General features: G+C 48.4%; 2 protein-coding genes and 1 pseudogene across 2 annotated transcripts; 2 read left to right on the top strand and 1 right to left on the bottom strand.

The window, feature by feature from the left end:
* The first annotated feature begins 1,967 nt into the window (after positions 1 to 1,967).
* On the top strand, positions 1,968 to 8,230 carry LOC128836098 (RING finger protein 112-like; annotated as a pseudogene).
* A 31,327-nt stretch (positions 8,231 to 39,557) lies between these two features.
* On the top strand, positions 39,558 to 46,345 carry FTH1 (ferritin heavy chain 1). Its single transcript, XM_054026243.1, has 4 exons — positions 39,558 to 39,830; positions 42,214 to 42,360; positions 44,149 to 44,274; positions 46,020 to 46,345. The coding sequence occupies exons 1-4, from the start codon at positions 39,720 to 39,722 to the stop codon at positions 46,182 to 46,184; spliced, it is 549 nt and encodes a 182-aa protein (XP_053882218.1). The 5' UTR covers positions 39,558 to 39,719; the 3' UTR covers positions 46,185 to 46,345.
* A 3,714-nt stretch (positions 46,346 to 50,059) lies between these two features.
* Positions 50,060 to 68,740, bottom strand: BEST1 (bestrophin 1). Its single transcript, XM_054027157.1, has 11 exons — positions 68,619 to 68,740; positions 62,981 to 63,140; positions 60,984 to 61,078; positions 60,582 to 60,815; positions 57,613 to 57,767; positions 56,841 to 56,918; positions 54,236 to 54,388; positions 53,226 to 53,306; positions 52,072 to 52,223; positions 50,410 to 51,512; positions 50,060 to 50,172 (listed from the first exon to the last, which is right to left on the bottom strand). The coding sequence occupies exons 2-11, from the start codon at positions 63,130 to 63,132 to the stop codon at positions 50,060 to 50,062; spliced, it is 2,316 nt and encodes a 771-aa protein (XP_053883132.1). The 5' UTR covers positions 63,133 to 63,140; positions 68,619 to 68,740.
* Between the last annotated feature and the right edge of the window lie 2,071 nt (positions 68,741 to 70,811).

Raw genomic sequence — 70,811 nt, 5'->3', positions numbered from 1 at the left:
GCTTGCCGGTCTTTGGAGCCGCTTTTCCAGCCCTTGCCACTGGAGGGAGAAGCTGGAAAAGGGGCTCCAAAGACCAGCAAGCAAATATATAGAACCCCTCTTTTTTAGGGGGCTGGCTCTTTCCGTGGGTTATTTTGTGCCTGTGATGCGCACTGCTTTGCCTTATCACAGCACAGCAATCCCATGGCTCCAGCAGCTGGGGATTGCAGGAAAACCCCAACTGCCCTGTGAATCTGGCAACTTTTTGGTGGATGAAATCCTGATAGATTTCGTCCAAAGAGGGAGGGAAACAAAATTCCCATCTTCTATCTTGATGGGGGGGAAGGGAGTGTCCACTTAGGATGAAAAAATGAATTGGGCTGGCCCTGGTGCTTGCTCAGGAGACATCACTGATGGTAGGACAGATAGAGCCGGTCCCCTTTGGGGCCCATCATGGCTGGGAGGGATCCCAGGGTGGGAAACTGGGGAGTCTCCAGCAGAAAAAGAGGAGACTTTGGTGCTCCAGGACCAGAGCCCAGCGTTAGGGGAATGGGGTTGGGCCAGGGCATGTTCTTTCCCTTTTCTGTGCCTCAGTTTACCCCACCCAATGCCCAGGGCTCTGTGGGGATGAGAGGGCGAATTTGCTCTCACGCCAGCTGGAGGAAAGCTCGGCCAGTCAGCACCCAGCTCACTGCATGATGGGAAGGAAGCTATTTCCTTGTTAGGCGCTGAGTGTGGCCTTTCCTAAGGCCGAGCTCGGTGCCTCCCGGACTCGGGCTCCAGGAGCTCCTGTGTCTCCCCAGCTGCCCTCGGCAGCGAGTCTGACTGAGATCAAACTCCTCTCAGAGGCTTGTGCCCCTGCCGGGCGTGGCACTGCCAGTGATTAACCCGTGGCACATGGTGTCTGCCAGGCTGTAGGCAGCAGAGAAAAGTCCAGTGTCACCAACAGCCCCAGCGCTAGGGTAGGCTGGGCACAAGCCAACAACACGCGCTGTGATACAGCCAAAAAGCATCGGCCATGCTCCCAGCCCGGTGGGGGGTGGAGGGTGGGTGTCTCTCCAGGGATGCAGAGACGCTGACAGAGTGTAGGGGGCCATGGGGGATAATCAGCTGGACGTGAGCCCCCGTGCGACAGTGTGGCCAAAGGCGCTAAGGATGCCCAAACAGGGGAATCGCGTGTAGGAGCAGAGAGGTCAGTTTACCTCTGGATTTTGTGCTGGTGCGACCGCTGCTGGGATCCTGTGTCCAGTTCCGGAGCAGTCCAAGAAGGATGTGAATATATTGGAGAGGGGGCAGAGGGGGGCCAAGCGAATGGTTAAAGGATTACAAAACGTGGCCTGGAGTGATAGACCCCAGGAGCTCAAGCTGTTTAGTTTAGCAAAGAGAAGCTCCCACCTCCCGGGGTGACTTGACTCCAGTCTAAAAGCACCTACGCGGGGATCAAATATTTAATAATGGGCTCTTCAGGCTAGCAGAGAAAGCTCTAACGTGACCACATGGCTGGAAGTTGAAGCTGGACACATTCAGCCTGGAAAGAAGATATCCGTGTTTACCAGGGAGGGGAATTAACCATGGGAACAATGTACCAAGGAGTGCGGTGGATTCTCCCTCGAGGTGGGATGTGTTTCTAAGAGATCTGCTCTCGTTCAAACAGGAATTAACTGGGGGCAGTTCTCTGGCCTGTTATCCAGGAGCTCAGCCTTGGTCCCTCCTGGCCTGGGAATCTACCAATCTCCGCCATGACTTCTTGGAATCCGTCTACTCTCTCTGGTGCTGCCCGGTGGACAGGGACACAAAGTGGGCAGGTAAACTGAGTCACACAGCTTGTTCACAGAAATATTCCCATGTTCTCTCACTCCTCCCCAGACTCCTGCTGCCAGGAAGGGGCACACCTGGGCTAGAGATCAGCCGTCCTCCAGCAGAGCCCTACTGCTCCGGGTGCCAGGTCCTGACCCAGTAGGTTCCCCCCACTCAGCGGGTCTAGAGAGATGGATCAACTCAGGGAGGACGTCCCCTGCTCCATCTGCCTGGATGTCTTGGACGACCCCGTCTCCATCGAGTGCAGCCACAACTTCTGCCAGGGCTGCCTCGTGGCTCACTGGCGCGGGGTCTCGGCCCAGGGCTACCAGTGCCCCGAGTGCCGGACTCCCTGCTCCAGGGACAGGATGACCCCAGACACGCGGCTGAGAGCCCTGGTGAAGAAAATCACAGAGCCCCTGCGGGAAGAGATGGAGCTGGTGAGACCAGACAGTCTGAATCAGGGGAAAGGGGCGCATGCTCTCACAGGCCCCAGGGCGGGGACTGGCTGAATCAGGGGGTGGGGAATGGGACACGGGGCCTTTCCTCTCTAGGGGGCGCAACTTCTGATTTGGAGGGCAGGGGACTGGATGGCTCACGGGGGGTGGAAATGGCTCAAGAGGATCTGATCTGAGGGGCAGGGACTAGTTGGTTCAGGGGATGGGAATGGGGCACGGGGCTCTCATCCAGAAGCAGGGACTGGCTGGCTCTGGGATGGGGTCTGAACTCTGACCTTGCTCTGTCCCTGCAGCAGGGGCCGGGGGCTCAGCCAGAGCCAGGGCGCCCGGTGCAGCTGGTTCGTCTGGATGACAAAGGCAGCCTGATCCTGTACGAGGAGGCCCTGAGCCTCTGCCTGGAGCAGGGTGGGGTGAGGGACGCCCCCGTCTGCCTGGTGTCCATCATCGGGGAGCAGCGCCGGGGAAAATCCTTCCTGATGAACTGCCTGCTGCGCCGGCTCCAGAGCCTGGTGAGTGGGGACAGGAGCCCCAGCTATGGCCCCATCGCCTGAACCAGAGATCCCACCCACCCCAGACAGGGCCCTGCCCCTTGCAACACAAACCCCACCCACCTCGGCAAGGGCCCCCTCCCCCTCCACGACTGGCCATGCACCTTACAGCAAAGGTCCCCTCTCCCCAGGCAGGGCCCTCCCGCTGTACCAGGCCCAGGGCAGAGCAACTGAGGCCCCACCCTGCAGCCATGGCCCCTCCCCGTGCACCAGAGGCCCCACCCTCTGGTTGTGGCCCCTCCCCCTGCAGCACAGGCCCCACCCTCCAGCCATGGCCCCTCCCCATGTACCACTGGTCCCATCCTCCAGCTGTAACCCCACCCCCAGACCCTTAGAACTCCACCTCCTCCCCCAGTGTCCCACCATCCTGCCCCCTGAGAATGCCAGACCCAATCCCCGTTCCCTTCTGACCTTGCCCTGGTCACCCCCTACAGGAGGCTGTGGATGCGTCATGGATGGGCCGAGAGGACGAAGCCCTGGGGGGGTTTGAGTGTCGCAATGGGACAGCGACCGTGACGAGGGGCGTGTGGATGTGGGACCAGCCCCTCTGGGTCCAAGCCCAGGGGAGGAGGGTGAGTGGGGCAGGGAAGCAGGCAGGGGAATGGGGGATGGGGCAGTAGGGGAGGGGAAAGAGAGTGGTGTGGGGGGAAGATTCTAAGGGGAGCAGGGGACTGGAGTAGTGGGGGGGAGGGGAATGGGGGAGTCTGGAGGGGGCAAAGTCATGTGCAGGGGCAGGGAGACGGGAGGGGCTGGAGGAGGGGGGAAAGAAATGGGCAGATGGGGATAAGGTCCCAGCCCTGTAGTTCCCTACAGACTCCCTGGACCTGCAGCGCCGTATGGAGACCAGCATCAAGCTCTCCGTGTTGGGCATATTGCTCAGCTCCTACTGGGTGGGGGAGCCGTGCTGCGGGGGACGGGACTGAGGGGGCCAGCAGGGGGGCTGTGCTGCGGTGGGGTGAGGTTTGGGGTTGGCAGGGGGGCTCACCTTTTCTTATTATTATTTTCCAGATCTTTAACATTTCCAGTACGTTTAAGCAGACTGAGGCAGATTATTTGGAAGTGGGTGGGGCAGAGGATACACACAGCTCTACTGACACGGACCTGCCAGCCAGGTCTCTGCTGGGGGGGACCCAAGACCCTGGGTGATGTAGGGATTGGAGGGGGGCAGTCTAGAGGCTGTTATTGATGTTTAGAAAGTCCCAGAGATCTTGCCCCAGGCTGGGATTCGAGCAATGAGTCTGAACAGTAATACGTGAGCAGTAATTAATCAAATATTAGTGACTGTCATATTTCTGGTTCTTTATCATTACCTGGTGGCTATTTGTCATTAACCGTTTAGCTCTGGTTCTCACTGCTGAGTGCTGGACTTGCTGGGGGACTGGTGGAGAAGAGACTTTTGTGTCCCGGTTCACTCCCGTAAGTGATCTGAAATGCGCCTGCAGATTCAGGTTTCCGGGAGGGTCAGGTAGCCTTGTGGTAGCTTTGGTGACCCAGAGCTGAGGTGGGTGGAACCAGGGCTGACGAGGGGGGGGAACCGGTACAAATTACCGGGACCTGATGGTCCGAAAGGGGGCCCGGGGCCCAGCGGTCCAGAAGGGGGTCTGGAGCCCAGCTTCCCCCCCCCCCTCGTCGGCCCTGTTTAGCCGGTCCGCCCTTGCTGGGGGGCCCGAACCCGCTCTCGGTGGCCCTGGCACCGTGCCACCATGGAGCAAGGGGTAGCCCAGATACAGGTGCCCCCAGAAATCAGCATTTCTCACAGAACGTGCCCTTCCAGAATGTCGTGCTCAGCCAAGCCAGGGCCAGCAGAGTTAAGGGAAATGCCCGCCCAACCGTACCTCGGCCTTCTTGGGCTGGTGCTCCAATATACCTGTGGCACCCAGCCCTGCTCTCTGCCTGTGCCCCATATGGGGCAGGAGCCACCTGCACATGCCCTGCACCCAGACACTGAGTCTGGATGGGAAGGAGCCAGCCCTGGGAACCCTGCATCGCTCTGCGTTAGTTAAGGGTTTGTGATGGGAAAAATGTTCCATTGGAATCTTCCCAACCAGCCCTAACCCTAAACCTATGTCCCACCCCCAGCCCCACCTCTGTGTGTGCTTCATTCCCCCTCCCCCCGTGCCAGGGGTCTATGTGCCCCCCATTCTCCCTGCTCAGCACCCAAAAGTCCCTGCTACCTTCCTTGCCCAGAGTGATTGGCTCATTGGCTGCTGATGCTACTCACCAGATCTAAATGGAAATTGGGCTTTCCCGTTTTCCAATTTCCCCCGCCCCCAATCAGTAGCGTTCTTTCAACTGTTGCCCAGCGTGTCCCCTGAAATTTGGGAATTGATCAGATGTGGTCTCAAAAAGTGATCACGATACAGACAGACAAAGAGAAATGCCATCTGGTTGTCTTTTAGGCCTTTTACTTCACTTAGCCAATTAACTAACTTGTATAATTGGTTATTTTATATTCATTAATAGCTGCCAGTTATTGATTATTTGTGAGTCACTACTGGCTATTAGCTGTTTGTTATTTCGTACCCACCATTAGTTGTCAGTTGATTTCATAGTGACCATGTGGGGAGATGGAAAATAAAAGTTTTGTTGAAAAATGGAAAGCTGACAAAATCAGAATGTTTTCATGCCAATTTCCACTTTCAAAGAACAGCCAAATGTTAGCATTTCTTGGGTTTCTCTCTGCATGTTTTTGGGTTCCACTCATTGTTTCTCAGGTTTCGATCTATGATTTTCAGCCTTTGGTTTTCAGTTCTCATTCATTGTGTTTTGGTCCATGCTTGTCAGTTTTGTGGCTTTAGTTATCACCACTCCCATTTCATTTATTGGGTTTCATTCTTTGATTGTCAGATTTTGATCTCACTGGTTTGAGGGGAGCGGTTCATTATTGGTTTTCTGCTTTTTGTTTATTGGTTACAAGATTTCAGTGTTTGTTTACAGAGCTTCATTTATTAGTGTCTCTCTACTGATTACCGGCTTTTAATTTTTCTTTATATATTTGGAGTGTTTAAACTTTTTTTTCATTTCTGCTGTTCACTTATTGCTTCTTTATACTATTGGTTTCTGTCTTTGACTATTCATTTTCTAACTTTGACTTGGTTTTGTGACCTTGATCTGGTTTTCATCCTTCAATTATTGGTTTTCTGTTTTGGCTATTGGTTTTCTGATTTTCATTACTACTTTTCTGGCTTTGATGATTGGACTTCTGCATTCAGTTATTGCTTTTCTGATATTGATTACTGGTTTTCTGTCTTTCACTTTGGGGTACAGTATTTTGACTTTGATATCTCGTTTTCTGACTTGCATTGCTGGTTTTGACTCTTTGACTACTGGTTTTCTTATTTCAAATACTTATATTTTATTGTTGGCTTTCAGACGTTAATTCCCGATAACTTGCTTTGATTACTGTTTTTCTGACTTTGATAAATACTGGTTTTCTATTTTTGACCATTGGTTTTCTGGCATTAATTATTAGTGTGTTGCTTTTGTTAAGTGATTGTGTGATTTATTTCACTGCTTTTCTGGTTTCAGTCATTGGTTTTCTGATTCCAATGACTAGTTTTCTTCTTTTCATTATTTCTTTTTGGTCTCCAATTATTGGCTTGATGAGTTTGATTTTTGGCTTTCTGTGTCTTCTGTGACTGCTTTTCTAGAACCAACTATTGGGTTTTCTGAATTCAGTTATTGCTTTTATATCTTTGATTACTGGTGTTGAGTTATTGTTGTTTGAAATTATGTTTTCTCTCTTCATTTTATCAATTTTTCTCTCTTCAATGATCAGTTTCCACTGAATGTTGTCTGGGATCCCTTTAGTTTCAGTGGCATTTATTTCACTCATTTATTTTGCATTGCCAATCTTGATTGGTCACATGTGCGGGGATGGTTTGTTCAAGATGGAAAAATGTTGCCCTCTCTCTCTCTCTCTTTCTGCATCTCAGATGTTCATTCAGGTTGCAAAGGAAGTTGGAGGGACCTGCAATCTGGCCCCAATCCAGGTGGGTCCTTGTTTCCCATCACCCCCCATATGAGGATATAATGCTTGTTCCACCCCCCACCAGTCCTGTTATCCCACCTGATTCTTACTATTCCTATTTACTGTCTCTATTGCCAGAGCACCTCAGAGCCCCCGTCCTAGACCCAGACCCCATTGTGCCAGATGCTGGACAAACCCCAAAGAAACAGCCAGTCCATTGTTCTCCCTCCACGCCCACGTCATGCCCAGGGTCTCAGTGTCCGTGGCTGGGTTGGACAACAGCCTCCAGCTCTGGTCTCCTCTCTGTGCCCCCAGCCCCAGTGTGACCCTTCCCCTGTGCTCTCTGTTGCAGCGCCTGGACCTGTTGGTGCGAGATTGGCAGCTCTCTGGAGCCTACGGCGCGGACGTGGGGCAGAAGTATCTTGGAGAAATCACACAGGTAATGATCAGATACCACGTGTGTTCATGGAAACAGCAAACTTTGGAGCGGAGCTGACTGTTTCCACAGCGGGTCTGATTCCCTGCTGACGGCCACAAATGTTGCTTTGACTCCCGCAGGACCTGGAGGTCTCTGCTGAGCAGCCCCTGGTGTTGGAAGCCCTGAGGGCAAGCGGCACCCGGTGCTATCTATTGCCCCACCCTGGCACTCAGTTCACCGGGAGCAGGGTAGGGACGCCAGATGGTAAGAGACCCTCATCTTCTCCCCTCTCACCCCCTGCACTGCCCCCACCCTCTTCCCTGCCCCCATCCCCACCCTCTCTCCTCTGCTGCCCCTTTCTTCCCCTCTTGCACTTCCCCCACCCCAAAATCCCAGTGCCCAGCTCACCCCCCTTGACTTAGAATTGATTCTACTGCCCACTGCACAGAGGCACTTGCTGGGTCACAGCATCTGTGTGGGAGGGGAGAGGGACATGGGGGGGTCACTGCTGGGGTCCTGGTCTGCTAGGGGAACGCTGCTGGTGTCCCCCTTTTGGGTCTTCATGGGTCCCCTGGCACCACACAGTGGAGACTGCTGTCTCCCCACTGCAGCCTCTCCTTGCCCCCTCATGCCTCTCCCCCATTTTCCCCCAGGCAGTGGGGTGGGGGGCGTTAAGCAACTGTTGCCCAGAGATGGAATCTCATTTCCTGTGGCACAAACTAGCCCACCCAATTGCATTTAACGTGTGTCCTACCCTGGACACCTGGATCCCTCCTGGATGCCTGGGTCCTTTTCCCCTCTGCAGACATAGACGAGGATTTCCGGCAGTGCCTGTGTGAGTACGTCACCAGTGTGGTGCGCTCAGCAGGGACACACGTCCGGACGGACCGAGCCGGGCAGGTGCTGACGGGGGCTCAGCTGGCTGCCAGGATCAAGGTGGGAGAGTGGGGGCTGTTAAAGGTGGGGGCTGGATTGGAGACAGCAAAATGGGCCGCAAGGCGGGGACAGGGATTCAATACAGGGTGCCATTCTGCAGGGAGCGGGACAGGGTGCTCAGTAGGGGGCGCTGGGCTGCAGGGAGCGGGAAGGGGCTCAGCGGGGGGAAAGGGGCTGAGCTGTCCCTGATCCCAATTCCCCCAGGCGTTATTCCCTGCAGGGCATCTCCCGATATTGGAAGACCCAACGCTACAACTTCTCCTCACCCATGAAGGTACCAGGTCACCCCTTCCTCCGCCTCTCTCTTTCCAGCCTGGATTTGGGGCGGGGGCTGGTTCTATTGACCTCAACCCCAGGTCCTCCTGACATTGGCCAATCACACTAGCCCAGAAGGGGGCACCACAACAGCTCCACCAAATGTCCTGATCGAGGACTCCTAGCACCCAAGAGATAAGGGGACCTGCAGGAAGCCCTGCCAGAGAACCAGCCCCTCCACTGGGGTGGCAGCAACGTGGTCATGGCTGTGGGGTCGAGGTGCTGCCCTCTGGCTCTATTGACATGTGGGGGGTTGGGGACCAGTTCAGAGGTGATAGCGAGGAGCAGGTCCTGTACGAATGTGGGGAAGGTGATGACTGTGGGGGGGCTCCCAGTTCAGAGATGGGCCCATCCCATCCGCACCCCCAACCCCGTTCCCTCTCCCCACACAGATGGCTGAGGCGTTTGCAGTGATGAGACAGGAGTTAAACAGGAGAGCAGTAGAAGCCACCAAGAGGGAATATGACCAATTTGTGCAGGAGCTGGTGAGTGCAGAGGGGCTGCGGATTGGGAGTGAGGGGCACCAGCATCCCTGGGGGGAGGCAAGGCTGAGGTAGCAGGGGGCTGTGGATCGGGAGTGAGGGGGCTGCGGGTGTGTGAGGAGGCGGCACCCCCTGTGGCAAGGTAACGCTAGTGCTCGTCCCTAATGGCCGATCACTCCCCCATCCCAGCAGGACCGTGACCACCAGAGCATGAGCAGCTGCCTGAGGGTGAAGCCCCTGGAGATGCAGCGACGCCTGGAGGGGAAACGCCAGGAGCTGCTGGAGCGCTGCCAATGGGAGCTGCGGGGCGAGGACCCCCAGAAACAGGAGGCCCTGGAGGAGCTGAAGAAGGAGTTGGACAAGCAGATGGCGGAGTTCCTGGCGCGATATGAACAGCGCTTTAAAGTGAAGAAGGCCGAGTGGTTGGGCCTGTACATTGGGCGGGGGGGGGGAGGGGTTCTGGCAGTGGTGGGTGCGGGTATCGGAGTAGGCATCAGGGCGGGTGCAGCTCTAGTGGGGCTGGAGGAAGCAGTGGCCATTAGGATTGGGGCCGGGGTCTTTGGCCTGATTGGGGGGGTTGGGCACTGGCTGCGGGCCTGGTTTGGACAGAAGATGGCCCAGAACAAGACAGGCACCAACACCCCAGGTCAGGGGAATGAGCGGGAGAGGAGGGCAGGATGTTCAGATTAGGAGCCCCTGCTGCGGGGGGCAGATAGCGGGAAGGAACCATCACACCTCACTCTGGGTAAGGGTCTGTCCCAGCCGTCAGCACTGGGAACCTCTGTATGCAGGGGATAGATAGATATGAGGATGTTTGGGGGTAGATAAAAACAAATTTACAACAGGTAATTTTGCGAGATTACAAAAGGACACAGAGGTTGACTGATTTACAGCCGGGTCACCGAGATCAGAATCCAGCCCAGATCCCATCGACCTCAGTAGATAAATAACATGGCCGTGGATCCTGTGCTCCGAGCCACCCCCAGCATCCCTCGGTCACAAGTTTTTTTGGTTTTCATTTTCAACAAGTGGAAGAAAAATTGATTTTCATACTTTATGTTTGTTTTAAATATTTTCTCCTCCCCTGATTCAGTGCGTGTGTAGAGGGGACAATTTGGGGGCATTTCCTCTCATTTCCCCACTGATTTCAAAACAATCCTAAGGGGTTAGGGAGGTTAGAACACCCCCAAATCCCAAACCAACAGTTTTAGTTTATTCTCACCCCAGATCTTCCTGCCATTAGCCAGTTGAAGTACGCCAGGAGGGGGCACCACGACAGCCCCCTGCAAAATGTCCTGATTGGAGCTCCCTGACCCCAGCCCCTGAGAGATAAGGGAACCCCCAGAGACCCAGCCGGAGAACCAGCCCCCTCCACAGGGGTGATGCTAATGTGGCCCTTGCTGTGATGTCATTGGGGGGCTGTCCCTGGCTCTGGGGGAATGTGGGGGGTCAGGGGGCAGTGGGGAGGTGACAGTAGCGAGCAGGGCCCTGGAGGAATGGGGAAAAGGTGAGTTGGGGGAGAGGGGTTCCCAGTTCAGAGATGGTTCCATCCCTATCCCCCACCCTTTTTCCCATCCCACCACAGATGGCAGCGATGATGGAGGAGGAAAACAGAAAAGCAGTAGAAGCCTCCAGGAGGAAATATGAACAATTTGTGCAGCAGCTGGTGAGCACAGAAGGGCTGCGGGTCGGGAGTGAGGGTCACCGGCAGAGCTGGGGGGGGGGGAGGGGCAGGGATGGGATAGCAGTGGGCTGTGGTGGGTCGGAGTTGAAGGGGCTGTGGGTGCATGACATGGTGGTGCCCCCTGTGACTGGGAAACACTAGAACCTGTCCCTAATGGCCAATCTCTCCCGCTCCCCACAGGACCGTGACCACCAGAGCATGCGCCGCTGCCTGAGTGTGAAGCCTGTGGAAATGCAGCGACGCCTGGAGGGGAAACGCCAGGAGCTGCTGGAGCGCTGCCGGGGGGAGCTGCGGGGTGAGGACCCCCAGAAACAGGTGGCCCTGGAGGAGCTGAAGCAGGACCTGGACAAGCAGATGGACGAGTTCCTGACGGCCTACGGGCAGCGCTTTAAAGTGAAGAAGGCCGAGTGGTTGGGCCTGGCCATGGGTCGGGGGGTGGTTCCTGGCAGTGGTGGGTGTGGGTATTGGAGTAGGCATCAGGGCGAGTGTAGTTGTAGTGGGGCTGGAGGAAGCAGTGGCCATTGGGGTTCTGGCTGGGGGCTTTGGCCTGATGGGGGGAGGGTTGGGCAGCTGGGTGGGCCCCAGTTTCGATGGTAGGTGGCCTCGAGCAAGACAGGCACCAACACCCTAGGTCAGGGGGATCAGCGGGAGAGCAGGGCAGGGTGTTCAGATCAGGAGCCCCTTCTGTGGAGGGACACACAGCGGGAAGGAACCATCACACCTCACTCGGGTAAAGGGTCTGTCCCAGCCCTCAGCACTGGGAACCTCTGTATGCAAGGGGATAGATAGGTAGATAGATAGATAGATGGGGTGGATGGGGATAGATAGATAGATAGTGTTGGAGAATAACAGAGTTCTCACTTTTTGTTTGGGTACAGCAAGTCAGATACTTTATTTTCTCTAACAACTGCGTAGAGGGAGAGAGCTAAACAGGTCTCTCTAGTGGTAAACAGTTACAGCAAACCTTTATACCGTTCATTACAGACAATAATAAGAAACAGCTGCATTTTGTTTATACATAGGCCATCTTGATATCTTATTTTTCTCACTTGTTTTGACTCTAGTCTACATACAATATTTTCTACACATTATCTACACAAGGTCGCAACAACTTCTCACACAGTTCTTTCCCACTCGCCTCACACAATCCTCGCGTCTACAAATCTCGCGTTATTAGGGTTACAGTTAGCCTGACTCTTACTAACAAACTGTCATGCATTGCATCCCCTTCCTGTCAGTTCTTTCTCTGCTTCCACAACCCCCCCTTTTGTACTACTAGTACAACAAATATTTTTAAATTTTTATTTGCATTAAGTTTTGGAATTTAGATTTTACATTGGATGCTTTAATCTTAGGGGTTTTGATTGGATGTAATGATAATGCATGATGGACATGAAATGGTATTATTATTATTACGTTTTTTACAGTAATAATAACATACTTTTACACTAGCTAACAACAATACAAGCAATAACATTTTTATAGCGATAATATGATGGGGTTGTTGTGCATTTTTAGTTATAAAACATAATATATTATATTTAATATATAAGGTGGACATTTTATAAGCTGTATGAAAGACATACTTTTTAACTTGATATATATTTTGAAGCATGTGAATTTGCTTTTGTACTTTAGAGATTTTTTGAACCTTTGGTAATAGTGAAAGCAAATTTTGAAATTGATTTGGCATTAAACTAGTTTAATTAAAGGGTATTTGGAACTTAAGGGCTATTTGCAAAACTTTATTTGCAGGCCAGTAGATAATATGATTGCTGCAGTGGTAGTGAGATTAAAATGTATGTCGTGCAATGTGGTGGCATTAATATACACACAGCTATTATTAGCTTGGAAAAGTAAATGTTTTGTTAGGGTAGTTTTTTGTTTTTTATTTTTTTAGCAAACGTAATTATGAACAGTGACAACTTTTTTTGGCTTTAGTTTACGTATACACTGAAGCTGTGGGGGTTTTAACAGCCAAAATGTCCATTGACTTTCTAACTTTATTTAAACGTCAGGTGTAATTTTAGGAGCACTGACTAAAAATTGATTGGGCATACCAGGTAGTTTAATTTTTTAGATGTTTTGGTGAATTACCCAATTCCACATGCATTTTTTTCATGGACCCAGCAGGATTCGGTATGTGGGAGCCCACACCCCCCTAACCGGTTCATATGCTTGGAAGGAGCACTGAGAATGTCCGCACTTTCACCCAGAAAGTCTCCAAGTATGTTTTTATGGCCACAGATTAGATGGTACTTCTGATGTGTCTGTAAGGGCAGTGGGCCAAGCCTGATGCTCAAGATCATTTTGAATGGCCATTAGCAGGTTATTTAGGAAATTCTGAATTTTGAACTTGCTAGATTTTACTGCAATGCCTTTTTAGCCTTAGTGATATTTAATACATCACTTTTAGACTCCACACCCGAGACTCGTGGAGTCTCTTTGTTGCTTTCTTTTACCAATAGACAAATTGCTCCCACTGCGTATTAGAGGCTTTTGGCAAAGCCAGGGTTTTTCTGAGATATGTAAGTTTATTTAAATTGAAGGTACCTTCTAGTGGGCATTGTTTAGATGGATTTGCACGTGTGTAAAGATTTCAATTCTCTAAATACCTGCAGGTTTTCGGACTATAATGTACGTACATGAAATAAGCTGGGGTACCCTTAGGGGGTGAGAGGGAATGTTTAGACTGTTCCCCACCCATTTTTTAATTACACACACAGGGAGGATGCCCTGTCCGCGCTAGCGGCTCAGAAACTAAGGATCTCTCCCTACAGGATACTCACACAGGAGAGGTTAACGAGGATGGCCGCGACCCTCCTACACCTCCCTTCAGCAAAGAGCGTCGGCTAGTCTCTGAGAGATGGCGCCGCTCATTCTCTTTGCATCCAGCGAGATGATCAGACTGTCAGTGGCTCACACAGAGAGGAAAGGGGAGGGAAGATGGGTTCACACACTCCTAGACCCAGGTAGCTTCCTTGCTGGACGATGCCAGGCCGAGTTAGCCCACTGTGAGTCAGATCTCCTAAAAGATCCTCTAGTTACCGGGCTTGCGTTAGAGTAGTTCTGGTCACGAGCCAAAAGACTTCGCAGAGTACTCTGGGCGTCTTCTGGTAACTCTCAATTCGCACTGGTGTGTACACACACACACACACACACACACACACCCCAAGGCCTCTATTTCCAAATACCACGATGCATCTGTACCTTATGTCCAGACTCAATACACTATGAGGCGGTAACAACCCCTCTTGAGGCGGTAAAAACCCCTCAGCACCGGTGCATACCTATGCATTTTTTATATGCATATGGGGGCGGCCAAACTAACAGGTCCCCAGAACCACATACAACTACCTTATTGGGGGCGGCAAAACAATTCCCCAGAACCGCTCTGCATCAGATCTTGCTGCACAGTCAGTACGTTCGGATGGCGTGAGCCCAACAGGGACAGACGGCTCCACGGACAGTCCTTCCTTGACACCCCAATAGAGATTTTAAAAGGTCTCTTACCTCTATTGTGGCGCCATGGGGTTCGAAGGGGAACGATCCGTAGCAGCTGCCGGTACCTCTGCGGGCGTTGCCATCCCGGACGAGCCCCCAAATTGTCGGAGAATAACAGAGTTCTCACTTTTTGTTTGGGTACAGCAAGTCAGATACTTTATTTTCTCTAACAATTGCATAGAGGGAAAGAGCTAAACAGGTCTCTCAACAGGTAAACAATTACAGCAAACCTTTATACCTTTCATTACAAACAATAATAAGCAACAGCTGCATTTTGTTTATACATAGGCCATTTTAATATCTTATTTTTCTCACTTGTTTTAACTCTAGTCTACATACAATATTTTCTATACATTATCTACACAAGGTCGCAACAACTTCTCGCACAGTTCTTTCCCACTCGCCTCACACAATCCTCGCATCTACAAATCTCGTGTTATTAAAGTTACAGTTAGCCTAACTCTTGCTAACAAACTGTCATGCATTGCAATCCCCTGCCTGTCATTTCTTTCTCTGCTTCCACAATAGATAAGAAGGTTGTGTGGGGATAGATAGATAGATAGATATGAGGGGGTGTAGGGGGATAGATGGATGGATAGATAGATAGATAGATGATGAGGTGTGTGGGGATAGATAGATAGAGGGTGTGTGGGGGGATAGATAGATAGATAGATAGATAGATAGATAGATTAGATAGAGGTGGTGTATTGGGAAGAATGGGGAGAAGGTGAGTGTCCAAAAGGACACATAGGTTGATTGATTTACAGCGGGGTCACCGAGATCAGAATCCAGCCCTGACCCCATCGATGTCAGTCAATAAATAACCCGGTCCTGGCTCCTGCGCCCCGAGCTACCCCCTGTATCGCTCAGTGACAAATTTAATTGGTTTTCATTTTCAACAAGTAGGAGAAAAATTGATTTTCATATTTTGTGATTGTTTTAAAGATTTTCTCCTCCCCTGATACAGTCCGTATGTGTAGAGGGGACAATTTTGGGTGATTCCCCTCATTTCCCCACTGATTTGAAAACAATACAAAGGGGTTAGGGAGGTCTGAAAGCCCAAATCCCAGTCCGACAGTTTTCAGTTCATTCTCACCCCAGGTCCACCTGCCATTGGCCAATTGTACTAGGGGGCCAGGAGGGGGCACCACAAAGGGGGCACCAGTGGGGTGGTGACAGAAGCAAGCAGGGTCCTAGAGGAATTAGGAGAAGGTGGTGAGTGGGGGAAGGGGATCTCCCAGTTCAGAGGGGATCCCATCCCCACCCCTACCCTTTTCCCTCTCCCACCACAGATGGCAGAGATGAGAGAGAAGGCAAACAGAGGAGCAGTAGAAGCTGCCAGGAGGGAATATGGACTATTTGTGAAGCAGCTGGTGAGTGCAGAGGGGCTGCGGGTCGGGAGTGAGGGGCACCCACAGGACTGACGGGGGGCAGGGCTGGGCTAGCAGGGGGCTGTAGGTTGGAGTTGAGGGGGCTACAGGTGTGTGAGGCAGAAGTTCCCCCTGTGGCTGGGTAATGCTAGTTCCCGTCCCTCATGGACGATCTCGCCCCGCTCCCGGCAGGACCGTGGCCACCAGAGCGTGAGCATCTGTCTGAGAGTGAAGCCCCTGGAGATGAAGCGACGCCAGGAGGGGAAACACCAGGAGCTGCTGAAACACTGCCGGGGGGAGCTGCAGGGCGAGGACCCCCAGAAACAGGCGGCCCTGGAGGAGCTGGAGCAGGAGCTGGACAAGCAGATGAACCAGTTCCTGTCGGCCTACAGGCAGCGCTTTAAAGTAAAGAAGGCCGAGTGGTTGGGCCTGTACATTGGGCCATCGCCAGCTGCCAGCGCGCGCCGGGCACGGGCTCGCCCCCACTGGCCCGTGCACCTGCCAATCAGCAAACGGCTCTGGCCCATTGGCTGCCCCTTCAGGAGGTGGGACGGGGGAAGCAAGGGATTCTGGGACTTGTAGTTTTATGTACCCAGTGGAGGAGAAGCGGGAGCTATGGCGCTTATGGGGGGGGGTGGGGTCTAGTGGTTGGACCAGAGCCCTGGGGTAGCAGGGGGCTCCGGGGGCTATTTAAAGTGCTGGGGCTCCAGCTACCTCTGCTGCCTCGGTCCTCTAAATAGGCACGAGAGCCCCACAGCTTCCCCAGGGCTCCGGCAGCTATTTAAAGGGCCAAGGTGGTAGAAGCAGGGGGGCCCCTGCCCTACCTGCAGCCAGCCCCTGCTGCACCCCCTGCCCTGCCTCCAGCCCCGCACCCCCTGCCCCCACCAGCCCGTCTCCAGCCAGCCCCTGCCTGCAGCCAGCCCTGCAACCCCTGCCTGCAGCCAGCCCCTGCTGCACCCCCTGCCCGCACCAGCCCCGCACCCCCTGCCCTGCCTGCAGCCAGCCCCTGTCTCCAGCCAGCCCCGCACCCCCTGCCTGCAGCCAACCCCTGCTGCACCCCCTGTCCTGCCTCCAGCCCTACACCCCCTGCCCCCACCAGCCCGTCTCCAGCCAGCCCCTGCCTGCAGCCAGCCCCGCACCCCCTGCCTGCAGCCAGCCCCTGCTGCACCCCCTGTCCACACCAGCCCTGCACCCCCTGTCTGCAGCCAGCCCCTGCTGCACCCCCTGCCCTGCCTCCAGCGCCGCACCCCCTGCCCTGCCCGCAGCCAGCCCCACACCCCTTGCCCTGCCTCCAGGCAGACCCTACCTCCAGTCAGCCCCTGCCCTGCCTCCAGCTAGCAATGTATGTAATATATAATTTTTATTTTATTTATATAGTTATGGAAAGTAAATAATACATGGAAGAAATAAAAGGGTGTTTTTTACGTGTTTTTTTTTTTAGTCATCCCTGTCGGGGCCCCGCCTAAAATGTTCAAATTGGGCCCCACACTTCCTAAAGCCAGCCCTGAGCAGCGCTGTAGCCACGGAGATACAGCGCTGTACGTGTCTTGCCAGTGTGGACGGGGAGTGAGTTACAGCGCTGTGGGTGGCTTTACTGCGGTGTAACTCTCAAGTGTAGCCAAGGCCTTTACCTTTTTAAGGGGCATGTGGTAGGTGTCATACATGAAACACGCAGACACTTTGCACAGAATTCTCACTCCATTGGTCTTTCTTTAATAGCATGAGAAATACACAAATCTATACAAAAATAATAAACCCTCCAGGCATTTCCTTGTCTCAGTTTCCTCACCACTCTGGGGTATTAGAATCATAGAATATCAGAGTTGGAAGGGACCTCAAGAGGTCATCTAGTCCAACCCCCTGCTCAAAGCAGGACCAATTCCCAGCTAAATCATCCCAGCCAGGGCTTTGTCAAGCCGGGCCTTAAAAACCTCCAAGGAAGGAGACTCCACCACCTCCCTAGGTAACGCATTCCAGTGTTTCACCACCCTCCTAGTGAAATAGTTTTTCCTGATATCCAACCTGGACCTCCCCCACTGCAACTTGAGACCATTGCTCCTTGTTCTGTCATCTGCCACCACTGAGAACAGCCGAGCTCCATCCTCTTTGGAACCCCCCTTCAGGTAGTTGAAGGCTGCTATCAAATCCCCCCTCATTCTTCTCTTCTGGAGACTAAACAATCCCAGTTCTCTCAGCCTCTCCTCATAAGTCATGTGCTCCAGACCCCTAATCATTTTTGTTGCCCTCCGCTGGACTCTTTCCAATTTTTCCACATCCTTCTTGTAGTGTGGGGACCAAAACTGGACACAGTATTCCAGATGAGGCCTCACCAATGTCGAATAATATTCTTTGGGCTGGGGGTCCAAGTAACTGTAGGGCCACCCAGGGTATTTCTTCTGCAATGCATGGCTTGTGTTCTGATACATGGAGCCTTCTTGGGCCCAGACTGCTTTCTCTTTGGCTGCTCTGCCCCCTTGTTCTCTCCTGTCCCACACTTCCTGTGTGTGTTTCTGGGTCTTCCTCCTCGTGTGAGTCTTCTTTAAAACTCTACTTTATGACAGAGAGACTCTGTCTCTGTGTCTCGTTTGGGAATTTTCCATTCTCCAAACATCAGCCCCCTGTTGAGGGAAGCTGGAGAGAAGTGATTTCCCTAAGATAACGATGAGTCCTTGTGGCACCTTAGAGACTAACAAATTTATTTGGGCCTAAGCTTTGTGGGCTAAAACCCACTTCATCAGACGCATGGAGTGGAAAATACAGTAGAGAGGTATAAATACACAGCATGTGCAAAGATGGGAGTTGCCTTACCAAGTGGGGGGTCAGTGGTTACTTGATAAGGCAACTCCCATCTTTGCATATGCTGTGTATTTATACCTCTCTACTGTATTTTCCACTCCATGCGTCTGATGAAGTGGGTTTTAGCCCACGCAAGCTCATGCCAAATAAATTCGTTAGTCTCTAAGGTGCCATAAGGACTCCTCATTGTTTTTGCTGATACAGACTAACAGGGCTGCCACTCTGAAACCTGTTCCCTAAGATAGTTACTCTTTTATTTACCCCAGGAGCTCATAAGTCGGCTGTTGTCTCTGATCTGGGAGGCACATGCTTAAATGCTTGTCAGCAATGGTGGGGACACAGAGGCATTCTGATATACATCAGTTTTCATTATATCAATCAGAACCCATACATTGTACAGACACATTCCTCAAATCATCACACATATTCCAAGAGGTGAATAAACAGACAACAGGCTGACCTTCCCTTGGACATTTTCAGATACTTCTCATTGTCATAGCAGGAGCCCATCTGGCCCACAGAGGCTTGGAAACTCCCCCACTCCTCCCCGGAACTTTTCTCCCATGCAGATTAAGGTGAGGAAAATCCCTCCATCTCTCTTATCTTCTACTCCATGAGGATAACCAGCTACTGATTTAATCCCCATAGTTCCTCTAAATTAGACATGAAATGAAATGTGTGCTAAAAGAGAAACTGCACAGGGGCAGTGGTCTGGAAGTTCCCATAAGAAACACTTCTTGCCACAGAGAAATTGAGACATGGGTTGAAGTTCTTTATTCAATGAGCTGACATTTCTAAGGGAAGGACATTCTGTCTTTATGCTGCTCTGTTGCTGTCAGTTCCTTGAATAAACTTGTTTTCTTCAACATGCTTCAAAGAGTAGACCTACATTTAAGAACACCCAGCATCTACCTCCCATAGGTTTAGTGATATATTTATATATAACGTCTGTCCTGCCATGGAGCTACACAGACCATTAAAATACAATCCCAATAATAAACAATAATTACAATAACAAATATATGTGGTATGGGAGATTGGCTAGCTGAGGAGTTTGAGAATCACTAGGTCACAACTCAGATCTACTCCTGGGCAGCAGTGACTGAGTGTTGTGAAATGAATTGGGGGTCTCAGTTCATTTCCTAATGAACAGGACTCCTACATTCACATTCAGCACTGGCGTCTTTGGGCCCAGCCCTGCTTCTTTGTGTTTACAAACTCCAGAGCCTTAAGTCATGTTTGGGGTATGAACTTGTAACGCTTGAGCAAGGCCCATACTCAGTCTCAGCAGAATGACCGAGAAGTGAATGGCCATGGAGGTTTAATTCTCCCCTTCCAGCTAGAAATGGCACCACCAGGTTAGAGGTGAGGCATATTAGGGGAAGTGATGTGAGGAAGCTTGCCCTGCTGCAGCTTATGCTTTTCCTGTTCCGTCAGTAAACCAAGGAATTGAGGCTCTGGGGCTGTCATTCAGACCGTGTCACAAACACTAGGTTTACATAGTTCAAAGATAATCACACACAGGAGAATGATTCTAGGGCCATGTCTACACTACAAAATTAAGTCGACATAACTGATGGCATACAGCCACCACAGTAATAACATTGCTTGTGCGTATCTATACTTTGCTCGTGTCAGCGGTTTGTGTCCTCACCAGGAGCGCTTGAATCAATTGTACTGTCAGTGTGGGGCATTGTGGGATGGCTCCTGAAAGCCAGTGTCTACATTGACACTGCGTCAACCTAACTACATCAACCTTGACTCTACGCCGCAAGCAGACGTGGAGTTATTAAGTTGGCGTAGCGAGGCACTTACATTGACAGGAGCGAAATGTAAATGTAGATCTTTCCATAGTTAGGTCGACATAAGCTGCCTTGCATCGATCTGACGCTAGTGTAGACCAGACCTGGAAGGTAATTTATTACACATCTCTTGGACCTGCTGCCAATTTAAATTCTTAATGAAGTATCTTCATTTAATGTTAGTTAAAGTTGCTATGTTAAACTTTAATAACATTTTACTTCAAATGATGAAAAGTTAATATATAAATATTGAAGGTCATCAACCATGCATATGTTTCTCATCAATAACCCAAAGCTTCATAAACTGCCAGGCAGCTCTGATATACATACAATAAGGATGTGTATGTTTAAAGTTCTCTTTTTCTCAGAAATCCAAAAAGAAAACCATATCTTAAGAGAAGGTATAACATCTGTGTCCCTGTATGTACATTGAAGTTAAGGCTGAACAAGAAGGAGATACATTAATTTATTCTCTCCTTCTTTCAAAGAAATTGCAAATCAAAAGCCTATCTGAAAAGGATCGACTTATGTGTATGTTGCAATTAAGGCTGCACTGTAATTTCTGAAGTCTTGGATGTTAATGTGTAGTAGAAAGAAGATAGTAATGGATATGAGTTGATCAGTTTTATGTAGGTAGAGAAACCAAAGTGTGATTGTAGACAACTCCCACCTGTTTATGCTCTCTGTATGTGTGTATATATATCTCCTCAATATATGTTCCATTCTATATGCATCCAAAGAAGTGGGCTGTAGTCCACGAAAGCTTATGCTCTAATAAATTTGTTAGTCTCTAAGGTGCCACAAGTACTCCTGACCTTAACTGTTTCATTCCTAGCTTTTCAGCATCTGAGGGAAATGATTTTAAAGTAGAACAGAGCAACCTTAACTAACATTAAACAGAGTTTTTCTGTGTGAATTTCCCTTGTTTTTAAAGAAACTGGGTAATATGGAGATGAAAAATAAAAAGCAAATAACAGACTCACAAACAACAACAACAATATAGAAAACGCAGTGGCTGCAATGCATGCTTGACTGTGAAGAAACATCGACATTAGATTAAATGTGGCCATTGCAACCTGGCGAATCTGCTGTTATGTGTAAAACATGTGGGACACTACCTAGCAGAGATTGCTATCATAGTTAAAGTGATGCTTTCAAATCAGTGATGCTAAAGTCAAAGTCAACATTAGATTAAATGGGGCTGTTGAAATTAAATTAATTCACTACCACATAGCCACATAAATCACTGCCTAGCAAACATCATATCACTAATATGGCACTTTAAAATTGGCGTAGCTCTGATCAGTTATGAAATAAAATTATTTTCCCCTCACTAACTCCAAAATGGAAAAATAAAAAAGTGGTATTTGTGTGAACTATACAGATACAATTGCCAACACTGGAAGTTAGTATAAAATCTCCATAGGTTTCTTTGCAGAAGGGTTCAAAAGAAAAGTCAGACTCCAGGGACTCAGTTTCAAAAACTATGTTTTTATTTACAACATATTTTTCCTTATGTTATTCCCCTACAAATTCCAACTGCACAGAAAATGGTAAAGCCCTCCTACACTCTACTTTGCATGTTTGGGATTTTTTTCCTGTAATAAAATATTTAGCAGATATTCTTGTTCTATTCCCTGCTTAAAACACAGTTCCCCAATGTAACTTTAAATACTGCTCCACCATAATAAGTTTTGGTTTTGAGCCTGAGGACTTTTTCCAGACACTATAAATCCTACTTGATCCAGCCTTTCATACTCTGCCTATTTAATACGTATTCAGTGAAATGTATTGCCTAAAACCTGGATTCCCTGATGTGGAAATCTGCCACCTTGGAGAAATGGCTGAAGAATTTACACAATATGGCTCTTCTGTAAAAATCCACATATGCAACCGGTGTGGTGGAAGGAGAGATGTCAGAGTACAGCCGGATTTATGAACTAGCTTAAAGAACAAACACAAACCCCAGATGTTCTACATAAATTACAGTCAAGATTGGTTTCAGATTTCCACAGTCTTGTGACCAGCCTGTGAGCTAAGCTAGGGTTTGGTTTTGTGTTTACGTAACATATCTGAACTGACTTGCACTGGAGTTTATGGAAAGGATGGCAATTTTCCAGCAGGATAGTTAACTGTAAATGTCTTTCACCTAGTTTACAATATTCTTCGTCTCATCTGTAAAAATCTCCCTGTATTTCATAACCACAGTACCTGAGTAGCATACCATTTTCTATTTCTGATGGGACTTGGACAAATATTTTATGTGTTGCTTCAAGCTCAGATCTTCCCTATCGTTATTTTATCCACTTAGCCAATGAAAAACTTATTTTAAAGCAATAAAGTAAGTTCTTAATTAAAACAAGGATTTGAGGCAGCTGTGGGGGGTGACATTTCATTCAGAAGTGACTTTAATGGGGATAACTATCAAAGCAGGATCTAATCCTGTCTCAACTCTCTGCCAGCATGCATCCCCGGATGGACACATTGTCAGAGAAGGTAACCTTTGTACAAATGTCAGCCTAGAGAATGCACCTCTGAACTGGAGATGAAGTGAATAATTTATTTGGTCCATGTATTCTATTTCATAAATTGTCCTTTAGCAGCTTGTAAGTTTCTCACATTTATGTGTTGCTTGCAATTATTTACAGAATAATTTCTGTGGATAAGATATTGTGCATCAGCAGTTCAGAGAGTATTTGAAAAGGACCCCGCCAGCTATTGTGGGTCTTGATCATGAAATGAGTTCTGTGCTTGCACAGGGGTCTGTCTACACAGGCGTCGCTGAAGGCAGGGCCAATCCTAGACCAAATGCCCCCCCCCCATTTGTTAAACTTTTGAATGCCTTATCTTTTATTTCATTTGTAACCCATTTCACTACTTTGATGCACAATTTACATGCATGAATGATCCTTGTCATAAAATGATAAATTTGCACACTAGGCTCTGTAAATCAGCATTTATTCATGCCATATATAAGCAATTAAAAAAATTTCCTCTAAGTTTATAGAAACTTTTAAACTTTAAGAATAACTGAAATGTACTAACATCAAGAAACTGAACTATGCACCAACATTGGGTGGACCAGTATTAAATAGTGTTACAGTATGTGACAGTTTTAGAATATTAATCCTAGTCCTTTAGTTCAAAAGATTGCGTTTCTCGCCTTTTCCCTCGTGAACTGAAGAACAGTGTCAGAAAGATCCAAAGACTGGCCAATGGCATTTTCAAGTGATAAAATAGCAAGCGATGTCAGTCTCTCGTTGGCCATTGTCGACTGAAGATATATTTTAATGAGTCTGAGCTTCAAAAAGCTGCACTCACCACTTGTGACTGTGACCCGCAGCATGAGCAGAATCCTCAAAGCCATCCACACATTAGAAAAAGTGTCCTTTTGCTGTGATCATGAATGAATTGGAGAACTTGGAGTGGAGAGTACTTCCCATGTTGCAAAATGTTATGGATGTTGTCCAACTCGACATCGAGGTCTTTATCATTGGCATCCAAACATTCCCCATGTTTCAGCATCCGGTGAAGGTCCGTACAATTGTTCAACAGTGTTTTCCTGTCTGCCAGCAACGTAAAGTCAGACAACACCTCCCATCCCCCCTCCAGGTCTTTTTGTGGTGCTTCATTTCTCCAAACCTTTCTTTGCTGGACACTCAAGCAGTGTCAACGAGTGAGCAAAAAAATTGCCTCTTGAATTTTTCTTCCAACCTTCCCATCACCTCATCTCTGCCCTTGTAACCAAACGGTCTCTTCTTCCAATGAATACAAGTTTCCTTGAAGACAGGCTCAACTCCTAACTTTTCCACCATTTCTTTGACAGCAGTGATGGCATCTTCAAATCTCTGGAGGCCACAACAAAATCAAGGCAGAGTCTCTTCAAAGTAGTGGCAGTCGCAGTGTCCGTCGACTGAGTTTGTAATGCCTTGCTTACAACATTTACTTGGAACAGAATATCATCCCAAACCACAATTGAGACTAGAAATTTGAAGTCAGTGATCTGGTTTGCCCAGTTTTGAGCCTTGTGTTAGATTCCAGCCTCAGTTTTACTCAACTGCACTAGGTCCATCAGGGTGTCGTAAATCTCAGTCACTTGATACCTCACTGGCCTTATGCTGTCAATGTGGCTCTCCCAGCGAGTGTCATTTGGTGACTTCATGGTCAGATTTGTAACATTGTCTGTGAGGATCTTCCATCTGATAGTTGATGCTGAAAACAGGACGTATGTTCTTTGCAGTACTCTGAAGAGAGATACTGAATCTAAAGAAGATGATGATGCATCTGACACAATCAGTTTGAGGGAATGGCAGCCACAAGGCACAAAGAAAGTTCTTGGATTCAGTGCAAGGATCCTTGTCTGGATGCCACTGTTTCTTCCCTTTGTGTTCACACCATTGTCGTAGCCTTGGTCATGGAAGTCCTGAAGCTTTATTTTATTCTCATTCAAAACGTTCAAAACAATTGTTAGGCCTTTTCTAGTAACGTTGTCCACAGACTGAAAACAGATACATTATTCCTTTACTTGGATACAGCCATCCTCGTTGTCAACAAATCTTATTGTAAGTGACATCTTTTCACTGTGACTATTGTCAGAAGTTCAGTTCATTATTACAGCGCAGTACTTTGCTTTGCCGAGCAGCATCAATGTTATCAAGCACCTTCCTTGCCATAAGGTCAATCAATTCATTTTGAATTGTTTTGCTCCAGTAATGTTCGATAACTTCTTTACAAACTACTTGACGTAGGTGCTCATGCATGACATTGTTGTATTTCCCAAGGAGCTCTACCAAACCAAGGAAATTACTATTATGTTCTGTGAACAACTTATATGAAAAGCCCAGAAAGCCAAATTATTCTTTGCAAGGAAGAAGGTAATTGAGATCAGATGCTCGAGCACGTTCCTCCTCCAATGGAGGATTTCTACATTAATAATGTGCCGGTCTATGCATTTCTGCATCTTGAGCCTGGGCTCAGCCTGCATCCATTTGGAGTAGGCTGTGAAATGGCTAGGTGACTTTTCATGTTGCATCAGAGCATCAGCTAAATTATGCCAGTAATTGTACCTGGAAAGTGCAAGTAATGATTTGGCATTCTTGTCAAATATTTCGCAACAAAAACAGAACACTTTGTCAGCTGATTTTGAATAAACTAGTCAACGTCAAGTCAGTTTCTCATCATTCTTGAGCACTCTTGAACAGTGTGACTTTGAGAAGTGTTGCTTCTGCCCATTTACTGGAAATGTCCTATCCTTGATTTTGCGCAGCTCATTCAAAATTGTATGAGCAATATCAGCAGAGTTTAGGATCGCTGGCCATAAAGCAGGATCTGATGTATCGATTTGTGGTGTGAAGTTTCTCACTGCTGTTTCTGTCATCATGTGAGGCTGATTCTTCTGTATTGTTTCTCTCTTTTTCATGTAAATCAGATTTTTCTTTGTCATTATTCTTCTTTTCATGTGAGCCTGTCCCCACTCACCACCTGACTGGCGCCTCCTCCTGGTACTCTGGGGATTAGCTTGAGGCTGACACCCCTCACCCACCCACCCCATCCATGGTTTGCACACTGTTACTCTGTCTCTGCTGTCTGCCTGCAGCCTCTCTCACAGCTTCAGGAACTGCAATGTCCTCTTCGCAGGGCCGGCTCCAGGCACCAGCATTCCAAGCAGGTGCTTGGGGCGGCAATCTGCAAGGGGCAGCAGTCCATATGTTTTTGCCGCTCCAAGCAGCACGCCGAATTGCCGCCGTGTACGGTGGGGGCAGTCCGTGTGTCGTTAGGGCGGCATGCGCGTTTCCGCAGCGGCGGCAATTCGGCAGCAGCTTCTATGTTCAGTTGCTCGCGGTGGCAATTCGGCAGCTTCTGTCTTCCAGCTGAAGACAGAAGCTGCCGCCGAATTGCCGCCACCACAGAAACGCACGTGCCGCCCTAACGGCACACGGACTGCCCCCACCGTCTGTGGTGGCAATTTGGCGTGCTGCTTGGGGCGACAAAAACAGTAGAGCCGGCCCTGCCTCTTCATGACTCAGCTCTCCGGCTGCGTCACTGTCCGTGTTCCCCCCTTCTGGGAATTTAACGCCTCAATAATCCTAGGCAGTCCTCGCACTCACTGCCTCAGTGCCACTCGCCCAGTGGCTGTTGGAGGAACCTGGGCTTGCCCTCTTCTCTGGGTTCCAGCCCAGAGACCCTCAGCTCAGTAGTCTGGGCCTTCTCTCTCTAGCCTCACTCTTCTATCCCTGGGTTTCTTCCTACTGCTGGTTCCCCTTCTCTTCCTGGGCCTACAAGTTCCCAAAGTCTCCTCCCTCTTCCCAGGGAGTGACTGCAGCCTGCAGTCTCCACTAGGGTTACCATATTTAAAAAAAACAAGAAGAAGACACTCCATGGGGCCTCTTCCCCGCCCCGCCTCTTCCCTGGCCCCACCCCAACCCCGCCCCTTCCCCAAAGTCCCCGCCCCAACTCCGCCCCCTCCCCTGAACGCTCCGCCCCCTGTTCCTCCCCCTCCCCTGCTTCCCGTGAATCAAATGTTCACGGGAAGCCTGAAACAGGCAGGCAGCAGGTAAGCTGGGGCTGGGGCAATGGCGGGGGAGCGCGAGGAGGCACGGCCCAGTCCGGCCCCCCTGGCCGAGCAGCTCTGGCCATGGCGTCTCCGGCCCGGACTCTGGGGCGCCGGCCCCGGTTCCGGCTGAGCGTGCCGGCCCCAGCCGAGTGGCTCCAGCCCTGGCAGCTCCAGCCCCGGCCCCGCCAACTGCAGTCCGGCTCGGCTCGGGCCCCAGTTCCGGCTGAACGGCTCCTGCCCGGCCCTGGGCGAGCGGCGCCAGCCAAGCACCCCCAGCCCCGGTCCCAGCGGCTCCGGCTCTGGCCCCAGCGTCTCCAGCCCGGATCCAAGCCCCACGATCCCTCCCTATTTTCCCGGACATGTCTGGCTTTTTGGAATTTCCTCCCGGATGGAGATTTGAGGACCAAAAAGCCGGACATGTCCGGGAAAATCCGGACGTATGGTAACCCTAGTCTCCACTCACTTGTCCCTTTCTCCTGGAAGTGTCTGCTATTTCCCAGCAGCCCCTTCTGCTTTCAGCTTCTGGGCTTTATAGACCCTGCCTATTCCTACTCATCTAATCCTCCTTAATCAGCTGCCTAATGGGTTAATTGGTCCATCTGGCCTGCATTAAACCCTGCAGGGTGAGTATGGGGTAGTCATCCCATCACAGAGACACAATCTTCTTTATCATCCCTCTCCTTTATGCCACCAGGAAAGCTGGATGATTCTCAATCACTTTCCTCATATGTCCATTCCTTATCTTCAGGTTAATCTGCTAATTCCTTAGTAATAGGACTTCCATCATTTGCACTTCGCTTCTCAATTTCTTCTGCACTGGGACGATTGCTACTGCCTAAAGCCTGGTCTATGTTATTCTGTTTCAGATATTTTCCCATCAAATTTGCCCCTTGCTGCAAATAAGATTGCAATTGAGCTTTTCACTTCCTATACTGAGCTCCTGAAAGCTTCTTCGGGGGCATCTTTTATTTTCTATGGGGGAAAATGGACAGTATTGGGAGAGCAAAAATCTATGTTCCGCAGCCTTAGAAAGTCAGACATTACGTGTTAAGCATGGCAAAAGAAGTAACAATATTTCTTTTATATTGTTGCATAGATAGGGATTCGCTAGATATCTCTGGCATCTTATTAAATATGTCCTTTATTAGTCGCTACTTACAGTCTGCAAAGTCTTAAAACACAAGTACACTTTCACAATTACACAGTAAAACAAGGTTCACAATATCTAGGGTGACCATATTTCCCTAAACTGAAAACGGGACACTGGGTAAAAGATGGTCAGTGCTCAGGGGAGTTTACTTACAGTACTCAAAAAAGATAAGGCAGTGTCATATGTTCATATATTTAATGGTTACATATATTTTACTTAAAACTTAGTAGTTACTGGCATTGTTCCTGGTCTTTCCGTTCTTCAGGATGTGAAGCTGCTCTGACGATGCTATTTTTCTGAGGGTTTACTAGTCTTTCAGCAACTTGTCATAGAATGCAGTACAGTCTAGAGAAAAGTTAACTCGCACACACAAGACAGCCTTCATTCAGACGTGATTTTTCAGAAGACCACATATCATTCATAATTGAAAAGACCCATTCAACAGTCACTGTAGTACCAGGCAGACACAGCACAAATTCCACAGCCTTGGTTAGATCTGTGTATTGTACTGCATTACGGTCCATCTCTCGAAAAATCTTCTGCCACCTTTCAGTAATGGGCATTCTCTGATGGTTCCAGTCTGAAAGACAACTGGAGACAATTGATTTTGCATTAGACCACTCAAAGAGATGATTCCCATCCAACATATTTAAAGTGGGAATTCTGGTCTTGCATTTGCTCCCACTGCAGCATTTTCCTCAGCAGAGCCCACTCAAACTTTTTGGTGCACTCAAAGGCAGATCTCCAGTGCTTTAAGTAGGACAGGCATGTTGTGTAAAAATTGTCAACTACATCGTAAAACTCCTTGTCTTTCATTTGCCCGCATTCTACAAGAGTGGGCAGTAGGTTCTTCACTTCTGTTCTGACAAATCTTTCTCCAAGCCTCTCCAATAAGTGATCATGCAGGGAACGTATTTGTAGTGCAACTTCTGTTGCTGACAAATCCTTTTTCTCTATCATCTCCATTATGTTTTGGAACACGGCAGTTTGCTGGCAAATAGAAGCCACAGTTGAGTGGCAGGATCAAAGAGCTTCTTTAGCAGCGTCGGGCATTTATCTTAAGACAATACACTCTAAGCCATTGGTTCCCAAACTGGGGGGCGTGTCCCCCTGGAGGGTCGTGAAGAAATTCCAAGGGGGGCGTGAGGCTACCCGGCCCTTGAGCTCCCGGCTGGGGAGGCTAGCTCCCAGCCCCTCCCCTCCTGTCCACCCTCCCCCATAGTTATGCCGCCGCGCGGGTAGCACAGTTTGTGCCCGCCCACATCCCAGGCTTTCTAATAAAGCCAGTCCTGCTGCTCTGAGCGGCCTGCTAAGGGGGCGAGGGAGGGTTGAATAAGGGGCAGGAGGTCCTGGGGGGCAGTCAGGGGATAGGGAGCGGTTGGATGGGGCAGAGGTTCTTGGGGGGGGCAGTCAGGAGACAGAGAGCAGGGGGGGTTGGATAGGTATGGGAGTCCCAGGGGGCCTGTCAGAGGGTGAGGGTGTGGATAGGGATTGGGGCAGTCAGGAGACAGGGAGCGGGGGGGGGGGGAGATAGATGGGGGAGTCCCGGGGGGTGATTAGGGGCAGGGGGTCCTGGGAGGGGGCGGTCAGGGGACAAGGATCGGGGGGGTTGGATGATGGTAAAGGATAGGTGTGGGCCATGAGGGTTTCTCAAAAATTAAAAAGGGGGCGTGATGACGAAAAGTTTGGGAACCACTGCTCTAAGCCCATCAAAAAAATCCAAAAAATCCTGTGTATTGCTGGTCCCAATGAGAGGAATCGTGTGCTGCCATACTCTAGGAATTTGGTATATTCAATTTCAACAAATCAACAGAAATCTTTCAGCTCTTCAACACACATCGTGTAGATATGAAAGTATTTGTAAACCTTTACAGCAAAGCTCTCCACAACTAAAGGAAGACAGTCGACTGCAGTTTGGAGGTAGTTGGAGGTGCACCACACCCAATTCCAAAGATCTCCATTCCTAAGTTGGCCTGGAGCTTTCGGCACAAATTGTTTTTTCCACATCTGGCACCCCCAAAGTTGGTATTGGTGTTGTCTCCACAAATTCCAACAATCTTGTCACTAGAAGAGTCCTTCTCAATCACTTGCTGGATGAATGCACACTGCAAATCGGATGTTTCTCCAGGTAGAGACGAAAAGTCAATAATTTGTGTGCAAACTCCACTCAGTGGGAGAAAATACCGTATAAGAAAAGGAAATAGTTTTGCTCCTTTTTGTTTGATGCATCAACACTAAGCATAATAAAGGAACACTTGTGAAACTCAAGCTGCACTTCTTCAATGGATAAAGGGGCTAAGACATTGCAAACGATTGCCTCAGATTTTGTGCAAGCAGATGAAAACGTAGGTTGGTACAGTTTCCTAATTAAAGTTGATGTACAGTCACTAGACCGGAAACAGTGTCTATTCTGGCACTGAGTGGTAAGCAAACACTCCCTCACTGGCAAAAACTTTTTCAGCTTCTGTGTCTTGCCTCAGAAAAAATCCTGAAACACTTGGTGTTAAACACTTACTTTTATCAGCATCTCTGTGTTTCTTGCTTTGAAGGTGCTGGGTAATGTTGTTTCGACCACAGTGGGCAATGGAGAAATGTGCTCCACATGTCTCACATCTAACTTTGCTGTTGTCCACTGTTGAAGTATCTGTTTTTAAAAACTTGAACTGTATTTGGAGGTCTTCATTAAAATTACACAGATGTTTCCTGGACATTTGTATAGCAAAAAAAATGACCATACACAAACTATTGATTCTTTTAAGGACACAGGTATGCACAAGCCCTCCTGAAAGGGTGCAGACTCACTCCTGTGGCGCCTCCTGCTGATCTCTTCCGGGAATTAGCTCATCCCTGCTCCGGAGCACCCTCTGCAGGCCAGTGATCTGTCTTGCCACTGGCCCCGTGTCCCTCCCAGGACCCCGGTGCCCCTTTCTCTGGGTGCTGCCCCCTGGCAGTATCCCCACAGTTCTGGGTCTCCCCCTCCCAGGGGAATCCCCACCCACTAACCCCACCTCGCTTCAGTGTAAGGCTACTGCCAGTCACCATCTAGCCCCACTCCCTGGGGCGACTGCAGAATATGCCACTCATCACAGGCAAGGTTGGGTTTGGACCTGTTGCCTTTGCCTACCCCTGGGCTGCCCTCTGCAACCCCCAGTACCTGTTGGCCTAATGCTAGGCTGCAGCCTGGGGCTTTCCAGGCTGGAGTTCCCCAGCTCCTCTGCCTTTCCCCAGCTCTGCTCCACATAGGTACCCTGTCTCTAGCTCCCTGCAGCCAGGCCCTTCTCTCTCTGAATGCAGAGAGAGACTTCTCCTGGGCCTCTGGCTCACAGCCTTTATATAGGGACAGCTGAGGCTTGATTGGGGCCTGGCCCAGCTGCGGCTACTTCCCCAATCAGCCCAGCTTTTTCCCCTGCCACAGCCCTCTCCCAGGGCTGTTGTTAACCCTTTCCAGGCAGGAGCGGGTGACCACCCCGCTACACCTCCCCTTCCACACACAAAAGGAACAAAAGCATCACCTGGTAACATCATGTGATTGGTGGCAGCACTGCCTTCACAGCTGGGCAATGGAGAGCATCAGCTGCTTGCTGGGGTGCCAAGCTCTGAAGACAGCGCTCCCGCCAGCAGCAGCACAGAAGTAAGGGTAGCATACGCCACCCTTACTTCTAACACAACCAGCCCTTGAAAAAGGAGAACATGTGTGTAAACGAACTGTCTATGCTCCTTGTAGGGATTTTTTGGATACATGATGTCAGTCTGCCTCTGCTGGGACCCTGCTCCTGATAGCCCCATTTTGCTGAATCAATTCCTTGCTATGGGCCAAGTTAATCTCCAAATCAAAGGGTTTACACCAGAGATCTCTATGGCCTGGGAAATCTGCTACTGAAACACTAGGGTAGAATTGATTTGCAAGTGGCCCAGCATCTGAACACACCACTCTGACTCTGTGGCAGGCAGCCTGTTTGCTTCAGGGGGACTCTTAGCTACCACAAAATGTGCAATTAAAACCCCTTCCTATTTCACACTGTCTCGTCACTCAGGCTCCCAAGCTAGGCAAACATTGGAGCTGTGGCAAGAACATCACGCTGCTTTCAGCCTGCGGCTGCAACTCAGCAAACCAACAAAACCAGCATTTACAAATGAGAGCACTGCCACTAACCCCCATTGGATGACTTGCGTGTGGCATCCTTCAACCCTGTTGATGTTGACAATCCATTTAGCCATGTTTTGTGCCCATCCATAAATGGGGTTCCCACCTTCTCATAGCTGACCTTGCACTGAGCTGGTAAGAAAATTAATTTAATGCTTCTATACAGTCTCCTGGTCAAGTTGCTGAAAGCATTCTATATTGAGCCTCGTGGTAGGGAAGGCTCAGACAGACTCTGAGGCAGTGGAGAAGTAAGGGTGGCAGTACTATGTCACCCTTATTTCTCTGCTCTGCCATGCAGCCGGCAAGTGGGGCTGCTGCCCAGGGGGTCAGTTCTGAAAACAGCGCTGCCTGCCAGCAGCAAATTTCTCTGCTACTGCTGGCAGGCATTGCTGCCTTCAGAGCTGATCACCCCCTCCCACCCCCGGCAGCAGCCATAGATCTCCGCTCTCCACTCTGTAATACTACTACTCTTTGTGCATCCTGCTCAAAGACCAGGGACTGCAGTAACTGAACTCAGAGAGGAGTGCACCATTCTAATGTGTGCAGCACACTCATTGTACCAGAACACCAGGCTGCTTGAGAGGGGGTCATACATCCCTGAGGCACAATCCTTTAAGTAAACTCCTCACTATCCTGTGATGCAAGCAATGGGCAGCTGTCCCAGGTTGACCCAGACATAAGAACTACCTGTAGTGTCCAGTCAGAGAGTGGGGGCTGCAGCCTGGAGGGGGGGACAGTTTTGAAAGCAGCACCGCCTGCTAGAGCAAATTTCTCCAATGCTGCTTGTGGGCAACTCTGCCTTCAAAACTGATCCCCGGCAGCAGCTGTCGCTCTCTGCTCTGCCTTGCAGCTGGAGAGCACACGGTGGGGGCGAGGGGGAACACCGATTTGAAGGTAGCGCTTCTCTAGTGCTGTGCCTGCCTTCAGAGCTGACCCTGGGGCAGCAGCCTTTGCTCTCCGCTCTGCCCTGCAGCCAGAGAGAAGGGACTGCTGCCTGGGTGGACAGCTCTGAAGGCAGCACTGCATGCACAAATCAGGGACAAATGCCCAGTTTTAGTGAAAAAGTAGGGACGGCCAGAACAGAGCTGAAAAAGGGGACCGTTCCGGCCAAAACGGGGACATATAGTCACCCTAACAATATCGCAGCTAGACTCTCACTTTGCTTCACTTTGTTCTTATATCTTATATCTGATGACTGGCGATGCCCTTGGCTGACAACATTCTAGGAGGTTCCAGGAAAATGATGTTCTCAGAAAGTCTTGAAGGTTCCACGAGATTCTACAAAGGTCCACAACATTCTAGGAGGTTAGTGAAAAATGAATCCACATACGGAATACCTGAAACATTTTACGTCAAACATTCTATTTTCCCTTTTGTTGCTAACACCAAAACCAGCACCCTGAGCCTGGTGTCCCACAAGCCCAGCACCCCTGGCAGTCGCCTGGGTCGTCTGCCCCTAAATCTAGCCCTGGCTGCAGAAGTGGGGACTTAGTATTGCTGAGACACATGGTTACATGGTATGTTTTAGCTCCCTGACTGGATAAGACCAACTCTTTATATCTGGTTTCTATGTTTACAAGTTCAAAATTCACTTTCTGCAAATAGTCTCAAATATTTGCTTAAAATTCACAGTTTAAGCCAACATTCCTGCCCACAAACCCATTCACTGAGATATTCGCATCAAAGGGGGCACAGAGACAGTCAAAATGAATTAGATCACATTAAAAACAGAATTGATTTTCATGGAAAGTTTTTATCAGTATTGGGCTAGGTCCAGTCCTATGTGCAGTTGTTTGCCCTAAGTGAGACATGCTCCTTCCCATAAAACTTGCTGAACTCTGCCCTGAGCCAAATAGGTGTGGCTTCTCTTTCATAACATTACATTCCAGAGTCCAAAACCCTCCAGCACAGCCGGTTATCCATATTCCCCACAGATGCAGGAGGACTGAGCTCTGCACAAATAGGGCCCCAGCTGCCTTATGCTGGATACAGGTAAATTCGGACGTCATCTACGCAATCCCATAACCTAACAATACTTTGTGTTTCTGTAGCACCATTAATCAGAGAACCTCAAAGCATTTTGCACATATAATTAATCCCCCTCCCAAAAACTCTGTGAGGAAGCTAGGTGATATTGTCCTCAGAATTCCTGATGCCCAGTCCTGAGCTTTAATCACTAGATCACATTGCCTTCCGTGCAAAATGGCTGAGCTATAAATAACAAGGGAGCTGGCTCCATTCATCCAAAGGTACACAGGAGTTCAACAATCTGGAGCTTGTGTAGAAAGACCATACATTGATGTTGGCCTGCCAGCAGCATGGGAAATGGCTCCATCTCAGGCCAACAAGGCAATGGCATCTGCCTGCAGAAGCAAGCCAGAGCCAGGGTGGACACAAATCAATGAAGCAAGGGTACTCTCGTGAGAAGTTAGCTCAGTCCCTGGGCTGTTGTGGGTAACGGTCAGGTTACTGACTCCTTAGAAGGAATACATTTGGACTATCAGGTTCTTTTTCCTTGTGCACTCAGTAAAACACAACAGATCTATGTGGAGATTAAAAAAGAAATGCTGGCAATTGTTTCTGATTGTGAGCAGTTCCATGAATACATTTTTGAGAAGTAATCAGTTGAGATAGAAACAGACTATAACCCACCGGAAACTTTATTGAAGAAGCATTGTGAAAAGTATGCAAATAATAATGAAATTGCAGAAGTACTCATTAAATGTGAAATAAAGGCTGTGTAAGAACCTTCTTAGAGCACAATTGTTTTCAAGAGCTTCCATGAACAGTGAAAGCAAAATGCTTCAGGGAGAAGAGTCTGATGTAAATATGACTCAAATACTACCCAGTTCTAGAACAGTATTGGGCAAACACAAATGAGAAACACAAACCTACAACAGTTTGAAAGAGTATTTCTATTTCTAGATGGATGGCCTAAAGAGAAAAAGCCTACGAACCTGCAAGCATAAAATCTACTGGAATTATAAATATGAAATTGCTGAATATGAAGGGATTCTGCACAAAGGGCATCATATTATAAAAAAACACACAGCATGAGGGTTGGAAATGCTACGCTTACTTCATTGTGTCCACCTGGATATTGAGAAGTGTAAGAGGAGAGCCCAAGATGTCTTATTCTGGCCAGGCATAAATGTTGTAATTAAAGCTAAGGTTTACAATTGTGAAATGTACAAACAATACAGAAAGCAGAATGTAAAAGAACCGATGAAACCACATGACATTCCTGATCACCTTTAGCCTAAGGCTGGCACAGAACTATCTGAGTTAAATGAGAAAGATTATCTCTTAGCGGACTACTGCTCAAGTGTTTTTAAACTGAGCTGTTGCACAATGTTTCATGTAGCAATGTAAAAACACATTGTAAATCACAGTTTGTTCACCACGAGATTGTGGAAGAATAAATAGCATTGGCCCACAATTCATAGGTAATTAATTTTGGCAATTCTCTGTTATATAAGTTCAAATACACCATGTCATGCACAGTCAAAAGAATTAGCAGGCAAGTCAGTGCAAACAGGAAATAACTCGATTCAAGAGAACTACCACTTTGTAGGTTCAACATTAGCATTTCTAGAATGTTGCAACGCAAAGCACAAGGATTTTTTTTTTTTTAGTTTAGAGACTCGAGCAAAACAAGAAAAACTTTAGTGTGAACATCTAGCAAATTTCTTGAGTCAAATATAACAATAAAAAACCAGAAGTAGATGCAAAGAAAGCAATATGGCAGGAAACTAAAACAGGAAAAATACTGAGACAAGAATGTCAAAAAGTTACTTTTACAAGTGGAGGAAAATGTAAGATTTCAAACAAAGAGTGGCTGAGAACCCTGCCAAAGTAATTGATATATCATCCACACTAAGGTCATATGTGATAACCACATCTGATGGTCAGTTCTACAGGAGGGACAGAAAACATCTAAACAAAATCAAGAAGGATATTGGCTATTTCTTTAGGACATCCATAATGCCTTTGACCGTATTCCTGTACTGACAGATGTAATACACACATGTGTCCAGTCACTGACAATGAAAAACATAGAAACATAGAACTGGAAGGGACCTCGAGAAGTCATCTAGTCCAGTCCCCTGCACTCAAGGCAGGGCTAAGTATTATCTACCATTCCTGGCAGTTGTTTGTCCAACCTGCTCTTAAAAATCCCCAATGATGGAGATTCCACAACCTCCCTAGGCAATTTATTCCGGTGCTTAACCACTCTGACAATTAGGAAGTTTTTCCTAATTTCCAACCTAAACCGCCCTTGCTTCAATTTAAGCCCATTGCTTCTTGTCCTATCCTCAGAGTTAAGAAGAACAATTTTTCTCCCTCCTTCTTGTAACAACCTTTTATGTACTTGAAAACTGTTATCATGTCCCCTTTCAGTCTTTTCTTCTCCAGACTAAACAAACCCAGTTTTTTCAATCTTCCCTCATAGGGTCATACTTTCTAGACCTTTAATCATTTTTGTTGCTCTTCTTTGGACTTTCTCCAATTTGTCCACATCTTTCCTGAAATGTGGCACCCAGAACTGGACACAATACTCCAGTTGAGGCCTAATCAGCACAGAGTAGAGCGGAAGAATTACTTCTCGTGTCTTGCTTACAGTACTCATGCTAATACATCCCAGAAAGATGTTTGCTTTTTTTGCAACAGCGTTACACTGTTGAGTCATAATTAGCTTGTGATCCACTATGACCCCAAGATCCCTTTCCGCAGTACTCCTTCCTAGGCAGTCATTTCCCATTTTCTATGTGTGTAACTGATTTTTCCTTCCTAAATGGAGTACTTTGCATTTGTCCTTATTGAATTTCATCCTATTTACTTGAGATCATTTCTCCAGTTTGTCCAGATCATTTTGAATTTTAATCCTATCCTTCAAAGCACTTGCAACCCCTCCCAGCTTGGTATCATCCGTAAACTTTAAAAGTGTACTCTCTATGCCATTATATAAATCATTGATGAAGATATTGAACAGAACCGGATCCAGAATTGATCCCTGCGGGACCCCACTCGTTATGCCCTTCCAACATGACTGTGAACCACTGTTAACTACTCTCTGGGAATGATTTTCCAACCAGTTATGCACCCACCTTATAGTAGCTCCATCTAGATTGTATTTCCCTAGTTTGTTTATGAGAAGGTCATGCAAGACAGTATCAAAAGCCTTACTAAAGTAAAGATATACCACATCTACCGCTTTCCCCCTATCCACAAGGCTTGTTACCCTGTCCAAGAAAGCTATCAGGTTGGTTTGACACAATTTGTTCTTGACAAATCCAGGCTGACTGTTACTTATCACTCATTATCTTCTAGGTGTTTGCAAACTGATTTCTTAATTATTTGCTCCATGAGCTCCATAAACCACCATAAGCTCTAGGTTGTGGATCCAGCTCAATGACTGAACAAGTTAACTGCAACAGGAACTGTTTTGAGAATAAGAAGTGAACTTTTGATCAGAAAACCACTGAGTTTCAGTCATGGTAATTTTATCATGAGTCTCCTCATACTTGGGTTTTTTTTTTATAAAGTCCCAGCTCCTATCATGAAGTTACCTGAGAATCTTAGCTTTCATTTTAAGAAAAAGGAAGTTTCCAGCCCTTAGCTTTGGTTGTGACTAGAGTGCACCCTAAAGGTTCAGAAACCAGAAAACAAAGAAAGAAAACCCAAGATTTATTATTTTTAAAAAATCTCATGATTTTGGGGGCGTGGCTCATGATATTTGAACATGTGGGGTTGGCAGTACTTGATAAGATGCAAAATATTCCTCCCATCTGTCAGAGAGCTTGGATTGTCTACTTCAGTGATTCTCAAACTTTTGTACTGGTGACTTTCACATATAAAGCCTCTGAGTGCGACCCCCTTTATAAATTAAAAACACTTTTTTATATTTTTAACACCATTATAAATGTTGGAGGCAAAGCGGGGTTTATGGTGGAGGCTGACAGCTCGCGACTCCCCCATGCAATTACCTTGCGACCCCCTGAGGGGTCCCGACCCCCAGTTTGAGAACCCCTGGTCTACCCTGACCTTCATCCATGACTTCTCTATTACTATTTTATTAACTGGCCATCTTAGGTTTTGGTTCTTATTTTAACTGACATGTTTTTCTGTGCATTTAATTTAAATAAGGATAAGAATATCCTACAGTACAACACTGGAGTTACTGATTACTGATTCCTGTCATATGATAAAGGTGTTAAACTTTCTCACCCTGACCCAGGTCAAGTGACCTGAACCAGGAAATAAAATTTAGTTTCTTACCAGGTCTCGTGTGTGTCATACCATTATTATATAATTTGTCAGCTTTACCAACATGTTGTCCGCTTTCTCCTCTAAGTCGTTAACATATAAAATCATGTGTTGATCACTGCAAGACCCTATCAAAGAATTCACTTCACTTTGAGGAGTAGAGATTTCTTACAACTCAATTAATTCCCTATTGTTTGACTAGTTTGTAAAACCCATTGGGATTTTCACTTAAACTAGATGGTTATTATTTTCCTTAAGATTCATAGAGTGAAATCTTGTCTTTAAAGTGCATTGTCATTGTGTTACATCCATCCAATCACTTGTCTGTTACGATATCAAACTTAAATTAGCAGCGGTCATTGTTACCCAATGGAGCATTTACACTCATTTCCTGTACAAATCAAGTCATCTTCAAAACAAACTGACAGAAAAACAATGGTTATTTATGGGATCAAGAAATTACTTCTTCCCAAAATACCCTACCCTAATTCATAAGTACTTCAGACAGTTCATATAAAAGTAGTTAAAAAAATCTATTATTATTGTTGTCCTAGGAGACTATGCATCTACCTTTCAAAACACTCAGGGCCAAATTCTGCCCTCAGTTTACCACTTGGCAACCCTACTAATTTCACTCAGATGTACATAAGGAGACATTTGGCTTCAAGACCATTCTTATTATGGACTAGGAGACTCTGGCCATTTTGGCTCCTTGGGTTTTATAACTGAGCAGATTCAGTCCCGAAAAAGATGTCATTAGAGCAATGCCCATTTGTCTCACACCAGGAAACAAAAGTAATGTCTGGGAAATGACAAATTAAATATAAGATTAAAGTGTTAAAAAGGTTTCTTGTTTATATTTTTAAACCAGCCTTCAGTAAGGTGCTAGTGAGCTAAAAGCAACGATACCCACACACGTATTTAAAGCAATTTGCGATCCTTGTAGCAGAGGCATTATAGAAGTGCAAATTATTGTTATTTCTTTGTGATTATTATAAAGTGCTACACGCATGGATGGTCCTTTATGTCAAACACATAGTTGGGCCAGGCCAGATCATCTTCCCAAGCAATAGGATGTATTATTCTGTCATGAATTGAGACAGAGAGAAAAAGTGTGTGTGAGTGCATGCGCCGGCTGGCTGCTTGCGGTCATGGGGGAATTCTGAGGGGGGAGGTTGGATAGCCACAGATGGGGCCCGCTGTCCTTGTTGTGTAGCAGAGACACATCCCAACCCCGGGCACTCCCAGCAGCAGAACCTGCTGAGTCACGCTGAGCCAGGAGTCCCCACCTCTGCTGCGCCTGCCTCCGCTTGCGCGCGCGGGCTGGGCGTGGCCTTCCTACGCGCTCTACGACGTGGGTATATAAGGCGGCGGCGGGGGCTGTAGCGTTCAGACCACGCGACCCAGACAGACCCGAGCTCCGGAGGTTCCTGCTTCAACAGTGTTTGGACGGAACCGCCGCCGCCGCTCGGACCCCCTCCGACCCTTGTATCCTCTCGGCTCCCGTAGCAGCAGCAGCAGCAGCAACAACAACAAGAGCGGCGCCATGTCTTCGTCTCCATCCCAGGTGCGACAGAACTACAACCAGGACTGCGAGGCGGCCGTCAACCGCCAGATCAACTTGGAGCTCTACGCCTCCTACGTGTACCTCAGCATGGTGAGTGCCGGGCCGAGCTGCGGGGGGGCCCGGCCGGGCCGGGCCTCGCCTCCTACACGCACCTCAGCGCGGGGACCGGGTCTTTTACAGGCACCTCCCCATGAGGAGCGCCGGGGCGGCTGTTTCAGCGCCGCGGGGGGGCACGGTCCGGTCGGGTCAGTACTTCCCCATGGGGGCGATGGGCCGGGCCTCTACCAGGCACCTTAGCAGCGTGAGGAGACACCGAGGGGTGGGGGGGGCCGCCCGCGCTCTCGCCTCCTTTGTTGCTCGGCGGGCGGCGGGCGGGGCGGGCCCCGCGGGGGGAGGGTGTCAGTCTTGTCCACGCGCCCCTGCCCCGTTCCCCCCCCCGGGGCCGGGGCCGGGTCTGTGCCCGCCGGGGGACTCGGCACCGAACAGGCCCCGGGGCGGAGCCGCGTGACGCAGCTGATCCGGCCCAGTCCCGGAGCTGCCTGGCCCGCAGGGGAGGCGCCTCTTGGCAGAGCCGCGGCGGCGGGCGCGGCCCGTGTTTATCTGCGCGCTGCAGGCAGCGACCCCTGAACTGCCCCGCGGGGCTGTTATCGGCGGCAGCCCGTCCTGGGGCCGGGGCTGGAGCAGAGCCTGCTGGCGAGGCAGCTACCGCCCCTGGGCTGGGTCCCTCGCCCTAGGGCTCTTCTTTCTGGGAGGGGGCTCCTCTTTGTAGGTACATTGTGACTCTTTATGTAAAGGGTTTTCTCCCTGCTGGTGAGGCCTAGTATTGAGCTTAAGATGGTAGAGCACAGCCCATAAATGTATATTTCACTCCTCAGTAATGGACTCGGACTCTCTGGTCAGAGATGCCCCTTGAGGTAAAGAGAACTTCAGACTACTTTTGATAGTAGATGGGAGTGTTTGGTGTACATCTGAGGTGCCATATGAATTGCCACAACAGCACTAGAAACTTTCAAGTATCTGCTAATCCAAGTATAATGATTCAGAGTTGCTTGGCATTTGAAATAAGAGAAGAGCAGGCAGGGTTTTGTACATATTGCTCCCTTCAGTTGTGAATTGACCTCAACTAAGTAGGTGCCTACTGCTCTGTACAAACACTGTAAACAGCGATCCCTTGACCTTTATTCGTTTGCAGTGGCATCAAAGTTCTGTTAGATTAGTTTTTAGGTTAGCTTTATCACCTGCCCAGTGGCTTATAAAACTAATGTGGCTGTTGCAAGAAAAGTACATTTGCAGAGTGACCCTTAAAATGCTTCTCAATCAGCTCTGAAGTAGATCACTCTGGGATTTTTCCAAATGTCCCAAATCTCGTCATGTTCAGACTTCAAAAAGCACCAAAGTGTGGTTAAGAAGTTTAAAGAACAGAATATGCTTTTTAACATCTGACCTAGAGAAAACAAGATGTCATACGAACATAGCACTAGGTCCTGTATAGAGCTCAAAACATAATCCAGTTTAGCAAAAAAGATAATTTACAAACATGTTCCTTTCTCCAAAAGTGAGACCAGAACTTTCTTTCTCTCCTTTTTCTTAGCGCATCTTCCCCCCCCCCCCCCCCCACCACCTTTTTTAAAAGCACAAAGAAACATCAGGCCAAAAACTTGTTGGCGCAGAGCCGGCAGTCTCTGCATGGCTCTTCTGAAGCCATGACATGTCCCAGCCGCTTCTAGGCAGAGGAACAGCCACAGGGGCTCGGTATGCAGGCTCTGTGCACTGCCTCCATTGTGAGCGCTGGCTCCTCAGCTCCCATTGGCTGGGAACCAATGGGAGCTGCGGGGGTGGTGCCTGTGGGTGGAGGCAGTGTGCGGAGCTGCCTGGCTGGGCCTCCTGCCTAGGAGCAGCAGGGACTTGTTGCTGCTTGCAGGGAGCTGCACAGATCTGACACTCCAAAACCCCTGCCACACCCAAACTCCCTCCCTCCATTGGTAAGTAACTCTTACTTAGCCAGCATTTTGGACTAACTGGCACTCTCCACATTCCCCCAGCTTGCCAGATAACAGATTATACTGTAGTAGTGGTGTATAACACAATTCATACATGCTAAACTGATCTCTTCAGTTTCTCTTCCTTTCTACTGTCAGATTTTTTTAAAGTATGGTGCTCAGAAGGGATACAGTTCAGCCTTTTGGGGGGTGGGGGAGAGAGTTAGCAGAAATCTAATTGGCTTCATAATGCAGGTGACAGGGAGAGCAGGGGTGAAATGGCTGGGCATGTGTGCACCAAGTCACTCTTAGGAGCACAGGTATCAAGGTGCAGTCTGCTACAGAGTGAAAGTTACTCCACACCCCAAAGCCTGTTAACTTGACAGAGCTACAGAGTGAAGGCAACAGTAGGAATAACAGAATTCAGTTGATTATTGAGATCTGCATTCACAGGCTCACAGACTGAAGAAGTCTTGATTGTATTTTGTTTTCAGTCTTTCTATTTTGACCGGGATGATGTGGCTCTAAAGAACTTTGCCAAGTATTTCCTGCATCAGTCCCACGAGGAACGTGAGCATGCTGAAAAACTCATGAAGCTGCAGAACCAGAGAGGTGGTCGCATCTTTCTGCAGGACATCAAGGTTAGCAGCTGTGCTAAGGAGACTGCTCAAGGGCATGAAGTGTGGTATGGTAACTTCCTCTTCTGGTCTGCTCCCAGGCTGGAAGAGAGGGGCTATGAAAACCAGTATGGGCAAACAAGTTACTAGTAGTGTAACAGTAGGCACATAGATATTTTGTGTATTATAAATTTGTGAATAGGCACTAGGAAAAAAGTTGCAGGGTGGAGATGTGGTAAATGACCATCCATGATAGTTTGATACTGGTACTAGTTTCTCCGTATGTAAGTCTTTCCTGTGATACCACTACACATCTAGTCTAAAGCCTTGGCTACACTGGCAATTTACAGCGCTGCACTTGCTGCGCTCAGGGGTGTGAAAAAACACCCCCCCCCCCCCCCCCCGAGTGCAGCGCTGTAAAGCGCCAGTGTAATCAGCGCTGCACACTCGCTCGCAGTGCTGCAAGCTATTCCCCTCGGAGAGGTGGAGTACATACAGCGCTGCGAGAGAGCTCTCGCAGCACTGCCACGGCAGCGCTGTGAATCCGCAAGTGTAGCCAAGGCCTTAGATGATGTATTTAGAGCTGCTTCTACCCTGTACAAGAAATAACCACCTTCCCTGCTAGTCTCTTGCAGGTCATATCAACTAGAGCTCTCCCTCAGCCCAGCTTCTGTTTTGTCTTGCAAGTGATGTTAGTACTCTTAGATTCGTGGTTGCCAGGGAAACATGACTATTATGGTGTTTCCAATGGCATGCTATGCCTTCACTGCATAATTCCATGGGAGCAGATTAGCTGAGTCTGTAATCAACATATCACTAAGCCAGTCTGGATAATTTTGTATCAGCCACGTGATATAGAAATGACTCTTTAGAGATTCAAAATTCTTAATTGTGAGTCTCAAATATAAAGTAAAAATAATAAAGGCATTCAGGAGAATCCTTCTAGAAGCAATTGAACTGTTCTGTTTTTACATATCCCCAGTGCTATAACAGGTGTCTTGAGCATCAGTCTGGTCAGAAGACTGCATGTTGCAAGGGCTTTCAGAACACCAGTAATTACTTACCACTACTATCTTCACTTCCTAAATAAAATCAGGGGTCAGGAGCACTGGCTCTTGCATAACAAATATTCTGGTTCTCACTTCCTTGCCCCTTCTTTTGGAGACCTGGGTTGGCTTAAAGCAGTGGATTATCTGGCTGAAGACCAGATTTCCCTGTAGTACTGAACTGCTGGTGAGTCTTCTCATGATACTTAATTTTCAGGCTGCACACTAGGTCACTTTTGCCCATGTATAGAAGCTTCATTTCTTGAAATCTATTTGGAGCATCAGTCCTCTAACTAGATAGTATCTAGGATCTACCTAGATAGTAAATCTGTCATCTGTACATATGTGGCCTTATATTAGCAGCTGTCACTAATGTCAGACCTTCTCAAGAGACACCAATAAGATCACTTTGGAGAGATGCTTAGATAATGTGGTGCTAACAAACTTGGATAGATTTGGGACTCTTTTTAAACAAGGCGAACACTACTGTAGTCTAAGCAGAGTGTTTAGTACTATGCTGCTCTGAGGTTATATAGATTCTTGAACTGCACCTCCATACTGCCATTATGGCAAAAACATTCCTAACCATCTGGTAAGATGGACCATAGTTCAGAAAGGTAACTTGCCAAACTTAGACCTTCAAAGTCCAGTGTTTTGGTTCCAATGAAATTCTGTTGAACTGAGTTTGTTCTCACTACCCTGCTGCTGTGCGTGACCTCTGATGGCAGCTAAGTTGTGGTTGTGTGCTGTCTCTTTTCTATGTTAGAAACCAGATCGTGATGATTGGGAGAATGGGCTGACAGCAATGGAGTGTGCCTTGCACCTAGAAAAGAATGTGAACCAGTCACTCCTTGATCTGCACAAGCTTGCAACTGACAAGAATGACCCTCATGTAAGTGGAAGCTGAAGCTGTGATTGGAATGTGGTTATGCAAGCCTTTAACGATGGAGGGTTATTTGCAGGGGGGCGGGGTGTCTAACCATGCAATCGGTAACACAAGCAGGGCCTTCCCCCAAATCTGAGGAAAGGGTAGAATTCAGAGTGGAGCAACTTAATTTGAAGGAGGGCAGCCTGCAACTTAGTCCCTTTACTATAGTTAATATAAACATCCACTCAGTCCTATGAAAAACATTGACAGAACTGATGGGTTGTTGAATTGGCTGATAAAGCACTGTGGTGTGCATGTGGGTGGCATTAGGCTGTCTTGCAATCCTTTTCTCCAGCTATGTCTTGAGAGAGCTGGCTTGTTCAACAGCAGAGAACCTCTATCTGAACATATTTCTGGAAAGCTGACTGAAAATAATGCTTAGCTAGAGTGATAAGCATAACCAGCTCTTTGTTCATATCTCAGTAGCCTGTGACTGGCTGTGGATTCATTCTGATTCTCCGCTTAATATGACTCTAATAGCTATCTAAGATGCCCATGAAGCTTTGGGCTGCTCTTATGCACGGGAGGTAAAAGTAGCTGTGAATCCTGAATTAATGTCTGAAAACTTGCAGGTCTCCTGTGAATACTACAACTTTATGGAGACTCCTCAAAGCTGGAAACTTAAACAGAATTTGGAGGGGAGTGGGAAGAGGTTGATGACTTGGTGATGCATGAACATGCATTGTGAAAATCTGAGATTCAACTTTAGAAATTCAGGGGCAAGCATAAGATCAGGGGATTGAGTAAATGTACCTAGTTTTCTTAAATGGCTAAAGGCAACTTGAACACTCCCAAGTATTCAAAGGGTGTAAATAGTAAAGGTTGTAGTATTTAAATTTCTAAGTGGAGGCTTCCATAGCTAGAAATAATTGAAGGAATAAGAGACCAACTCTAGTATAGTCTTGGGCAGTGGTGAAAGCTGCTTTGGAGTTGGTTGTGATGTCAGTATAAAACATCCTGATTCCAAAAATGAAACTGGTATTTATCCAGTTAAACACATAATCATTTCTGGTATCTAAGGGCTTTTGTGCACAGAGCTGTAATGTGGAGTACAGAGGTGATTACTAAAGTACACTGTATTGTGCATTAATTAGTCAATGTAGACCTTGCTGCTGCACACTAAAGATCTTGTCTGAAACAGCACATGTTAAAGCAAGCTAGGGAACATTATAAAGATTACTGATTACAGTACATATTACTGTAACATGTATAATGCCATACTCATTAAGGTATATATACAAAGAGCTCCAAAAACCTGGAAGCTTTAGACATACACAACTCCACTTACTAAAAAATAAACCCTAAAAATTAAATTAATGAACCCCTGGAAAACAGAAGCCCTGTCAGTATACTACTGGGCACTGGGATGTGCCTATGTATAGGTGATCTGGGATCTTTCACTTTCAAATAATTTGAGATGTTTTGGGGTCTCTGGTAAATGAAAGGCTTTTCTCCTTTGGTGGTTCTAGAGTATAACCCTGTCTCAAGGAGGTGGGGGGGGCAGTCCTTTTCTCCCCTTGGAAAGAACCATGTAGTACGAAATCAAACTCCCATGCCTAATGAACTGGCTTAGGAGGTAGTGCCATGCCCCTTTCCCAATCATACTCTGGAAAGTGCTAGAACCCAAGATCCATTCTTTGATTGTCAGGACCTCCCCTTTGGCTGAATAAATAATACTGATGAGTTAAAACTCTCCTTCCTTCTTTCAGTTGTGTGACTTCATTGAGACCCACTACCTGGATGAGCAGGTGAAGGCCATCAAACAACTGGGTGACCATGTGACCAACCTGCGCAAGATGGGGGCACCCAAATATGGAATGGCAGAGTACCTCTTTGACAAGCACACCCTGGGGGACAGTGACAGTGAGAACTAAAGCCTCAGCATAGGCCACCCATGGGTTTCAGTAGGTCTCCTAGCTTGCCCAGCAGTGCATGCATCTACTGTTTAGATAATGTCATCCTGTACCAAAAATCACACCTTTGTTTCTTTGTGTTTGTAACACCTTACATCCAATAAAGTGACTTGTTTCAAGTTTTTCATTTGCCTTGCACTGTAATATGGGAGTGAATCCTACATGTGGAGATTTCACAGCATATTCCTGACTTATTGTGGGATGACCATCTCAGAATGGGGGTCAGCTGTGTGAATACACTAGTGGGGGCACTGACTGGGCACTATTCCTCTGGGTTCACCACAGATCACAGCCTATGACTTAAGTTTACAATGTTAAGTAAGTAGGGGCGGTGTTCCCTACCACTAAGACCTACTGTAGGTATTAGTCTGTAAGTATACATGCACTTGGTGTATAGAGAGAAGGCTTAGCTAAAAACTGCAGTGGGAAAGATAATCATAAAGGAAGTATCAAAGAAAAACAATCTCTGCTCTCCCACTCAAAGGTTTGTCCCCTGACCTCTTTACCCATACCACCCCCAGAAGCTTTGAGAAACACCTTGCATTATTAGCTAGCTTCCTGTGCTGAAAAGGCATGGGGAAGAAAAGCTAGGCAGGTGAGTAGAGAATAGAAGAATTGTGGACTAATATTCTTCAGCAGGAGGTTTTCAGGCTGCCTCTAAAGACAACCTTCTGCAGGGAAAGGAGTGCCTCACTTACAGACAGCCCCCCCCCCCCCCCCCCCAGCCTGAAGCAAATACTTACCAGCAACTACACACCACACAACAAAAACACTAACCCAGGAACCAAACGCTGCTACAAACCCCAGTGCCAACTCTGTTCACACATCTATTCAAGGGGCACCATCATAGGACCTAACCACATCAGCCACACCACCTGGGGCTTGTTTACCTGCACATCTACCAATGAGAGGTGTGCCAGCAATGCCCCTCTACCACATACATTGGCCAAACTGGACAGTTTCTACACAAAAGAATATCTGGCATGAGGAATCACAACATTCAAAAAAAAAAAAAAAAAAAAAAAAAAACACTTCAAGCTCTCTGGTGACTCAATAACACATCAAAATGGCAATTCTTCAACAAAAAAATACCTTAAACAGACACAGCTGTGAAGCTGCAGATCTGGAATTAATTTGCAAACTAGATACATACAATATGATGGGGGCTAATTTAGTTACAACCAGTCAGGAAAAAGATCTTGGAGTCCTTGTGGATAGTTATCTGAAGATGTGCATGCAGAGGTGGTCAAAAAAAGCAAACCGGATGTTAGGAATCATTAAAAAGGGGCTAGAGAATAAGACTGAGAATATATTATTGCCCTTATATAAATCAATGGTACGCCCACATCTCAAATACTGTGTGTACAGATGTGGTCTCATCTCAAAAAGGATGTACTGGCACTGGAAAGGGTTCAGAAAGGAGCAACTAAAACAATTAGCGGTTTGGAACGGGTCCCATATGAGGAGAGATTGAAGAGGCTAGGACTCTTCCGCTTGGAAAAGAGGAGACTAGGGGGATATGATAGAGGTATATAAGATCATGAGTGATGTGGAGAAAGTGGATAAGGAAAAGTTATTTACTTATTCCCATAATATAAGAACTAGGAGTCATCAAATGAAATTAATAGTCAGCAGGTTTAAAACAAAAGGAAGTTCTTCACGCAGTGCACAGTCAACTTGTGGAAATCCTTACCTGAGTAGGTTGTGAAGGCTAGGACTATAACAGCATTTAAAAGAGAACTGGATAAATTCATGGTGGTTAAGTCCATTAATGGCTATTAGCCAGGATAGGTAAGGAATGGGGTCCCTAGTCTCTGTTTGTCAGAGGATGGAGATCACTTGATCATTGCCTGTTAGGTTCACTGCCTCTGGGGCACTTGGTATTGGCCACTGTTGGTAGACCGAATACTAGGCTAGATGGACCTTTGGTCTGACCTGGTATGGCCGTTCTTATGTTCTTATTTTATGTTCTTAGAAACCATCAGATTAGGCCTGAATAAAGACTAGAAGAGGTTGGGTCATTACAAAACCTAAACTTAGTTTCCCCAATACTAATTTCTCCCTACTATTACTCACACCTCCTTGTCAACTGTCGGTAATGGGCCTCTCTCTTACCACTTCAAAAGTTATTTCTGCTCCATTGGTATCCTGCTGTTAATTGATTTATCTCATTAGACTGACTTAACAAATGTTAAAGCACCCCACATCCTTTGATGTATTTATACCTGCTTCTGTATCTTTTATTTCATACATCTGATGAAGTGAGTTTTAGCCCATGAAAGCTTATGCCCAAATAAATTGGTTAGTCTCTAAGGTGCTACAAGGACTCCTTGTTTGTTTGGGGTTTTTTGTTTTGCTGATACAGACTAACACGGCTACCACTGAAACCTGTCGTCATACTTCAATTTAGTTTGGATGAAGGTCAAGCAAAGTCAGTGAAAGCTCCTGAGTCTTTGGGATATATAGGGGAAGGGGAAAACACGGTATCCTCTGGAACACCACCACCATTCAGTGTAAACTAAGGAACTGTGCATCGGGGCTGTGGATTCTGAAGCACAATTCTCTCCAAGTATGTACTGCAGAACAATAACTTCTAGAAAATTCATCAGCCCATCTTTACTGTAACTTGCAGTTCAAAGCTGTTCTGAATAACACCTAAAGCTTCTCAAAAGTATTGTGAATGGTGTCTGAAATGCACCCATTTTGCTAGCTACAGAAAAAAGCTGTTGCAATAAAGGTGTGTGTGTGGGGAAGTGTCTTAAAATGGAAAACCTGCATGAACTAGATTTCTGTGCCTGGGGGCTGTGCTCTTTAGATAAGAGGGTTCTGTCTATTGCTTCTCTTAAAACAGGGCTGTGGGCAGGAGAGAGCAGTCATCCCTAGCTTCTGTTCACTGATGTAGTTTCTTGAAACTGCAATGAGGAAGTGGAGCATCTGTTTCTTGTGTTTGACCTCGGCTTGTTTTCTTTGTCAGTGTGCTTTAGAATAGGATTCTGACTAAGCCATTTTTCCCTTCAGAATTTTTTTGAAATCTGCCATATAAACTATTTCCTTTTTTTTTTTTCTTTTTTTTTTAACATGAGAGCTAACACACTGACTCAAAGCACTTGGATTAATGGGTGTGGGGAGATAGAGAAGGGGCAAAGTACTTCAGGGGTGGAGGACTGTGTGAGCAATACTACAGCTTTATTATGCTGATCCCCTCTGATTCTAATTCTAGTCACATTCAGCTACCTACAATCTAATGAAATCATCTGCCCCTTGGCTAGTCAGTCCTTTCCTCCTCTCTTTCCTCCCCAAACTTTATCACATTTCTAATGTTTACATATATCCCCTGCACTTGTTATTGGGTCTCTTGTGGCAGACACCAGTAAGGCTGAGTGCTGGTGTGGTTTTGTAACAGGTCAACATTCCAAGCATATTTAGGAAACAGACTTCTGGTTTAATATGTATCTGCACCCAAGTTGCCAAAATGCTGGTGTCCTATGTTGCTCCATTCTCAGGCACTTGCAATTTATGAAGAATTTTATAAAATAATTTTTTGCTTTAATTGTATAGGTATTCCCACAGGTGTGACACTGAAGTACCACGAACTGTTCTTGTACACTCTAGTGCATGAGGTTCGTTGCTAGTAAACTGGCCCTGGGAACAAGTTCATGCCATCATCCATCAGGTACTGAAGCCCCACCCTTTGGCAGTACATGGCTGGTATGGTTGTGCCTCTTTGTAGAAGCTTTATACATCTTGAGCACCAATATCATTTGGTGTAAAGACACTGCAGTATCCTTAATAGGAGGGTATCTCAGCAGTCAGAAGGAATCAATTGGTCTCTTCATTTAGCTGTATCTATCCACTTCATCAGACACATTCTCACTGGCTTCCATGATCACCTCCATCAGCCCCACGTAGTCACCCTCTGCTAAGGAGATACCGGAGTCATTAGGTGAGGAGAAAGAAGAACAGGAGTACTTGTGGCACCTTAGAGACTAACAAATTTATTAGAGCATAAGCTTTCGTGGACTACAGCCCACTTCTTCGGATGCATCCGAAGAAGTGGGCTGTAGTCCACGAAAGCTTATGCTCTAATAAATTTGTTAGTCTCTAAGGTGCCACAAGTACTCCTGTTCTTCTTTTTGCGGATACAGACTAACACGGCTGTTACTCTGAAACTTGTCATTAGGTGAGGGACTCTCTGCTCTCCTCTGTTCCTCAGTGTGATGAGCACTAGCATTTCCATTTCCTGTCTCTCTTCCAGTCCCAGAAACCTCTATGGAAGCCTGTACTAGGGCACTAGATGCATCATCTGAGCTTGGACTAGGAACAGTGGCTGAGTTCCCTAAGCGTGACCTCTCCAGCACTGGGGAGGTCACGGGGGTGAATGAAAAGAAGAGGGGCCCACTGCTACCAGGGGTTCTCATGCTGGGGGTATGAAAGTTGCTGGGATTATCTGAGTTTGGGGTGGCTGCTGGTGTCATGTTCTCCAGAGTTAGCCAGGGATGTCGGCGGCCTTTCAGACTCTTCAAGCTCTTGAAGCTACCTTGTTTTTCATGGTCTGGGGACTCTGCTAGGAAGGAAAACTTGGGGCTTTCCGATACTATAGATTGAGGCCCTGGACTCCTAACAGGGGCAACCTCATTCGTTTTATTGTTTAACGTGTTATTCTCTCCTTCCTCTACTGTCACCACCAGGGAGTCTAGGGCTTTGTCTCGCTCTCCTGGCCAAACAAAAGTTTCCTTAACTGCAGACCCAAGGGAGCTCTGGCTTTTGTCCACATCACTAGCCCTGGAAGGTGACAGGTTGGCAAAGTTGTCCCTCATTGAAGTCGAACAGGCCACGATGCTGGAGAGAGCAGGGGGCTTCTTGCGTCCTGGGCGCCTGGATGGGAAGATCATAGGGATGGAGCTGATTGGTGTCTGTGGAGCACTATAAAAGCCAGGTCTCTCATAGAAGGGTGTTGACACGAAGGCATCAAACTCTCTCAGTTTTCTATCTTCATTGTCCCATTGCTCCTGTGAACTGGAGCCTGGGTGGGAGGAATCTCCCCTTTGCTGATTGGCACTGCAGGGGCTTTCAGCTTTCCCTACATCCTGGTACAAGTAATGAGGGAAGGGGGACAAGGGGTCATTCCTCTTGCGTGGCAGGTTCATCCGGGAGGATGACCTGGAGAAACTCGGTGACTGGACCCCCAGCAGGCGGCCCAGATGTCCCAGCAATGGCGTAGAGTGGTTTGCCTCCTCGTTCTCTTTAATTTGCTCCAGCGGCTGGAATTCCATCTCTTCTTTCTGCATGCTGGGGAGAGGCAAAACAGGCTGTTATGTACAGTGACTCTGCGAATTCTGGAAGGAATTTTCCTCCAGAGTGTGTTGAAAGAGACCTTGTTGAATGGACTTTTGCCTTCCACTATATTAGTGAGTAGAGATCAGTGAAGATCGGGGGGATGATTGCAGCACAGGGCAAGCACTGGCAAACTTCAGCCCCTGACGTCTTCCTCTATATTGCTATGGGGAGCAGTATCAAGCACACAATTGTGGACACTCGTGTTGGAGATGGGCAGAGGCATCATTACACACAAAGGGATGCAAACACAAACATGTTTTGACTGAGGAAGTCAAATCTCTCTCTCTCTCTGGGCTATATAGCCACAATCTCTTACCATGATTTCATATGCAAAAGAAAGGATTTGAGCAACGCTGAACTCCAGAGGGGCATTTGTGGCAGGGGAAGAACTGCTGCCTTCCTAGAAGAGCATTGGTAAAGTCCAGAGATAATTCAACACATTGTGGCCCTGGGCTGGGGTGTAAATCTGGCCTCCATTGATAATTTCATGTGGCAGGAAAGCTTCATTCACCTAATGTCAAAGGTTGAGCCAAGAAATGATGTCCGCTTATACTCAGCAGTGGCTGCGGTGTAGGGTGGTTGGGGGTAGGACTCGTTCCAGTACAGGTCCTTCTCCATAAGGGGCAGATCCTGGTGCATGTCATCCACAGCGAGAAGGGAGACCTGCAGGGGATGACGGGAATGTCAGACTCAAGGGGGGTAAAATTATCATTCTGCATGGTGCAGTACCTTCATTTAAGAGAATAAATTCTCTTCCCCAAAGAGTTTGCAATCTGACTAGGCCCAGGAATGGGGAAGGGATGCAACAGGAAAGCACCCAATGAATAAGCAGCTGGGTTTGGTACATGGGTTTTTAGTTACTAGGGTTGTTCTTTATGTATACAAATTGGAATGAAGGGGAAAGTGAAGGAGTCACCATTTGGAGTATAGAATGGTGTGTTTTAGGAGGGATTTGAAGGTGGAGTTTGTTGCTTGGTCCCCAGTAGGATGGAGACTGTTTTAGGCCCAAGAAGCAGTGTGGAAAAGACACAAGGTCATCGATGGGAGAAGGGGGTGCTGGGTTTGAGAAGGGGCAGGATTGGCACAGCACACGCACTAGTGGGAGAGCAGTGGGATATAGACAAGTCACCAAAAGCCTTAAACATGAGCACAGGCCACCTGGGTTGGATAGAGAATGACACAGGAGGAGCATGAAGGGACACAGCCCCTCACGTACGTACGCCAGCCATCATGCAACTGGAGCAGCATAAGCAGAAAGTCACATGCTCAGAAAGTCACATGGTCCTGTAGGGGCAGATCTTGTTCCATAATCTTCCATGCACGTGGGCTGGTTCCTCGACTACTGAGAGAATGAGGAGCCGTGCTTCATCGCGCATACAGAAAGTGCTTTTTATCAAATCTCTGCTTACTCCTTCCCCTCCTTCTCCTTACTCTGACTCCTTTGTCTCCCCCTGACACTCAGGGCCCCGCCCTAATGTTATGCTGTCTGCAGCGCAGAGAAGGAATCAGGGACGATAGAAAAGAGGTGCCACGTGAGCGCACCCCTGACCTCTCTCTTCGTGTTTGGAGACCTGGAGCTATGAGTCTACTCAGTCCTTGGGTGCTGCCCTATCACCGCTCTCATCTCTGATGGCCCTGTTGTGTGGGATCAGGTCCCACTGTTACCTGCAGATTCCTGTCAATGAGCCAGTTGGTTTCAAAATCATCATCATCCTCTCCGAATGGGTTGATGAGCTGTTCAGCCACCTGCGCGTTGGGAGCACATGGTAAGGGTTCAAATCCCCTTCCCGAGAGAGTGTCCTGCAGGGCCACTGGGACTCCGTGCCCCAGCACTAGGCCTGGGAAGCATATTTCAGCTACATTGCTTCTTGCAATGAGCAGCAGTGAGGGTGTTAAAAAGGGAAGATTAGCTGCCATGTGGCTTCTGCGACAGTTAGTGCTAATGTGCGTTTGCTGTTTACTATGTTACACTCCATTAGCCTTGCAGCTGAGGAGGAGGAAGCCAGGCCTCCATCAGTCAGTCACTGCAACTCCTGGATTCAGCCAGAGGGGTGGCCACAGAGCAATTCTCCACAGGGCCAATGAAGCCCACTGCCTCAGAGCTAGGGTGACCAGATGTCCCGATTTTATTGGGACAGCCCCGATTAGGGTGACCAGATGTCCCGATTTTATAGGGACAGTCCCGATTTTTGGGTATTTTTCTTATATAGGATCCTATTACCCCCCACCCCCGTCCTGATTTTTCACACTTGCTGTCTGGTCACCCTAGTCCCGATTTTTGGGTCTTTTTCTTATATAGGCTCCTATTACCCCTCACCCCCGTCCTGATTTTTCACACTTGCGGTCTGGTCACCCTACTCAGAGCACTCACTAGCTGGTCAGGCCCAAGTGATAGGTCCCTGGGCTTAGGATGTGAATCCAGATCTCCTGCAAGAAGGTGCACTTAGATACAGGGAAGTGCCCTCAGCCTCTGCTGGCCTAGACAGAGAAAGCTAAGCCCTGGGACTTGAATGTGGGCCTGTTGCATGGCAGCGCAGGGCCTGGATCACTCAGACAGTGGGATGTCCCCCAGAGCAATCTGAGAAACTCCTGCCTGGGTCTGGAATCAATTCCAGGCTTCCCATGTTGGGAAAAGGAGGCTCCCAAAAGGTCAGGGCATGTTTCCTTGGACTCACCTTTAACCAGCCAGCGTAGAAGAAGAACTGCAGGAGAGTGAAGACAGGCACAAAGAGATCCAGCTCATGGCCAGGATACCCCTTCGCTGGGTCCAAGAACTGCCGGCCGATCAGGCAGGCCAGGAAGAAGCTGTAAACGGCCACCGTGACCACCTGGGGAGGGGCAGGGGGATGTGGTCAGAAACAAATCTCAGGTCCTAGCTTGCTTTCCTTGCCATCCTTCCTCAGATTCCCCTCCGACCCCTCCAGACTACCGCAGACTGCTGAGGAGCTCTGCAGGACTGCTCACTCTGTGGCCTTTCTAAGACTGTGTTTAAGAAGGCAAAGCTGGGTGCTTCTCTGGATGGGCACTGCCCCAATCCACCTCCTCCCTCTCAGCAGGAAGGTGTCTTTCTGCTGCAGCCATTTTTAAATGTACCCCCCTCCCAAATTATTTCCCTGTTCCCTCAATGACCAATGTAACTCTGGGGAAAAGCTATACCCAGGGACAGCACTGCTAATGCTTTGCCCCTCTACTGCAGCTTCCACCTGCAAAGCACATGTCTTAGGGGCAGTGAAGCCTCACAACACCCCCCATGAGGGCCAATGAGGAAATTAAGGCACAGAGAGGTTGTGTGACCTGCCCGAAGCTGCACAACAAATCAGGAGCAGAGCTGGGGAATCTGGTCTCCCTCTCCTGCCCCTGAAAACTTCCCTGAGTGCCCGATGTCTCAGCTAGGTGGCAAAGTGCTGTCTTCCCTACTGGAGCAATGGGACTGTTGGGCTACTGGTTCTTGGGCTGGTTCTCAGTTGAAACCAAGAGATACCAGTGTGGACCAAATGCTGGAGGTTGCTAGAATTCCCAGCAGGGTGGTACCTGCAGTATTGCCGACCACAAACTTTCAAATATCATGAGTCTGGCTCCCGAAAATGATGGGATTGATTTAAAATGTGAGGGGGTTTTATACAGATCTATTTTTAATTTGCCTTCTGGTTTCTCAGCCTCCAGGTTTCACTTGTGGCACATTTTCAAGCTTTTCTCTACAACCATGAGGGCTGCAATCTCCTGATGCCAGAAGCTGGGGCTTTCTGAAGAAAAAACCCCAAATACTGCAAGACTTGTGAGTTGGCAACACTGCCGGGTGACCTGCCACCCTGCTCTGGACAAACCCCATGGCCTGTAGCAAAGTACCCAAGCCAGGATGGCAAAGCTTCAGGGGCAGTTGTGGACATGTCTGGCTCACAATGCATGGGGAGTCGGGCCCTGGGTCAGGGGACTGAGGCTGGATATCGCTGGCAGAATTCCCATTGCAGGTAACTGGAAGCAGAGAGAAACTGTTTCTATTATCATGACTGAGGAGCCTGCATGGACAGACGCTTCCTCCTTGAGCGCTTGACCTTCCTCCCATCCAGGCAGTGCAGCCTCAGCAGGCTGGTCTTGCTTGGCATTCTGGCCCTGGGTCCAAGGATCCATGGTGAATTAACCCCTGACCATGCCCCATTATTAGCTGAATCCCCACTCTGTACTCCTGTACAGTTCCCTGTTGTCTATGGACGCCTAGACACCCCGAAGAGCTGACCGCTGTGTGGAGCTGACATTGCTAGCGCAGGGCATTAGTGCACAGTGTGTGTGCGCATGAGGGTGCGAGCAGAGGCGGTGTAGCGCTGTGCCGTGCACTCCAGGAAAGCATCCTCTGGCCACCCGTAGTGACCGAGCTCCTATGGAACAGCACTGTGACTAGCTGCGGCCGTGACATTCTCTTGCCTTTGATCCTGGTTTGCAGGAGAATCTGATCTGCACAGGGCTCTAAATAAATCCCCCACTAACCTTTGCAGCCATCCAGAACTGGAGTTGTTCCTCTTTCACAGCAGACCACACTAATGGGAGTGAGCATTGCCTAAGCAGCTGCATTATACAAGATGGGACTGGCGCCAAGCTGTCTATCTGGGGGTTGCTGCCAGAGAGCTATTGAACGGTTAGAGCGCCTTGTGTCTAATGCAGATAAACAGCTTTCCCTGTCCACAGGGAGTGTAGATGGCACCTCCCACTCAGACCTGTGCTGCATTCTCCAGTACCCCTAGAGCAGTGTCCTCGGGGCTAAGGTACTAGCATTGTTGAGTGGGGAGAAGCTGATGCATTTACAGGATGATTTGCAGGCATTGGAGGGGTGTATATGTAGGAGGTATACATGGGTGTGTGTCTGGAGTTCATTCATATCTATGGTGTGTGGGGGGACACAAAGGTCACCCACCATAGGTTTGTCTATGGGTTGTCTGTCTGTGAATTGATGAGGAATGTGGGTGTGCATGCCTGGGATCGGTGCGTGTGTGCTGGGATACTTGTGTTTGCTGCATAAGTCGGTGTTTTATGCGTGTGGGTAAGTTTGTGTATGTAGGGTGTGCATTGGTGGGGTCCATGTGTGGCTTTGGGGTATATCTGGGGATCCATGTGCGGATATGAAGTATATCTGGGGGTCCATGTGTGTGGGGGGGGTGTATGTGGAAAACCACATGTGTATTAAAGAGCCTTGCCTGTTTCCCAGCACATTGTGTCTCTGGTTGCAGTGATTCGCCTTGCAGAGGCCATTGGTTGGGGTAGTGGCTACAGAGGGTCTCCTGCACTCACCTGAGTGTAGACCAGTGGGATGCTGATCCAGTCATACCCATAGAGTCGCCCACACTGACTACGCAAGGTGTTTAGTTCCTGGAGTGGGGAACAACAGAGAAAAAGGAATGGCTCCCTTCCACAGAAAAGCTACCTCATACTAACACCCTCCCATGCTCCTTCCCCTCCAGACTGCTCCACCAAGGGGACCTTAACCCCACGCAGGGCACACCTCCCAGGTAGGGCAGGGAATTCACTTTCTATGGTCATTAACTCCTGGGCTTGGCCCATTCTTAAATATTGAACTTTCTCCCCTCCCCACCACCACACTGGAGCACCAGTGGGACCTCTGGCTTGTCCTGAAGGGACCCTTTCTCTATTGGAGTCAGAAGGGGATTCAGGGCCTGATTCTCCTCTCACACCGGTGCAAACTGGAAGTAACTCCTCTGGAGTCAATGGCATTACACCCTTGTAAAGCAGTGTGAGAGAAGAGCCACAGTCTCCTTGTCTAGAGTCCTGGGCTCTGTCACACAATTGCTGTGCTAGTGGACCCCACACTGTATTGGCCTAACTTCCCATTTTCTCCCCTCCATTGAGTGATAGATAAGAGTGGGCACATTTCCCACTGAAGTTAATGGAGTTACACCACGGATGTGATTGGTGTAGTCTCTAAGCCCCACCTCACCTTCCCTACTCCCCTGGGTGACCAGCAGCAAGTCCCTCTGCTCCACCCAGAGAGGAGAGCAGGGCTGGTTCGTTCTCGACATGCCCTCTGGCTGTCTCCAGAACTCACGTTCAGGATGCCCTGGAGCAGCACGCTATCCCGGATCCTGCCCTCGTTCCGTGCCTTCACAGCCAGGTTTGAGAACCACACGCAGGGGATCCAGAACTTGTTGTGGGGAGAGTTCAGGCTCTCAAACTTCTTGTGCTCTTCTGGGGTCATGAGGCCTAAATGGGCAAGAGGAGATGGGGGATGGAAGACAATAGAGAGCCTCCCCTTTCCAGTCTTTCCTTGACACATGAAAAACCTGCAGGCTCCTATGGATGGGTGTTCACCTCACAAAGCAAATTGACCCACACATCAGGAGATCCCATGGTGTCAGGGAAGTTCTGCCATTCACAGGCTGGTCCAGTCTCTTGTGGAAACTCATGTGCCTGTGCCCCCATGTCTCTGGCCCTACAAATCATCAGGCCAGCTTTGGACCAAGGAGAGAGAGAGAGGATCCAGGTGCAGAGACCTACCTAAGGCAGCAGAGCCTGACTAGAGTTCTGATTGTTTGGGGATTTTCCTTCTCACAAAGTTTTGGCATGCACCTCTGAGCTCTCCACGGCGACACCATCTCCCACACCAGTTGTATTCCACGTTCCCTGTCTAGAGGTCAGCATTGCACATCCTGGACTTGTCCTAAGAGTTCTCTCAGTGTGGAAAATCAGTCAGTGTTCAAAGGGCCAGGCTCCCACTCTCTGTCTGACAGAGAGGGGCTCATTCCTGCTGCCACATCCCTTGTGCATCTGATCTGGTAGCTCTTTACTCCTATGTTGCACGCCGTGGCCCAGATTCCTGGGTCTGAGTGAGCGGTGATCAGTGCAGGAGCAGAGGGGAGAAGGGAGAAAGCTCTAAGCCATATTTCTGATCTCCTGGTCTTTGGCCAAACCAGTCCTGGCATGATTTTGAGTAGTTCTAAGTTAGGCAAGCTGGAGTAGTTCCAAAGGGTAGGATATCTGTGGGGTAGGTGCCATCTAGAGGCAGGGTATTTGGAGGCAATTACCCTAAGAGGGCAGGTTACTTCCAGGGTAATTACCCAGAAGGGGCAGAGTATTGATAGGATGGGCCCATGGGTCAGAGTATTTCCAGTGAAAGCATCTGTAAGCACCAGGTATTGCATGAGGCGTTTAGAACAGAGGAGCAGGATATTTACAGGGTCGGTGCCATGTAAATACAAAGTCCTCTGGAGCAGACTGCAATTATCCCGTGTACCTAGTGAAGCCTGTGTAGGCCTCAGAGCACTCATGCCCTGAAACCTGGCGTCCTCCCTCCTTGTTCTCAATGCTGGGGCTCACTATTGCTTTGTAAGAAGAGGCTTTTATGGAAACCCACTGGGGACAAATGTGCAATGCATTAGCTCTAGAATGTGTCATTCACGTCCGGCAATCATGCCTTTTGAAGAGGAATAATAGATGTCCCACCCACGAAGCACCCCCATAAAAATATTGAACACATCCCACACAACTAAATGACCCTCGCAACACCCCAATAAGAACTATTATCATTCCTTTTGGTAAATAGGGGGAATTGTAGATGGGGGAAACTGAGGCACAAGACAGCTGTGGCTTGCTCAAGGTCACACAGTCAGTATGAGAACTAAAACAACCAAATTGCTGGCTTCCAAACTGCTGCTCAGAACACACCTCTGACCAAGAATCCTATCTGGTTGAGGTCATTATCAACAAAAGGCCTTTAAAGAGATGAAATCTATGACCACATCATTGCTGTCTGGGTTACCTGCATCTAAGCGGCTGTCAGAATTCTCTTTGCTATGAGCTGCTCTATGTTTGAAGTAAACCTGATGTTCACGGTATTGATTATCTGACTGACAAAGACAAACCATATTTAACAAAACCAGAGGAAACAAAGTGAAAAAGTAGAAAGTTGAATGAAAAGCAATGACCTTCAATGACCACCAGAGAGCGCAACAATCCAAGAAACAGGTCAGGAATGCACATGAGACTTGCTGATATGAAGAGACTCAACTTTTATTTGCCTTTATGTGCTTCTTTCATCTGTGTTATTTTCTTAATGTGTACTCCCTCCTTCCCCTCCAACAGTATATAATTTGTCAGTAGCCACCATCCCCAAGAGCATAACTTACAATGCGTAATCATGCACAACAATTACTGATCATGGGCAAAATCCACTCAAGTGCAGGAGGCCTGTTCAAGCCCCACCACTTAGATTCATGCGGAAGGCTCAAGTAGTGCAGGGGACTCTGCTGACCCTTTGCAGTGGGGGGAGCATTTCACCATGTCAGCGCAGCTCATGAGCAAACCTACAATAACGTGTCAAGGGGAGCAAGAATGGAAGCCATCCTGTTCTTCCCAGTGACCCTACAGAAACAAACCAGAGCCTGCCACTACATCTTTCTGATGAACCCTACGATAAAGAGCAAGTGTATACAACCCGGTGTCCTCAGGAACAGCCCTGCAATAACAAATCAGTGTACACAACCCCAAACCTGCAATAACCAACGTGTGTGTGTGCTCACAGTAGAGGAAAAATTAATTGTGATCAGAAACTAGCCTTCAATTGCACTATTTCGAAGCTCAAACAACAGGAAAAAACATGACTGGCTAGGTCGATCTCAAAGATGCATTCTCTCCTTGGTAGCAGTAGTGAGGGGGTTAATGACTTAGGGCTCAAGCCTGAGTAATTCTTGATTGTGCTGGGAATCCTCAGTTCCCCAGAAATCCCAGTGGTAGGTGCTCAGCACCTGCAGCAGTCACTTAGCACTTTACAGGATTGTGTCCATAATGCTCATTGCCTGGCCCCTGTGCTTCTTGTTTGGGACAGATAGATTCATTTGGATTTCACGGCTTGTCCCCCTAGCCCTGGTCTCCCAAGCCATGAGGATTCCAGTGGGTATCTCTGTATCTCGAGGTCATGCAGTTGTTTCCACCACACCTCAACCCAGCCAGCCCTCCCAGGACTGTAGCAGCCTCTGGCTTAGGCTTAGCAACTGTGCTAGAGATGGAGAGGGCACCTACCTGCTCGCACTATGTGCTCCGTGCTGGGGAAGCGCTTGTAGACGGCGGTGCTGACGGAGCGGAGGATCAGCACACTGCAAAGGTTGCTGTAGCGCATCAGGGTGCGCCGCAGGAGGCGCCCATACTCGTCCAGTCCATCCACATTACTGGAGACCAGGTTCATGATGCGGTCGGGCCATGGGATGCTCTCGTACTGACCCCACCAGCGAGATACCACTAGGGCCACGTAGAAACCTAGGGTGGAATTGGCATAATTAGTCCACCCAGATACCTGTCAAATACAGCAAGGTCTGCGGGGGAGGAGTGGCTAGCTATGTCCCCAGTGCATCCCAATGGCCCGCAGAGCAGTGTCTGGATAGGAAGGGGAAGCACCATTCCATTCCCCAGCCCCACACTCCTTACCCAGCACGAAGGACACAGGGATCAGCTCAGCATAGTTGTTGCAATACAGAGCCAGCTTCTCAAACATCAGCCTTTGGCTTGCATTCAGGATCAGCCTGTAAAGCAAACCCAGAGGCACATTCTCACTATCAGACTCACAGAAGAGACTTCACCCTTCCCAGCCCTGTGTGGATGGGAGTCCATGAGCAAAGCCAATGAAACCACTGCACTCTCTGACCTAGGAGATGTTCCATGGGAAACACCTTGCTTGTCAACCCAGGAGATGTGTCCAAGGGAGCTCCACTCTGTTTTACCCAGGGGACACACCACATGAAACATGTTGCCATCCCATCTAGGAGATGTCTGTGCTAAAGGAAATGACCCGGTGGCCAACTCAGGCGATACTTCCTGGCCTGCTGTGAGGCAAACTTGCAACCAAACTAGGGCTGCTGGCTCAGGTGCTGCAGTGAGTGAGTCAGCCCTCAGGCATACAGTAGCAGCCTATCACCAAGCAGAGACCGCGTCAGATGACCCCAGGCTCAGGTATTTCCACAACCCCAGCAGAGCTGCAGAGCAGCTCAGTCTGAGTAACGGTGCTACCCAGCCAGGAGCCCTCCTGCTGCCTCGCAGTGCATCAGACTCCAGCTGCAGCCCCAGTCCTGCCTGAGCCCTGTCCTTGCCCTGCAGTAGCCTCACTCCAGCCGTGTCACTGACCTGCTCCAACCTTTCTTCTGCCTTTGGATCTCCCCCCAACCCTCGGACTCTGACTATCTGGTTTCTACCTTCAGCGTATGTCTGGACTCTGGCTTTGGTATCAGCTGGTCTAGTCTCTGCACTCTGACCACCCAGCTTCGATCTCTGGCCTGCACCTGGACTCTGGCTATGGTTCCGATCCTGGCTACGGACTCTGATTTTGGTTTTGACTCCAGCCTGCCTGCAGATCTTGATTCCAGGACCGCGCTTGGCTCAGGCCAACTCTATGCCTAGCTGTGACCCAGGCTGCAGCCACTAGGCCTGACTATCGGAAGCAATGCCTGACACATGCTGTCTGACTCTATGGGCAATACACAAATGTCCAACCCAGGAGAGGCGTAGTGGCCAATACAGAGCTGTTGTACGATACCAGAAATGTACCATTGAACTGGATTTAGCACCACAGTGGATTTAAATTAATTGTAATCTCTATTCTGTTGCCTGTCATTCAGACTCTAATAGTAGCAAACTGGGAAGGAGCTGCTTCTGCCTTTATACAGAGCTGCTTTCCTGCCTCAGCCTCAGTGCCACCTAGATACACCTTAGCTCAACTGTGTGAGCTGAGTGACTTTCCCTCCAAGAAACTGAGGAGTCACAGAACACATGACCCCCACACCAGACTCTACGACAAACTAGTAGCCCCAATCATTCTGTCTGCTCCATGAGAGACACGAGAGGAAATGCCACGCTGTGCAATCTAAGGGATCTCTTCCCAAAAGCACCCTTCCAGGGGTTATCCTCTGTATCTCCACTACCTAAGCCCAGAGAAACCATCTTCCTGAGGGATGGGGATGACCTCTGTATATGCACATCCAGTTTATCTGCATTCATTTAACCTTAATCTGCTCTTTTCTGGAAGGACAAATATCCATCATACATAGCTTACTTTCCCTCCACGGAGAAGCCATGCTTCTTCTAAGGAGAAGGGTCACCCTGTGTATATTTCACTAGTAACCTGGGAGAAACTCTAACCCCACTGATAAGGAAAAACTGTCAGCTAGTAAACTCTGTTGGAACAGTGAGGAAAGAGCTTTCCTCTCTTCACGTCTCAGTAGATCCAGAGAGCAAGTTGTTCTTGGGAAAATGGAACCTCTGCAATGCACCATCACTGACACTGCTTCAGAAAGCTAGGACCTGTACTGAACATTTCTTGCCCAGTTCCTTTTCCCCAGTAGCCAGTATCAATGTCCCCAAACCCACACCGCCTGAATAATGGGCAGAACCTGGATGGGTCTCTCAGGGCTCAGGTGAAAAAGGAAACTTACCTGTAGGTGAGGCTGATGCTGAAGTAGAGAGTGATGAAGATGAAGAACTCACAGTAGAGGAGTTTGTAGATACTCCCTTTCCATCGGAGCAGGAGCTGCGAGAAGGTGCCCAGGCGGGCATCAGCTACTCGATTTGTGTATGTCACAGTCATCACAGAGCCTGTGAGGAACAAAACATGGAGACACTGAGGCCATCAGGAAACCTGCTAAAGGGGTGGAAGGAGACTGAGGTACAGCAAGGGGTACCCGTGACTGAGCTAGTAAGGACACTGTCCAGAAATAGTGACACCAGGAGTCCATCCCAGCTGTGCACAGAAACTCAGGTTCTTCTCTTCCTGGGGCCATCCCAAAGTCCATTTCAGGTAGGATCAGAAATCCAATTCAGAGAATCATGCCACGGCCCGTTTATCAAAAGCAAACACATCCAGAACATCAGGAAGTAATGAGGCCGGCCCATATGTGCTAGATGGAACTGGGCCTATTGAATTTCCTATGGTTTAGGTTGGAGCTGAGCCCTGGTACTTTAATGAAACATCTGGACTGGTAGCCTCTGGCTGTGGAAGACTCAGAAGGACATATCTCTACTTTCCCTGATTTACCATTATCTATCTATCTATCTATCTATCTATCTATCTATCTATCTATCTATCTATCTATCTATCTATGTGTTTATACCATGCCCACCACCTCAGTATCTGGGTTCCTGTAGAACTTGTGGATTTGCTGTCTCAGGAAAGACGAATCTTGCTAAAATACACCATGTTTCTCTAATTTTTTTCTAAGGAATCCTCAAAGGATCCACTGCAAAAAGCCTGGATCAGACTGGTCTTATATAAAAGATCCATATCCAGCAACCTAACCCATAACAGCTGCCTTCTATAGCAGAACAAACTTTGTTGCAAGCAAGAAGTTTGGCCAGTGTCCCAGGGAAAGCAGAGGGCATTGTTGCTGTAGGGGAAGCTGATGGTGTGTCCAAGTCTCTTTGAAGGGAGTGCTCAGGCCTTTTTCTCTGATAAATTCTTCCACTTGTAACTGGGACAGTTACCAGTATAATCCAAGCTGCTGCAGGGAGGGGGAAGGATTTGCCAGCTTTACCCTTCCTTCCTTCTCAGGACAATGCTTTGCAAAGGTCGCTTTGTGTTGGGATTGGTATTTGACTCTTGCCATTCCCAGCCATTGAACTGAGGCTCAGGAACAGGAAAGGGGCTCTGTCTTTACTGTTACTTCAGTGCTCCCGGAAGATGCTGCATGAACAGCCCTGAGCATAGCCAATGGCAGTGCTAGATGCCCCTCCCAAAGCGCCTCTGTAGGGGCACGAAGGAAGCACAGTCTCCATTCAGTCCTTGGTCCCTCTTCAGACATAGCTGACAAGGGGGCAGATTTGAGCCAGTTGTAATGGTGGATTTTGATCTGTTCTCTGAGATCTGGACTGGGAGCACTAACTCACATCACATGAAAACAATGAGGAGTCCTTGTGGCACCTTAGAGACTAACAAATTTTTCTGATGAAGTGGATTTTAGATCACAAAAGCTTATGCCCAAATAAATTTGTTAGTCTCTAAAGTGCCACAAGGACTCCTCATTGTTTTTGCTGATACAGACTAACACAGATACCTGTCACGTCACATAGACCTCAAAGCAGCCACGCGGTGGTATCAATATTCAGCCACTATCTGACCTGGGCTAGGTTTATACTGTGACCTAGTAGCAAAATGCTCCCTATTCACTACCAATTCCTTGAGCTCTGTAGTGCCCCGGGATGGGTGGCAGAACCAGCTTAAAGTATCTGAAGGCAGGAATGAGAGAGAAGGGGTCACACCTGCTGCTCCGGCAGAGACAAAGTGACTGGGACACAGACCTAGAGCCTGGGTGATTGGCAGCTGTGATTGGAGGGAAAAAGATCTGAAAGCAGACTCCAGAGAAGTGGTGTACAGCCCCTGGGAATGTGTGTAAAGGTGGAAAAAGAGAAGATAGGGTAAAGGGAAGAAAAAGAAAGAAAGAAGGTTCTGAGGGGAGAGTGAAAGGTAGATAAGACAGAATGAGAATGGGGAAGAAGGAGAGAGGTAAAGGTGGAGACAGGAGACCGAAACAGGGAAGGGATAGGTGTGTGGAGAAGGGGAGGGTGAGAAGAGAGAGGAAGAGGGAGGGGAAGATGAGGGGAGGCAGTTTGTTAAGAAATGTTTTAAATCAGGCTTGGGCACATCTCCAGGACAAAGTGGAGATAGTTTAAACAGATCAGAGAACAGCAAAGTGTGTTGATTCCACCCGCAAATGAATGCTCTGACTTGAATTGCGGCTTTTTGATGAGTGCAAGTGGTGGAGGGTGGGGGTGGGTGGCAGTGGTGCTGGCTGCGGTGTGGAAGGAAGAAGCCATCCACATCTTCTTGCCCCTCCTGTTCCATTCATGTCAGCTTTGGGGAGTCCTCCTCCTCCAGTGTGGCTTGTCCATGGAGAAAGTGTAAAGGCTGGGAAGGCAATGGAAAGCTTCTGTGGTTGAATTCTCCTCATACTGTAGGTTTCCTAGCCTCTTGGGTTGTGGACCCCTTCTTTGAAGGATTGCCCTTCCTTGCAGTTACGTCAGTGCTTGCAGTTTCTCAACATCATGGTTTACAGCTTTCCGGTGTTTATTTTATTAGACATTTCACTCTGCAGTTCTGCTGGGGGAGGTTTCAAATCAAGACATCTCTGGAGTATGTTCCAAAGCAGAGGAGAACTGGCCCCTTGTTGGCAGCCTCAGCAGAAGGCTGAGGCCTTCGGTCCATTAACTTCAAAGGGCAGTGGATCAGGCCCTAGAAATGATCCCTGCTGCCCAGAGCTGCTGCTCAGACAACTTTCCCCAGCACTAAGTACATTTAGGAAAGATTCCCCTTGACTTCAGTGGGCTTTACATATGGGGAATTAAGAACAAATGAGAACAATGACCAGGCAGGGGAGAAAAGCACTCATCCCCCCAGGTGAAGGGCAGCACTGGCAACAGTCCTCTTAATGCTGGGCTCGGAAGCAGGTGCATGTCCACATTCTGAAGGACAGCACCAGGGCTGGCTCCAGGCACCAGCTTGCCAAGCAGGTGCTTTGGGTGGCCACTCTGAAGAGGGGCGGCACGTCCAGCTATTCGGCGGCAATTCGGCGGACGGTCCCTCACTCCCACTTGGAGCGAAGGACCATCCACCAAATTGCCACCGCAGATCGGGATCGCGGCTTTTTTTTTTTTTTTTTTTTGTCGCTTGGGGCAACAAAAACCCTGGAGCCGGCCCTGGACAGCACCTTCAGCAAGGCCACGTCCCCAACACCACACTGAGGGTAGCAGACAGCACCTCTTGCAATAATGTGCAAGAGGTGCTGAGGAGGTGGATGATAGTGTATGTCCAGGTTGTGAAGGAAAGTGACTCCAGCAGCACAGTGGAAAAAGGAGTGAATAGTTTACAGCAAATAACCCATTTAATGAGTGTCATCCCTTTTCTGACCATGAATTGCTTGTGAGCTGTTACAACGTTCTAGCATTTATTTGCTATGCAACGTATTCACTGAACCATTATCAAGAAGTTGTCTCATCTCATTGGACTCTATGATAGTCAAAATTCAAACCAAGTTGGTTAGTTGGAGTGGACATAGATCCTGTGTGATATTGTTTCTGTTCTCTGATTGGATGAGCCTAACTCCCTAGAATCAGGTGTTTATTATGAAGACTCAGGTTCGTGAATTCAAATTTTGCTGCTTCTTTTTGCAACCATGCCTGCCAGGAAGCTTGTTCCCAGAACATTCTTGGAAAATGAACACACAAGTTGCAAGAACACCGGCAGAGTGATTTCTTTCACAGATTCAAATAAAGGCTAATGGACAGTATCTGCAGTATTTGCCCCGCACTAGCTAGTGACAGCTCCCCCTAATGCTGAGCTGGGTGTTGGGTGGATGGGTCTGTCCTGATTTTGAAAGACAGTACAGCACAGCAAACCCGGACACCACGCGCGAGTGCTGGAGACAGAGCATGCCCAGGGTTGGAAGAACAGCAATCCCAGCAACACCCCTCCAGTCATCAATTAAATCAGAATATTTCCTAATGAATCATGTTGAGGGAGGAAATGTGTTCAGGAAATGAAATCAGCCCCTCCAGTAGCACAGTGTCTGTTAATGGCACCATGAGGCTTAATGACTAGGTTTCTAGCACAACCTTGAGTGTATAACAATGATAATAATAATTAATAAGAGGAGTTACACCACCATAAAACTGATGTAATGAAATATCAATTCAGAACCTGCAGACCTCTATTGGACAGACTAATACAAGTTATACAGTTAGAGGTGTGCTGCTTTTTTCAAATTCATGAATATTTATCCATAGCTGAAGCTGCTAGCTTTTGTCCACTTGTAAATTCGTTACCCCAAATTAGGTTCAGTGCGCGCACACACACACACACATTGTTGAATATAAGACAGTGTTCACTCCCAGCTGATGCTCCCAAACTGCAGGTGCACTTTAAAGCATGAAATCAACCCTCCTCCTGGGAAATGGACCTGGAAAGCTGCATTGCTGACCATCTCAAAGACCAACCTGACCCTCCATCCCAAAAGGGACGCACACATATCCAGCGTTATTGCTCTTTCTGAAGATGCTACTGCTTTGGCAGTATCTTTTGTGATGCATTTTCAGTGACAATTAGCTGAGTCTCAGCCCACACTGTGATACCAGAAACCTGCACAGCTGGGACCTTTGTCTGCCAAGTAGATCACTCCTCTTGCAATGCCCGTTATCTGCGTTCATTTTCATATTTGTTTCTAGGACTTAGAAGGCTGGTTGCAACTTTAACTGCTCCATAACCTGCAAACATATAGATTATGTACCAGAAAGGTACACACACTTACATAGCTATCTTGGGGACTTATTACACAGAGCTGGCTGGGTTGTGTGTGTTACACACGCTCCCTTCATGTCTCAAAGCGCCCAGGGAGACTCTTCCTTACATAACTCAAATGCAGAATAAATTTTTACCAAACATGGAAAACTTCAGCTCTTCTTTATGTAAATAATGACTGTTTCCCACCTCCATCTAATTCCTCTGCTGCAGGCATACGGCACGAGCCATTTCCCATACTTTTTCCCTTCACTCTGGATGGTTAAGGTAGTTTCCCTACCATCCTGCCCATTGGGGTGGAAATATTGCAGAATGGGACTGGATGCGTGGCTTTCGCTGCCGTTTGGGGCTGGGGGATGAAGTGTAAGGTCAGTGTTGGGACTGGCATATCGGGATCTGGGATAGACAAGCAGAAAGAGACAAAAACACTCGCACATCATTTACAGTGAGTCTGCATAGCCAGATATCCAGCTGCCTGGCATTCTGTATGAGTGAGCTCTGTTGTCCCAGCATCTACACAGCCACTGCCTGGTTACTTGCTGACTAGTTCTGGTCATTCCGTTTGGATTAACAATCACATCCAGAAACTGATGGACATTAACCAGCTTTCACAGCCCTCACACAGACAGACAGACAGCCCCAATCAAGTGTCTACAACAGAAAGACGGACGCTAATATACCATGGTGATGGGCACAGTATAATACTATAGAGAGACAGATCAAACTAGCAGTCCCTGAGGGAATCTTTCCAGCCATGTGATAAAGCCCCATGGGGTGTGAGTACTTACCGGCACAGGCTTCCGGACTGCACGGGAGACTTGGGAAGTTTGGTCCTGCATGTGTCCTCGCTGGGTCCTTTGTCGGCACACGCCACCCCCCTCCTCCCACCGCCCCCTCGGCTCATGGGGGATTGAACCTGACAGAGACCGGGTGCTCTAAGGAGCCTGAAACCCACTTGGGAGCTGCAGCCGGTCACTTGATTCTTTAATCCCACTCCCATTACAAAAGAGACTCTTGTCTTTTGCTGTTCCCTTCTAATCTTCCGAGTAAGCCCCTGTGTGTTTACAGAGGCAGCTGGGGGAGGGGGAAGGCAGGGCTGGCTGCTTGGCGGCTGCTGCTAACTCCTGGCACAGCCAAGGTGGCTACAAGAAGAGAGGCATTTTCCTCTAATTCTTTCCTGTTTGGTTCCTTCCTGTGTGTCACGGTTTCAGAGGAGCCCCGGGGATTAAGAGGGGCTGGAATTTTCCACAAATGCTGTAAAAATACCTTTCCCTCATGACCTGCATGGCCCCGCCATGGCCCAGCTCATACCTTGGTGCGAGAGGGCAGGAGGCCTTGCCCTGTGGACAAGGAACTATATGGATGTCTCCACACGGGGCTCTGTCTGCCCCACCAACCCCAGCCTCTCATCTAGCCTGTGATTCCTTCACTCCTGCACTGCCCAGCACCACTGGGGAAAGTCTTGGGACCTGGGGCTTCCCCTACTGCAGAGCCATTCTCCCCCTGACTGACTCCTGCCCCTCGAGCCCACAGAGATGCTCCTTGCCAATCAACACTCCTCTCAAAGCCTCTTCTCATCCCTGCACAGGGCCTTGCCACTGTCTCCTTCCTAGTGCCCACCTCTAACCCCTCCTCCCTCCTAATGTCTGAGTCCCCTCAGTCCCTTCCTCACTCCTCTGGCTACTCTCCTGCAGTCTCGTACGGAATCTGGTAACCTCCGCCACCCTAGAAAGCCACCCTCAACCCTATTTACCTGCCCAGCTGACGCCTTGTTTCCCTCCTTCCTTTGCCTCTAAATTCTTTGGGTGTACTCACTATTCCCACTGCCTCAATTTCCTCCCCTCTAGTTCTCATGGTGCCCTGCAATCTGGCCTCTGCTCCCTCTGCTCTCCTGAAACCATTCTTGATCACCACTAACCTCTTCCTGACAGAGCGTAAGGGCCTGTTCTTCCTCCATCTATCTACAACATAATTGCCTTCTTCTCCTTCTTCCCTTGCTCTCCCTGGGTTCCTCTGGCTCTTCTGGTTCTAATATCTCACCAACCTCTCATTCAATGTTTTCTTCAGTGGCTCCTCCTCCCCTTGTCTGCTTTCATTGATGTTCCTCCTGAGTCCCCTACTTTCTTCAACTTATCCTCTCTCCCTGGGTGACGTTGTCTGCTCTACCATACATTATCTCAGTGCTGATGACTCTCAATTCCAGCCTCTTCCCTCTGCTCAGTCTTTCTTCTCCGTCTGCCTCTCCAACAGTCCTTCCTGGGTGCCCAACCACTACCTTAAATGCTGCTTGGTAACCTGAACTCCTCATCTTTGGTCCCAAGCCCTCCACTCTCCCTGCCTTGTTCATCACCCTCAATAGGCCCTCTCCTCTTTCTCTCCCAGGTTTGCAACCACAATGTTGTTCTCAACTCTTTGGTAGGGTTACCATACGTCCTCTTTTTCCCGGACATGTCCGGCTTTTCGGCAGTCAAACCCCCGTCCGGGGGGAATTGCCAAAAAGCCGAACATGTCCGGGAAAATGGCGGCTCTGCTCCTCCCCGACTCTTCGGCTCTGTTTAAGAGCCGGGCTGCCCGAACGCTACCGGCTTCAGGCAGCCCCGTGCCTCCAGACCCTGCGCCGCCGGAGCCCGGGAGGGGAAGTGCCCGGCTGGGGGCGCAGGGTCTGGAGGCAGGGGGGCTGCCCGAAGCCGGTAGCGCTCGGGCAGCCCGGCTCTTAAACAGAGTCGGGGAGGAGCAGAGCCGCGGGGGCTGGAGCCTCCAGCCGCGGGGGCTCTGTGTAACTGACACAGTGTCAGTTACACAGAGCCAAAGAGGAGCAAAGCCTCCAGCCCCCGGGCCTCTGTGTAACTGACACTGTGTCAGTTACACAGGGCCCCAGCTGCTGGAGGCTCTGTTTAAGAGCCGGGCTGCCCGAGAGCTACCAGCTTCGGGCAGCCCCCATGCCTTGAGACCCTGCGCCGCCAGAGCCCGGGAGGGGAAGT

Source organism: Malaclemys terrapin, chromosome 4 (assembly GCF_027887155.1).
Source record: "Malaclemys terrapin pileata isolate rMalTer1 chromosome 4, rMalTer1.hap1, whole genome shotgun sequence".
In the NCBI taxonomy this organism is placed as follows: Eukaryota; Metazoa; Chordata; order Testudines; family Emydidae; genus Malaclemys; species Malaclemys terrapin.
Note: the sequence above shows the minus strand (reverse complement) of the source record. Positions and strands in the feature narration are given on the sequence as shown.

What these genes read in the sequence shown, in the direction of transcription:
- BEST1 (XM_054027157.1), bottom strand. Translation starts at nt 63,132, where the DNA reads ATGACTGTGACATACACAAATCGAGTAGCTGATGCCCGCCTGGGCACC. An exon ending in CCCTGTGTCCTTCGTGCTGG is followed by an intron (nt 60,816 to 60,983) that starts GTAAGGAGTGTG and finishes ATTCCACCCTAG; the next exon opens with GTTTCTACGTGGCCCTAGTG. An exon ending in TCCCACTGGTCTACACTCAG is followed by an intron (nt 54,389 to 56,840) that starts GTGAGTGCAGGA and finishes GCCCCTCCCCAG; the next exon opens with GTGGTCACGGTGGCCGTTTA.
- FTH1 (XM_054026243.1), top strand. Translation starts at nt 39,720, where the DNA reads ATGTCTTCGTCTCCATCCCAGGTGCGACAGAACTACAACCAGGACTGC. An exon ending in TCTTTCTGCAGGACATCAAG is followed by an intron (nt 42,361 to 44,148) that starts GTTAGCAGCTGT and finishes TTTCTATGTTAG; the next exon opens with AAACCAGATCGTGATGATTG. An exon ending in CTGACAAGAATGACCCTCAT is followed by an intron (nt 44,275 to 46,019) that starts GTAAGTGGAAGC and finishes TCCTTCTTTCAG; the next exon opens with TTGTGTGACTTCATTGAGAC.